General features: G+C 34.1%; 8 protein-coding genes across 12 annotated transcripts in view; 2 read left to right on the top strand and 6 right to left on the bottom strand.

Annotated features, from left to right (window-relative positions):
• Positions 1–23,200: 23,200 nt before the first annotated feature.
• Positions 23,201–27,835, top strand: LOC132065151 (pentatricopeptide repeat-containing protein At2g16880-like). Its single transcript, XM_059458409.1, has 2 exons — positions 23,201–25,743; positions 26,949–27,835. The coding sequence occupies exon 1, from the start codon at positions 23,346–23,348 to the stop codon at positions 25,659–25,661; it is 2,316 nt and encodes a 771-aa protein (XP_059314392.1). The 5' UTR covers positions 23,201–23,345; the 3' UTR covers positions 25,662–25,743; positions 26,949–27,835.
• A 714-nt stretch (positions 27,836–28,549) lies between these two features.
• Positions 28,550–34,074, bottom strand: LOC132065149 (proteasome subunit alpha type-7). 3 transcript variants are annotated; one of them, XM_059458406.1, is made up of 4 exons: positions 33,771–34,074; positions 31,610–32,024; positions 28,776–28,958; positions 28,550–28,728 (listed from the first exon to the last, which is right to left on the bottom strand). In XM_059458406.1, the coding sequence occupies exons 1-3, from the start codon at positions 33,941–33,943 to the stop codon at positions 28,797–28,799; spliced, it is 750 nt and encodes a 249-aa protein (XP_059314389.1). In that variant the 5' UTR covers positions 33,944–34,074; the 3' UTR covers positions 28,550–28,728; positions 28,776–28,796. The 3 variants fall into 3 exon arrangements, with proteins under 3 accessions (XP_059314389.1, XP_059314390.1, XP_059314388.1); XM_059458407.1 differs by having other exon boundaries at positions 28,550–28,730; positions 28,779–28,958; XM_059458405.1 differs by having other exon boundaries at positions 28,550–28,958; positions 33,771–34,073.
• A 4,409-nt stretch (positions 34,075–38,483) lies between these two features.
• On the bottom strand, positions 38,484–43,667 carry LOC132065150 (proteasome subunit alpha type-7). The gene is made up of 3 exons (XM_059458408.1): positions 43,417–43,667; positions 41,459–41,873; positions 38,484–38,850 (listed from the first exon to the last, which is right to left on the bottom strand). The coding sequence occupies exons 1-3, from the start codon at positions 43,587–43,589 to the stop codon at positions 38,689–38,691; spliced, it is 750 nt and encodes a 249-aa protein (XP_059314391.1). The 5' UTR covers positions 43,590–43,667; the 3' UTR covers positions 38,484–38,688.
• Positions 43,668–44,866: 1,199 nt separating this feature from the next.
• LOC132065148 (senescence/dehydration-associated protein At4g35985, chloroplastic-like) lies at positions 44,867–48,269 on the bottom strand. Its single transcript, XM_059458404.1, has 5 exons — positions 47,510–48,269; positions 46,679–47,055; positions 46,051–46,217; positions 45,795–45,879; positions 44,867–45,232 (listed from the first exon to the last, which is right to left on the bottom strand). The coding sequence occupies exons 1-5, from the start codon at positions 48,005–48,007 to the stop codon at positions 45,046–45,048; spliced, it is 1,314 nt and encodes a 437-aa protein (XP_059314387.1). The 5' UTR covers positions 48,008–48,269; the 3' UTR covers positions 44,867–45,045.
• Positions 48,270–48,837: 568 nt separating this feature from the next.
• LOC132062223 (pentatricopeptide repeat-containing protein At4g13650-like) lies at positions 48,838–50,637 on the top strand. The gene has a single exon (XM_059454839.1). It carries the CDS (start codon positions 48,838–48,840, stop codon positions 50,635–50,637), a length of 1,800 nt encoding a protein of 599 aa, XP_059310822.1.
• Positions 50,638–51,716: 1,079 nt separating this feature from the next.
• On the bottom strand, positions 51,717–53,147 carry LOC132065147 (uncharacterized). The gene has a single exon (XM_059458403.1). It carries the CDS (start codon positions 53,106–53,108, stop codon positions 51,912–51,914), a length of 1,197 nt encoding a protein of 398 aa, XP_059314386.1. The 5' UTR covers positions 53,109–53,147; the 3' UTR covers positions 51,717–51,911.
• A 1,302-nt stretch (positions 53,148–54,449) lies between these two features.
• On the bottom strand, positions 54,450–62,997 carry LOC132065146 (uncharacterized). 3 transcript variants are annotated; one of them, XM_059458401.1, is made up of 11 exons: positions 62,929–62,997; positions 62,771–62,848; positions 60,942–61,286; positions 60,022–60,132; positions 59,362–59,452; positions 58,170–58,238; positions 57,803–57,880; positions 56,438–56,524; positions 55,875–55,925; positions 54,895–55,131; positions 54,450–54,812 (listed from the first exon to the last, which is right to left on the bottom strand). In XM_059458401.1, exons 2-11 carry the CDS (start codon positions 62,836–62,838, stop codon positions 54,681–54,683), a joined length of 1,269 nt encoding a protein of 422 aa, XP_059314384.1. In that variant the 5' UTR covers positions 62,839–62,848; positions 62,929–62,997; the 3' UTR covers positions 54,450–54,680. The 3 variants fall into 3 exon arrangements, with proteins under 3 accessions (XP_059314384.1, XP_059314385.1, XP_059314383.1); XM_059458402.1 differs by having other exon boundaries at positions 62,925–62,955; XM_059458400.1 differs by having other exon boundaries at positions 62,771–62,982.
• A 6,924-nt stretch (positions 62,998–69,921) lies between these two features.
• LOC132062222 (alpha-mannosidase I MNS4-like) overlaps positions 69,922–71,223 on the bottom strand; it is a 1,553-nt gene continuing 251 nt past the window's right edge. Inside the window, exons 1-2 of the mRNA XM_059454838.1 lie at positions 71,012–71,223; positions 69,922–70,161 (exon numbers count right to left, since the gene is read on the bottom strand). The exon at positions 71,012–71,223 is cut by the window's right edge and continues 251 nt beyond it. Of these exons, the coding sequence (XP_059310821.1) occupies positions 69,922–70,161; positions 71,012–71,223 (452 nt within the window). The remainder of the gene's footprint in view (positions 70,162–71,011) is intronic.

Raw genomic sequence — 71,223 nt, 5'->3', positions numbered from 1 at the left:
ATATTGACAACATGAGTAATCTGGGAAAAATAAGTTTTTATATACTGATAACATAAAAGAATTTTTACACTACCATATTATGTAAAAGATTAAAAATTATTCATATAAAGTATGGTCGCTAACCTTAAGAATGAGGAAATTATCTGTTATCATAGGTTAAAATTTTTGTTGTCCTGTGTATATATGTCATTTTTTCTTCCTTAAGCTTTTGTCCTTTCTATATATATATATATATTGTCAGAAGTGGGGTTAGTAATTAGCATATGTGAGTGAATATTGTGGGGTATGCAGGAGGAGAAATGGATAAGCAGAGAGATGAGAAGAAAAAAAGAGTGGAAGGTGGGTAACCTATCTCTTCCATTCATAATAATTGCAATAAATCAGAAAGAAAAAAAGTGTCTCAAAAACTTTATAAAAGTTCGGGTGAAGAAACTTGGGCAAACGATTTTATATTCGTAGTACCATTCTTTCCACCAACCTAACAATTATTGTCCTATAGTAGCCGTGACCTAACCAAGGCGTGCCAAGATTTTCATTTCTTGTCACTACTAACCCATATAATGGACGTTTTTTTTCCATCTTCAAGTTAATGAAAGTTTTTGATTTAAACATTGAGAATAGAGAAACTTTTTAGTAAAAAAGAGCCACCATTAGGAATTTTTTTAAAAATAATCCATTATTTAAATCTATTAACGAGGATAATATATTTTTTTAAACTTGGTGGCCGTATAAACGTATTTCCCAATAGGAGAAAGATTAAAAATTTTAGGATGACGCGGGAATGGATATATAGAGAGGAACGTTTTTATAATTCGTGCCCTAGTTACGATACGATACCGTGAAAGAAGGTAAAAATACGTGACTTTATTATGTTCTTCACTTTTGTCAACCGATCCATACATACAAAAATATCTTATATTATTGGCTATAATATGTATGTTAGGTAACTAAATATACACCTAACAATAATATAACTAAATATTCTCCTATATATATTTATCAGAGATAATGATGGTAACTAAATATTTACATATTATCCACATATGAAAAATGGGAAAAAATAAGTTTTTATATACATTTATAACATAAAAGAATTTTTACACTACCATATTATGTAAAAGATTAAAAATTATTCATATAAAGTATGGTCGCTAACCTTAAGAATGAGGAAATTATCTGTTATCATAGGTTAAAATATGTTTGCTAGTATAAATATTATTTACGCTATGGTGTATATAATTGAAATCATTTTTTCTTCCTTAAGCTTTTGTCCTTTCTAGAGGAAAGATATATATATTGTCAGAAAAAATTGGTTCATACTTATTTAAGTAATTAGGATATATATAGTGAATAAATTAAAAGTGGGGTAAAGGGTAGGAGGAGAAATGGATAAGCAGTGAGAGGATGAGAAGAAAAGAAGAGTGGAAGAGGTGGGTAACCTATCTCTTCCATTCATAATAATTGCAATAAATAAGAAAGAAAAAAAAGTGTCTCAAAAACTAATATAAAAGGGGTGAAGAAACTAACAAACGATTATATATATTCGTAGTACCATTCTTTCCACCAACCTAACAATTATTGTCCTATAGTAGCCGTGACCTAACCAAGTAACCAACCATACCCCCACGCCAAGATTTTCATTTCTTGTCACTACTAACCTTTAGGATATAATTGTTGGATCCCTACATTTTTCCATCTTCAAGTTAATGAAAGTTTTTGGATTTAAACATTGAGAATAGAGAAACTTTTAGTAAAAAGAGCCACCTTTATTAACGCAAAGACAAATCTAGTAGTTAAGCTTTATGTGTTTAACTAATTATAAGAATATGGTGTTTGATTACTATTTATTGTAATTTTAGTATTATAAATAAGTTTGTGTATCGTGTTGAGTTCAAATCAATACGGTACCGCAACGCTGCCCCCCTTATGTTTTAATGCATTTTATGCCACGCGAATCCGAATTAATTGGATCAGTAAATTTCGAACACCAATTGGATAAATCAAACAAAAAGAATTTGTTGCTTTACCTCCTTTGTCCCAATTATAACAAGATATGTCTTTGCAACAATATATGGTTGTTAAGAGTAAAATTATTTTAATGGTGCTATTAAGTTTACAAATGTTGAAATAATAGTACTTTAGGATGAGAAAACAAATAACTTAATTATATTAGTTTGAATTATTTGGGAAAATCTATTTTCAACTCCAAATATAAGTTCATTTTTCCGGGACGGACCAAAAGAAAAAGAAACTACTTTAATAATTTGAATGGAAGGAGTACTCTCAAAATTCATGGCGGAGTCAATTGGTAAACAATGTCAAAGATTTCTAGGAAAAGGACTAATTTAGATTATTTTTAAAAAAAAATTAGGACACTTGAAACTATACTATAAAGAGAACTCTTCCACGTTAGAAGGTAGGAAGTTAGAAGATGAAATGCAAGGTAGGCCGGATCCAATTCTCTCCTAAGAATGTCTTGAATTAGGATAATCTACTAAAAAATAATTATCCGATTTATTCTAATCTTATTTATGATTGCAAATTATTGTTGAGCAAGTTGGGAAACCTGCTCATCCTGCATAGCTTTAGGGAGCAAAATCAAGCAGTGGACCAGCTAGCCAAGAAAGAAGCTTCGAAATTGTCAAATTACATTAAGATCTTTTCGTTCATTTTGCAATTTCTCCTTTATTTGCCGTAAATTTTTTAAAACATACAGATTATGAACTTCTTGTATTTGTTAGTATACCATGGACAACTGTAGATTAAACCAGCCAATGAGTCAAGATGTTAGCATGAAGTTTAATATGGGAAATACATTGTTTTCCATTCTTTCAAATTATGAAAATGACAAAACGTAAAATTTATCAGATTAAAAAATTTAAGATCACTACATACGGACATAGTAAATGTTTGAAACTGTTCCGCACTCTCTATTTTTCTTACGTTGAACTTTTTTGCTAATAGTTGAACCAAAATGTTAAATTTAGTTATGCTTTGCAGTGAAAGGCTCTATCGTAATACGATGTACGAGATTTATTAGTTAGGTTGGCTTTTTTGGATTATTTAAACAAAGATCAAATCCACCGGAGTTTGAATCGTTTCTCCACTTTCCACATAAATCTTCCACATATTCTAGGCTTCACCTGAATGAGAGTCGTCCAAGATCACATAAGAAGACTATACGGGTGTGTTTTGGTATGAAAAAAAATATTTTCAGTTTTTTATTTTATTTTTTATGTTTGGCTGTTTAAAATGTTCCGGAAAATCTTTTTTTTTTTTTTTTTTTTTTTAAAATAACTTAACAGATATGAGGACTAAAAGTTCCCGTAGATGATTTCAAGATCATTGCCTTTCCAACCCCCAATGCCTCCCACCCTACCAAGTGGGCAATTTTTCACTGGTTCAAAAATATAAAAGAGTAAGAAACGAAGAAGCCAAGGGGTCCATCTACTATTTATACCCAAAAAATAATTTTAACCTCCCATGCTCCGACCCCACCTCCACCACTCCCCCCACCCTACCCTTCCCCACCCCCCCCCCTTGACCCTCCACCCCGCTCCCACCCCACCCACTCCGATCCCCCTCTCATGATCTTTTTATGTATTACATAAAATGATCTTCGGATAATATTTTCGTACTTACCTACCGAACAACAAAAAATAAATGAAACGATCAATTATTTTCCTAAGATAATATTTTCTAGGTGGAAATTATTTTTATTCATACCAAACATACCCTAAATCACATCTCAACCAATGCGAGACTAACATAATATGATTATCAATCTAGCTAATTAGATGCCGTGATAGATGTCCGCTAATAATTTGTCCACTAATAATTTCTTCGAAATGTTACATAGCAGGAAAATAGGGACAAGATCCTCTCAAAACGCAATCTCAGACGTGTGTGACAAATCTAATCAAGAAAACATATTACCGCAATATATCATATTCATATTACTATATATAATAAGGGTCAATCTAACTTTTTTTTAGTATTTGTTTACGAATTTCGATAACAATTAAATTTGTCCGGATAGAATATGTGGATGAGCAACCTTAATCTATAGGTGATGTAATGTCTATGGATTTGTTTGTAGTTATATATATACATGTTATATATGAGTGAATGTGTACTGTGATTAATATTTATATATGCCAAAATATATATTAAGTAATATATTGATAAACAAAAGAACACAAACAATTAACTTTTTATATTTTTTATGTTATAAACGAAAACAATATACTTGTAAATTTTAAAATCTCAATTGATTTTCATATCTCATAAATCAAAAATTGAAAAGACTAATAAATTAGTACTAAATCTATAACTAGTTGTACCACGCAGATAAAGAATTAAAATCTATGGAACATATGCATTATAAATTAATTGAGAATTTAAATATTTCAAGTTTGATGTAAGAAATTTATCCCTATATTTGTCTTTTATTGTTTCAATGGGTATTTTGGAAATATTAAGGCTATTTCGTAAATTCTAACCCCTTAGACTAACTTTTTGAAGGTGATAATATAACGCTTCTTCATATGACTTATTTTTAGAATTTTTTACTATTTAAGGTGTCTCACCCAGGAAATTTAGAAAATTTTAACCTCTTAAAACGATATGAAATTGTGAATTGTGATGATGTCTCTAATGTCACTATGCATAATTTGAATGAGAGAATACACCACATTTGCAGTTACCTTAATTAAAACATGTATTGCACAAAAAAATCTCTATTAATGACGCTTTAATTGTTATTTAATACATAATATATTTGGATTAGATATTGTTACAATTTTTTGAAAGAAAATGTTATATTGGATATATGTTGTTAAAAATTAAGAGAATTTATGTATTTGTTTGAAGGTAAAAAAAAAAAAAAAAAAAAAAAACAAAGTCGTCAAAAGTAAGGCCAAAAAATGAATTTTTGTTCAATTTTCAAATATTTTTATGCATTTTACATATATGGGAAGCCTTTAGTTATAAGAGTTTGCGAAAAATATCGAACTATTATAATTTAATGTAAAATATAAAAAATAAAAAATAAAAATTACAATTGGAAAATCTTGATTCGGGCCGTTATGAGTTTTGCAGAATAAAACAAACGTTATTATAACGAATGACAATAAAATGTAATTACAAATTTAACTTTTAATTTTAACTAAGTAAGTACCCACTAGTATTCCTATAGAAAAGGAGGAATAACCCATGAAACAAAAGGCCAAAAAGCTGCTATTAAATTTTTTAAATTGTCTCTTCGCACAACGAAAAGAGCTCACTTTTAAACCTATATATACTACCATCCTCTTTCTTTCTTTCTTTTTATTTTTTATGACATGTGTTAGGTAGAGACATTAGAAGCTTCCATAAGATATTTTTTTCCCTCCCAAGTACATGCACACAATATTTTCCTCTTCTCATCTCACTCTTTAATAATAATAAAAAGAATTGGATCCAAGTTCGTACTACTTACCCCTACCAATTTAATTATTGCATATCTCTTTTTCTCAATGTCCTCATATTTTTCCTTTGCCTCACTATTTTAAAAGTCAAAATTCAAACGTCACAATGTCACATGCCTAACTACCCCGTCTCCCTCTTGTAAAAATATATGAGTGGACCCAAAAAGCCCACTCTAAGAACCAATCATTGCCTTCCATTTTGCAAGAACTATCGTTCTCCTTACCACTATTTTCTTTTTAATAATGTCAGACACAAGCCGTCTTCATCGTTAAAGAAAATGTCATAATTTTTTAAGGGTGTTATTGGGAAGGTGATATAAGTATCCTTGCCAAGTTAGATTACGAATTATTGATGGAAAGAAACCCTTCTAATTTGGAAGGAAAAATATAAGAGAAAAGAAAATGTAATAAATTGGTCTAGAAGTTACACGAGGAGTGTAATGTTTGGATTTACGGCAAATTAACGGAAAGAAAAAAAAAGGAACTCCACAAGAAATAATTGGAGTTGGGACTTGGGCGCATGGAGGGATATAGTGTGTAGTTTATGGGGTTTATCGGAATTCAATAATTTTGGCTAGCTTGAATTATGGATATATGCTAAAGAAATCATTAAAATGAATGTATATAATAAAGTTTGAACATGATAAATCAAAAAGGTTATGATAGATTTTGAATTCAAATTCATTATATTCAAATCTTGAATTTGTCTCTGATCAATGAGTTAGGGGAGTAGTTGGTCAGCGTAACGAAGGGTGTCTTAAATTTCCACAATTCAAATGCATGCATGGAATTACTATGTTTAGTAGAGTGATGAATCCAACAAAATATGGGCTAAATTTTCTTTGTTTCTCGCGAATCCTAAAAAGACGGGGACAAAGAAAGGGAAAAGGACACAATTTCAAAGGTCAAATATATTTGTTAGATGTAAAAGTTATGATTGTAACAAAAATTCCTGGTAATTTATTAGAAAACAAAACAAAGCACGTACGATTCAACCGATATAAGCAGCACAAATTGAAAGACGATAAAAAATGGTTGCACCATAAGCATCATACATATATGTCTAAAGTCAAAACCATGAATCCATGATTAGCATAATTATTTACCTAACAACATAAATAGGTTAACGTCGTCGGCTGATGGAGTTCCTATATAGTGTATTTGTTATTATTTATTTATTGTTACTTTCTTTTCTTATTTATACTACATTCTAGTTTAAACTTTTGATATACCCATTAAAAATATTTATTAACATTGATTATAAGAGGTTATTTGAATAAATTGTTATGTATCTCTCCTCAAATCGAATAATACCTGAGGAGAGCCTTTTAGTAAAAATTTATGATTTTTTTATTTTGTTTAAACGATTTATTTTGGATCAAATTTATTTAAATAAAAGAACACATTTAAAATTGGTCGAAAGGAATACTATATATTTCCTCTTATTGGACATCCCAAGATATTAGACATCATTATGTTTCTGTTGACATAATGTACTTGGTTGAAATAAGTTTTCACTATTATTTAATATTTTCTCTTACCACTGTCAAATTAACATTTTAACTTTCGAACACGACCAAACAAAATGGCACAAAGCGAATACTCCCATCATTTTTAATATCGCTTAGAGCATTAATAAGTTTTTATGTCTTATTTAAAAGTATGATACTACAGTTCAAGACTTTATATTGTGAGTTCTTGATGATTGTGTTATTTGGATTGCTTCGTTGTCCTTTAGCTCAAGTGATTTATCTCAGCCTTCAATCATTGGTTAAATCAATAAGAGTTGCAGTGAAATGATCAATATTATTTATATTTTATTAGGTCTGAGTTCTGAATGTACAATTTTTTTGTTAGGAAGCATTTTATTCTTCAATATGAAATTTCATACATGAATCCAAATCCAAACGGAAGCTAATGCAACTACTGAACACCAAGCGAGGGAGAAACTAAAAAAGATACCAATTGGTTAAGGAAGTTTGGGGGGTTACAGGGTGAGTGACCAAAGATAGTGGCATAAGAGTGAATATAAGTAGAAGCTGTGGGCATTAAAAGGATCGCAACCAACTCCTGTCCATTTTAGGGCGGTTTTTGGCGGCTGCGGCGGCGGGGCCCATTAGCTCAGCCGAAAACGTTGGTCCATCTAAGTCCTCTCTTCATGTCAAATGTCAAAGCGTCACATTTCCATGTCAAGTTTATGTTATTTTAAGAGAAGAAAATAATATTTTCAGATCTCTTATGTCTAAAAGATTTCTTATAAAAGAATTATACAATTAAAAAAAATTTATAAAGGGCCAAATATTAGATAAAATAATTGAAAATATTTGGTTTTTTTAATTTTTATTTTATTAATAATCTATTTGCCTTTAAATTCAAATCTTTCCCCCACGAAGAACATTAACACTGACCTTATATTTTAATAATCTAATCGAATCTGCAATTTACTTATTTTCCAAGTTCCAGTTTCCACAGTTAAAACTTATTATTTCTACAAAAGCTTTAGAAATAATTATTTATTGTCCTAATTTCCTGTTGCTTGCGTAGTTCATGAAGAAGAGTTGAATTTCAAGTGAATAGCAGGTCCAAGAAACTACATAGGGTTTTATTTATTTATTTATACCCATCTAAGTTAATTAGGTTTAATTTAATTCTATGCACATCCAATATAAAAAAATGTTTACATTACCGTATCCACCTATTATATACTCCAGTCGACTTAATTTATGTAACATTGACTGAGCACTTGATTTAAATAAAGAAAGGAAAAAAAATAAATTGTAATCTAAAACAAGACTTAGACTTTTGCATGATTATAAATCATTAAGGGTAAAATAATAATTTTAAAATTTAATTATTTTATAAATATATAAAGATGACATTCTTTTATAGACTTGTTAAAAAGAAAAATGTGCTACATAAATTAACACGGATGAAGTATAAGCATCGGAGGTCATTGAAATGTAGAAAAAATTGTTAATCTGAAAAATTGCTCAAAAATTGCTCAAGAAAAATTTTTTGAGTTGTGTTATCTTTTGAGAATGTAGTTGTGAAGAGCAAAAAAGTGAAAAAAAAATTGAAAAACAAGTTTTTCTTGTTTTTTGGTATGTATATATATATATATATATATATATATATATATATATATATATATATATATATATATATATAAAAATAAAAAAACATTTAGCCTTTCTCACTACTAAACAAATAAAAATACATGTCCCCACAATGAAAATATAGTAATTACTATTAGGATTAGTTTACATTCATGGAAGAAAAGACCAAGAGCCAAGTTACAAAAGTTAAAAGGATGGAGAAGAAACAAAGGGTACCAACTATTTATGGGAATGAGACATAAAGTTGTTGCATAATTGGTTAGATTCTCTATTTAACTATTTTCTTTCAGTACTCAGTCAAACAAAACTGATTTTTTGCTTTTATGCATTAACTAGTGGCAACACGGGCTCAATATTTGGATGCTTGTGAATTTATTCGCGCTTCGCGAAATGATAAATTTTTTCAATAAATTTAGAAATAATAATTTTATAAAATTAATTGAGAAAAATGGGCATATTTTAATTTTATTTATATTGATTAGATCACAAAAATATTACTTTCAGTCGAATTTCTAATGTAAATATTTTCTAACCCTATAAGAAAATCCAAATACCCACGCACCGAGTGGACTATGAACATTTTCTCTTCAGTTTCAAGTACTTTTTGTTGAATTAACAATTTAATTCAAGTACGTATTCATAGATATATGTACATAATAATTGTCTGCGAGCTTAATTAAAATAAAGTGTACAATATTTGAATTTCGAGTCTAAAAAATTACCAACCTTCAAGAAAACATCAAAATCCCTCGCACCAATTGAACAATGGACGTTAATTTGAGAGGATCGGAGTTATGACTGCTAATGTGCTAACAGAGAATAGTCTATCTTTTACACTATTAATAACACCTATCAACGAACATTTGATTTAATAATTCAGCAGGTACTTCATCAAAATCAATGCTGCACACATATTTTTTTTGAACCTGGAGTAGATCTCGAATTAATATATGATTAAGATTTTGTCCAATAACTTCTGGAACCCAGGAAAAAAAAAAAAAAGACCATGATTTACTGTATGTTGCATACTCAAGTCTTTCACACAAACATAATGAAGATAAGAACTCTACGGTAAGCAAAATATTACTATAATTTCGAGAGTAAATAACAGCATGTCGTGAGGGACTCATTAACACACATTCCCATCAGTGACAACTGAGATGTTTTAGGAAGCCTTAGCAGAAACATAACTCAGTAATATAACAACTCATGTCTAGATCATGTTTGCCTCAAGGACAAAGAAGGAATTAATAATGGGATATAGTTTCTGCAAGTTACAAATTAGTAACACACTATTTGGTATGAGAAGAAAATGAAAAAAAAAAAAAAAAACTACCTAAAGAGGAAAAAAAAAAAAAAAACTCTTGCTACTTTCTTGTGGAATTTATATTCAAGTGAATCTTCCGCACGAACGAATCTTGATGTGAAGATTTCTTCATTAACTAGACAACTTAATTAGGATGAATATATTTTAGTATAAAGGTGTTTTTAGCTATACGAATTCATTCGAGATGACAAATATTAGTAAAATTTAAAATTACAATAACTATGTATATATTTTTTTCTTTGCGTTAATAATTTGAGAAAACTCAAAACATGAAAAAACACACTATATTATGGAACATATATATCTTAAGTAACTTTTACTTTTTTGTAGTTGAATGCGCACGGAGAATTTGAATAAGCTTCATCGGTCTTTTGACCGCGCGCTCATCATTCAAAGCCAAACTTCATTATATTCTTTCTCATTTCACAATTTTTGTGGTAAAGAACCCTAAAAAGTCTCTCAAGCCCTAAGGACTAAGCTTCTTAGTCTCGATTCAAGAAACTTTAAGGTAATTCCATACAATCCAATCTTCCAACATACGTTCATTTTAAATAAATCATTCTTAATATATTTGAAAACCCATCTCATTCAAGATTTTGGAAATCCTCTTCAGATCACTTTAATTCAATTTTGGATAATTTAAGATATTTAATATCATTGTATATAAGTATGAAACTTTACAAAACTAGGGTTTCTATTCTATCTAAAGATAACCCTAGTCCATGTCTATGACTATATTATGTTTGAATTGCTATTATTCTATCATTGTGTTCTTGATACTCACATGATTATTGAGAATAAATAAGAATCCATGAAAACCCATATTTTGCATTCCAATTCTTGACATGAAATAAAAATGCTTATTTCATGAATATCTACATGTCTACAAGTTTTCATGCAATTGTATTTTATAACTGAGTTCATGGACTCAATACACCCATTTAAATATAAGTTATTTCATGAAACAACAAGTTGTTTCGTGAAATCATGAAGTTGAAAGTAAAGTTAATTCACGAAAATCATCTGAACTGGACTATATTATGTTCATATTTTTGGAGTTGCAAGAACCCACAGTATCATCGCTGATTACCCTTAATTTTACAACGAATGGATCCATCGGTGAATTACCACATCATAAATAGAAAGGCTAAATGCAACAAATGCTTACAAAGACCCATTGGTGATATCAACATGGTCGATTTATAAATTCTCTTCCTTATCATGTTTTACTTATGTTATATATATATATATATATATATACTCATGCTCATTCATGTCCGGTTTTCGATTTCGGTTCTTATCGTATGTTATTTCATGTCCCATGTTATTTCATTCGATTGCTTTACATACCGGTACATTCGTGTGCGACGTCCCCTTCATTTCCCGGGGCTGCATTTCATGTGCGGTACTAATTTACGAGGGACGACGTGTACGCCGGTGAACGACTCGTATCGGCTTATTGGTGAGCCATCTCATTCGGGGTTTAGTCAACTCTTTGTTTTATAATTAGTTATGCATCTAAGGTATCTTTGGGGGCCTTGTCCCGGCAAGCATGTTTACGAGTTACTCATAGAGGTTTCATAACTGACAAGTCGATTATGTTATGTCACTTTCACTATAGCCATTTTTGGCTCATTCATGTTATTTTCGCATGCCAAATATTTTTATTAAGTATTATGACTTATTACGTTTTATAAAGGCTCATGCATTCACGTTATATTAAAAAGCTCATGTTATGCCTTATGATGATTCGCCTCCATGTAGATGTCTAAGGCACCGAGTCGTTTAATGGTTCGGGCGTGACATTATCTTAGGATCCTTTTTCCTTTTGTTTCCCTAGAGAACAAATATTAGTAAAATTTAAAATTACAATAACTATGTATATATTGCATAAAGTAATAAAAAACACACTAAAAGCATATATCTTAAGTAACTTGCTTTTAAGATGAATGTTCATAATTTGAATAAGCTTCATCGGTCTTTTAAACTCATCATTCAAAATAGTACTCCCATTGTCACAATTTTTGTGTCATAGTTTAAAATTTGAGAAGTCAAACTTTTTAAATTTGATCAGGAATTTGGATACAAAATCTTTAAACTTTTTAAATAAAATTTATAAATTTGAAAATTAAATAAAAAAGATCATGATCAAAGATACAATAGTTTGATTGTCAAAATTCGAACATCTATTTCCATAAAGTTAATGCGGAATAAAGTGAATATTATTAATGCGAATTAAATTGAAGTTGAAAAATAAAGAAAAAGTCTGAATTGAAAAAACAAAAAGAACTGACAGTGTCATGTGATTACCCTTGAGAAGTGCGTGAATGATGGCATAAATAGAAAAGGCTAAATGCAACAAATGCTTACAAAGAGATTAGGAAAACCGATACATTCTTGGCCTCTATTTCTAATAAATAATATATGGCTGTTTGGAATATGCAGACCTAAGGCTACACATAGCAGCGACAATAAATTATCCACTTATAGGCTATATAAAGCACCCATAATTAACCACCCACGTAGAGGTTTTTTAAAGCATTCATTTACTGGTTGTTTAAGAGCAATTTTAAAATCTAACTTAAATTAAGCGTTTCAGTATGATAAATATATATGTAACCACTCTTGTGATGCAATAATTGAGAAATAGAAAAATAAAGAAAAAATTGAGAAAAGATAAATCTGAGAAAAAAGATAAACGCTAAGGCCATATTATAAGCACCCATAATTAACCACCCACGTACATCACTGGTTGTTTATTTTAAAATCTAACTTAAATTAGACTTTATATTATATATAGATTACTTATATATTTCACTTTTTCACTATAAATCGAGTATAAATATATAAAAATTACTAGTATTAATTATATATAAGGTTTGGCTGTTTTTCTTTATTTTTCCTATAATTAATATATAAGTCATGTGGAAATTTATGTATTATTTTTATTCTATTATTGCATTATTAATTCATGCATCACATGAATTCCTATAATTTATATTATAATTCCCACCAATACATACAATGTTAATCCCTATATAACTTATCTTTTAACCAAACGACCCTGATAGAACCGAATGAATCCACCGAACGAGTTTAAGGACCCGGTCCCCGAACCGTTTTCACGAATAAATACACAAAGTAACTAAGGCAAAATATTTACGTGGAAAACTCCTTACTCAAAGGATTAAAAACCACGACCTACCTCACTAGGATTTCCAACTTCACTAAACTGAACAAAGTTTCAGATTACAAACTTTTGCAACTTAGGAATTTGACCACTAATTCCTCCACTTATAATAATTCTATTGCAAGTACCTTCTTGACTAACTTTAATCAAGCTCCAAACTGATTCAACTAACTCTAGCTGAACCTTAACACCACTATGACTAACTCTAGCCAAGTGTTTACAACAAAAGTCTGATAAAAACAGAATACCTACAAAATCCTTCTTGAAGAAGTGTAGGTTTACAATGTAGAGATCATAAGGATAAAGACTAGACAACTCTAGGACTCAAAACATCTTCCATTGTTGAGATCTGGTCCTTGAACTTGTCTTAGCTTTATTCTTGAAAGCACCAAGAGAACTATGGCGGCTGCACTTGTAAAGATCTGAATATTAAGGTTTTTCAAGTGATAGGTTAAACAATGCCAACATGTTGTTTAAATAAGAACTCAAATGAGAGCATGTGAGGATCATGTGAGATGCATGTGACATCAGAAGAGACGTTACACTGGTCTTTAGCATTTAGCATGCATATACCGTGTCTTCTTTGTGGTACGCCCCGACGAACAAGGCAGCACAACTTTACAACCGTGTCGTGATGTACTGATCTTCGGGGACACCCAATCAAGGACCTGGTCCTTGGCATGTTTGTCAAATCATCAAAACTATAAAAAGTCATAACTCATCAGACCCCTTAACTAATAGCTTAGTTTAAGATCTTGGTGAAATGTACATCATAATAAGAGTCTTTGTAAACTCTATGAGTAAATTAGAATAATCTAAAATATTACAATATGCGAATATTTAATTTCTCTGTTGTTTTTACATAGAGTACTTGTGAAGTGTATTTGTTTTTCGCTAGGGTAGATTTATATTCTATCATCAAGACTTTTGCCTCTAATTAGTCCAAACATAAATGTATTCTTTTAAATTCAAACTTATATATCATGTAATTATAAAAATTAAATTTATTATTTTAATCAATTGAAGAATTGGTAGAAGTAGATTTATTTTCCTTTCTATTTAGAATAGATTAAGCTAATGGTAAATATGAGAGGATTTAGTTTTACATTTTAATCTGGTTACATAAGCTTTACTTTTTCAGTTGCTATTGGAAATTTGGAATATTCTTTTTCATTTGCACAAGGTAGACCTAAATAGCAACATTGATATGGAAAGATTAAACTAAAATTAACTACCCATATTACAACTGCTGTGTGAAAATAGGAGTTCAAATGGGCCCCACATTTAAATGACACAAACATAACATGTACAGAGTGGAAGGGCAAAATAGTCAAATAAAAAAAACTTTAGAAAGCAGTCGCAGGAAAATTATTTTCTAACCAATCAAATTGCTCCATTGTGACCTAATTGACTTAAAAGGCCCTAAATGAATAAACCAAAACGAAAATCAGTGGGCTTTCCCGTCCATGTGAATTGACTATTAATAGTAGTTATATATTAAAGAATTTTTACCCTATTAAATTAAATAAAATCATCTACAGGTAATAAACTAATAATCCATAATTAGTTTATCTGAAAAATGACTTAAGCTCTTTACTATAACGTGTTAGATTATATTGACAATGTTAATTTTTTAATAGTGTACATAAATTTATTCCAATTTAAATAGGAATATATGTCAATTTTTGAAAATATTAGAAAAAATAATAAACCACCTACTTTTTATCTACCTTCTTCCTTCTAGAAACAAATAATTGACGTTGATTTGGTTTGGTGAGTAAAGTACTACTTTACAAGAAAAAAAAACCAAAGAGTCCACTTCCTTCTGTTATTTTCTTTGTTTTAAATTTCTTGGTCCATAATATTTGGCCACTTAGCTATTTGTCTTTGCATTTTTATTTGAACCTCACCCTCCACAACACTATGTTAGTTCTTGGGTTATTTTATTCTAGACTTCTAGTTCTAGATTATATGTCACTATTGCTATTTAAGGAATTACAAAATCATAAATTGATTTTCTTTTTGACTTGAAGGTAGTATTTCATGGTGATGGAGAGCCACTACCTTCTACCATAATATACTATTTATTGGACTTCTATCACTACTTTTTATCTTAATTGATAATTATAGACCAATCAATGAGTTTGTGATTCTTCTTCCATGTCCATCATATAAACACAAAAAACGAATGAAAGTTTGACCCCCAATTCATTATTAATTGAAGTCAATCTACATTTAAAAAAACATTTTTAAATATAATGACCTTCATCTACCAGTATTAAATACATCTTGAACTAATTAATTTCGTTGTGCGCTAGTGCAGGTATCCTATCATAGACGATTTTTTTTAATTTATAATATTTTTGGATTGGAGGTTGGGATAATGAAAGTAAGATAGAAATATAATATGAGAGAATTTATGGTGAAATTAGTCATCAAGATACTTTTAAGTTTATAATTTATAATTTTAAGAGTATTTTAGTTATTTTAACAAAAGAAGAACTTATCAACATTTTTTTATAAAAATATTTTTCACCACTTAAAGCGTATCAGCTAGTTACAATCAACTAAGTGAAATAAGTTCTAAGTAGTTTAGCGTGGAGCTGCAACCATCACGATAATCCAAAATTGACCTTGATTCTATCTAAACATTTGAATATAAAATTATTATCATTTGTAAAATTGGACAGTAGAAACACATGCATGCGGGGTGACAAAGATTTAGCCGAAATTCTTGAAAAAGATTCACTTAGTGGAAGGTTGGGATTTTTAAGTAATAAGTTAGTTGGTCAAACATTAATCAGAAGATTTGGTGGATGAAAATTAAAGTTCATTAGAAATGCTAATTAAGCAGACATTACGCTCTTAAGCAGAATCACAATGTTGCTTAAAAAAAATAAAAATAAAAAATAAAAAAATAAAGAGGGAAACCAAAGAGCTATAGGTATTGATTTTCCAACAAATCATGATTACTAATGTTACTCCCTCCGTTCAGTTTTACTTGCCATGTTTGGCTTCTCGAGATTCATCCTACATTGGATGTTGACCGACATTTTAAAATGACTTTTTTCATCATATTAATATGAGAAGAATTATAATTTATAGTATTTCTCGTATAGTTTTTGAATGTCTAATTTTTAATTTTAATTATGAAGATTAGTCAAATTGACTCTCGAAAAGCGAAACATAATAAGTAAAAGCGAACGGAGAGAGTAATAATTATGATTAGTTTTGCCTGATGATGTAGCCCTGACTTTAAGTGATTTCCTTAAAAAGATGCCCCCACCCCCTCCTTCAACTTGGACACATTGGTCTAGCAATTTTCAAGAAGTATGTGGTTTAAACAAAAGGATAGATATTGACCATGAAACATAAAGTTGGTCTTAATACTTGGTCTAATCCTTGAATTTACAAAGACCAAACAGGTAGTTAATAGTCACAATTCTTTAATTAGAGTGAGCATCTCATAAGTTGGATCATTATCTTTTCTACTTGGGTCCTCAATGCAATTTGGGTTAGGCCATGAGCGGTTGCACCTTTTATACGTAATTTCTATTCAATGAATTTTCTCCATTGTTACCCCCAAAAATAGAAAGATTACACCTATTATACGTAATTTCTATTCAATGAACTTTCCCCATTGTTACCCCCAAAATAGAAAGAGTAAGTCTTTGTGTATGATCATGATTGGAGCGAAGATATAATTCAACTGCTTTTGCGTAGATCTTATATTACTAGTAAATTTAGTAACTAAAAAAGTTATGAGTTCGATGGTAAATTCAGAACTTATAAATTTCAAATCCCAAATTTATCTTTTGAATACCGCTATATAGGCTTTTTGCACTATCATCTAAAATTGAGCTATACCGTCAATTTCTTATGTCAAAGTTTGATGTTGCTAGCAAATAGTATCTAACAACAACACACTATACACAGTTATGTCGTGTTGATAGTGTATATAATTTAAATTCAAATAGAAAGAACTATTTGTTATGTACTATTATAACTAAGACGGATCTCTTAGTTTTAAAATGTGAGAAATTTCCACCAAATAAAATATTCTATGAATTTATTTAATTTTACAAGGAGTTCTTAATTACCATCTACCACTATTGTCCTCCTTATTTTCCAATTACCTATAAGAAGAACAATGAATAAGATTGTATACCACGGACACACCACGGACACATTGCGTGTCAACGCTGATAAGGAAGTATTATTCAAAATTAATCAAAATTAAAATAGGGTAACTTACTCTAGTGCTGGTGGGCATGTTACCAAATCCATTAAATTCTGATAAAGTTTTTGGCTAATAAATGATGAAGTTAGATATTTTGGGGACAATTGGTGTCACAGTTTAGTTAAACAAGGGGTCAAATCAATGGACAACTTCTTCTACTTCACATCAAATTGCACCTTCTGACTACTAACTAATTTATTATTGGGCCACTGGCTTTAATTATCATTAGACATTTCCGTATGAACTGAACTAAGAATTTGTTTTCTGTTTGAGTTTCAGTTCTTCTATGTACATATTTTTCCCAAATTAACGCACTTGTTAATATTTCACATTTTCTTTGCTTTTCTTTTTGTTTTTTGCCAGATGTAGAATACCATAAAAGCGAGTTAATACACGAAGCTATCTTGTTCAGCAGGTTGGATAATATTCCCCTCCTATCCTCTATCATTTTATGACTATTTACTTGCAGAGATTACAAGTGAATATGTAACCTACATAAAGTTTCAAGAGACATAATCTAACATATCTTCACATTACAGGCTTGATAGATTCATAACAGGACCTACAGTACTACTTGAAAACTCACATTAATATATGAAGTGATTCGTGGCCAACGTGTATCCTATATTCCATGTCATGTTTATCAGCTATGTTTGTTTAGACCGTTTTAAATAAGCAAATATATTAAGTCCATGTAGAAGATAACGGCTATAATTGAAACGCAGTATCCGTGTGTCATAAATATGGCTGGTGAAGGAAGTTAAAGAAGAGTTTGGAAAGGTATAGAATAAGAAAAAAGGCCCACCTGATATAGATCTCATACCAATTAAAGCAAGATTGGCCCATTTGTGGAAACTGTTGAGCCGTATGGGCAACTACATTAAAGTATGTTAGTACTATCACTCTTATCCCTAATGGTTGGTACCAACCTTCTCCTTTCTTGCTTTATAGATAGGCCCACCATCTAATTCAATTATTATTAGGATCTTAATATTTTTAGTTAGGCGGCGACAAAAAAAATGGAAACTTACCTAAATGCACCTTTCAGCGATCTAGGTTATCAAACATGACCAAAGTATATATTGTCTATACATTTCCGCTATATAGATACCATATAGGTATGTATACTATATGTATGAGTATTATATGTACAGGTACAGAGGCGGATGGAGCACTATAACTTGGGGTTCAATTGAACTCCAAACTTTCGATGCGGGGTATAAATTTATGTGTAAAAATTTACTAAAATTACAATAAATAGTAGAGATGAACCCATAACTTTAGAAATATAATGGTTCAATGCTAAAAAATTTAAAAGGTTGAACCCCTAGAGATTAAATCCTAGATCCGCCTCTGTACATGTATGTATACTATATGTATATGTATGAGTATTATATGTATAGGTATGTATATTATATGCATATTTAGTATAGTTTATACCCTGCCTATATAATGTGTACATATTTTACAAATTAGATGGCCGAACGGTATTTGACTGTAATTTTCAAAAAAAAAAATAAATATCCACCTGCCTAAGTATAACTATTTGTGTAATTGGTGTATACTCAATATCTAGTAAATGTATATAAACATCAATGTATAATGTATTCAAACATATTAACCTGCCTAACCATAACTATTTGTAGTTATCGCTGGCGCATATAGCAAGTGTATAATAAATGTCAGTGTATAATGTATTTGAACAAATTATACAATGATTATACTATAAAACAATATTAGTAGTTTTCCGTATTTCTTCGCTCCTAATTTATTTTTGGACCCCTCGATGAAAAATAAAGTAAATTAATAAATCAAATAACCCCATTTCTCTAATCAATTATTGATTCTACTTGCACTGTGTTTAAATAGTTTGCATTATCTCGTTGAAAACTAAACGAGATAATAATAATATTTATGTAATGTCTGATTTCATTGTTGAAATCCATGCAGACATGCGTGTGGAAAATTGAAGGACGACTAATGAGATGCTAGTGATGGTTGCAAGTTGCAACATCCAAGGGTGCCCCTCTTAGTGTAGCTTTTTCAAAGTCTTTTTTTTTTTTTTTTTAATAAAAAATTAGTGATACTACATATTGACTTCTTTGTTTATATTTTTTCTTCTTCCACAAATTTCTCTTTCTCCCACTTGAGTGATAAGAATTAATGTGGAATTGAAGTTATCCTAACTTCTGTAAGTACCTCCTTAAGTCTACTCTACCTAGTTAGTTTTGTCTTGATGTAATTCAGTACATGGGAAAACCTCACTATGTAAACTCTAAAGAAAGAAAATTTCAGAAATTGGATAATTATATAGCAAATTCCTAGGATTAGGCGTTTTCTTTTGTTGACCACAATTAAGAAGATAAAATTTACAGAAGTTGAAACGTTCACGATTAATTTATTCTTGATAAACACCTTTCACATGGGTGCTAGGAGAGCATTAGATATTGCACGTCAAGCATAGATGGATAGAAGATAAACTAGAAAACGATCAGATTTCAACACAACAAGAGGTACTCTAATATTGTCACACCCTCGTTAAAATGACACTAAGTAGTGTACAAATCATTAAAAAGATACCAAGAACTAAAAGATTATGCGAATTATCGGAAATATTTCTCTCAATCAAAATGGGAAAAACAAATTCCATAAGGCTGAAATCAATTTTCTTAACTTTTAACTTTATATCTCTCCCTCCCAATTTATGTGATATAATTTAATTAGGTACGTAATTAAAAAAAGAAAGAATGACTTTTGAAACTTGTAGCCCAAAGCAAGCCATAAATTATTTGTGTGGCTGTAAACTATTTCATTAAGGGTAAAGGAAGAAGTTTCCTTACAACAAAGGAGGAAGTTTCCTTACAACTCTCTTTACTTTAACTTCTTATTACTTGTTTCAACTAATGGTTACAGGGATTAAGGGATTTATCTCAGTATAAAAGTTAGGATCAATTTTGCCCAATTATTAGTTGGGGTTATTAGCTAAAACCAAGATAAAAATTATACCAGAATCTTGAAATTATGTTATCCTGTACAAAAAGGTGGGGATTGTAATTGTGATAACCTAAATTTGAACAAAACAACCCCGTAGAGCATGAAAATATATTTTCCTTGGTTAAACAAAACACACTGATGTAAACGCGGAACAAACATGATTGGATTAAGAAGGAAACAGGCGATGAAATAGAACTAAATACCCAAGTGCAGATCGGAGACACTGCAAAAGGCGACTAGCCCAAACAGACCCATTAGATGAGGGTCATTTGCACTTTTGTCCTACTTTGTTCTGGTCTTTAATTTTTATCCCTCAAATGAAACTTATTTAAGGATCCGGCACGAGTTGTATCGGATTCCTTAAACAACTTATGCTTCGGAAGGCATAAGTTCCATTTGAAGGACAAAAATTGAAGACCAGCCTATTTGACGGACAAACCGTGCAATATTTGGTTAGATGAAAGCCCAAATTGTGTGACTTTCTAAAGGAAAAATAAAGCCCAAACAGAGAGAAGCTCGAAGTGGCTTGGGATGAACACATCTTTTAGGGAAAAATTACAGCGAAATACCATTCGGCCATCTCATTTACAAAATATGTACATATTCTATAGGTAGTGTATAGTTTATACTAGATAGTCTATAGGTAGTGTATAGTGTATACTAGATATACATATACCATACATACATATACATATAATATACATACCTATACACTACCTATAAAGCTGAAGTATATAGGTAGTGTATAATTCGGCCATGTTTGGTAAACTAGATGGCCGAAGGGTACATTTTCATAAGTTTTCCTATCTTGTAAGTACTAGATGTGGATCAAAGTAAAAATTTCCGAGACTCCTGTCTCACACGGCTAATTTTTCTCCTAGATGTAATTTTCTATTAATTAGAATTATAGTTAAAGTTGCACTTCATCAAATTTAACATTTTTTTTCATTACTACCCTTCACGGTTTTACTATTTCTTTTTGAGCACTGCACAACAACAACAACAATATAACCAGTGTAATCCCCCCGAACAGTGGCGGAGCCAGGATTTTCAGTAAGGGGGTTCAAAAATATGAAGAAGTAAACATACGAAGAAGCCAAGGGGGTTCAACATCTACCATATATACATAAAAAATAATTTTAACCTTCAATATACACTGTAATTTTCTGCCGAGGGGGTTCGGATCCCCTTGGCTACACTTGGCTACGCCCCTGCCCCCGAAAACAATATCAACACGAGCCTTGAAGAGTAAATCCTCTATAGATGATTTCATGTCATAAGATTCATACTCTCTTTGATGAGCAGTGTTAGAATTGTACCATGGTGCATGCAAAAGAACAACTAAACATGGAGTTTTTGTCAAATCAACTTTCTTCAAATCAGTTATGAGCCAGTTGTATTGGGCCGAACCAGGCCCAAAATCAGTGTATGAACACAACATAGACCCCAACAACTTCAAAGGAATAATACAAGTTTGAAGTTGAACCACTATGCTCAAAATGGCAGGAGCCATCTTGCATTTTATGAGGTAAAGGATTGGCTATGAAGCACTGGTATTTTCTCAATCTCATGGTTGCCTGGAGTCACCATCCACGGCCACCGGCTCCACCAGCCTGCAAGAGACTGTTTCCGAAAGACCCTCGGATCAAGTGACGTATATCAAAACAGATTTTTACCTTCGTAAAATAATAAAAAAAATTATCTTTTAAAACACAGAGAGAAAGGTGCATATAGTTGAAAAGGGTAATATAGGATGTAAATCACGAAAAAAATATACTTTAAGCGTGCAAAAAGCAAATAACCCTCAAGTATAGTCCCTCCAATCCACTTGTCGTCCTATTTATAAATAGATGGTTCAAAATAGTTTTCATTTTAGAAAATCAAGATATAATTAACTACTACTCCCTCCGGAAAAAAAAGAAGAGCCCACTTAGCATTTTTTTCTTGGATAAAAAAAAGAGTCCACTTAGCAAATCAAAAAAGAATTGACCTTATTTTTTCATATTTACTCTGTTAAGTGTTATATGATCAAATCTCAATGCCTATTTAATTAGGGGTAGTTTAGTCACATTACCTATTTTTATCTAGGAGTTAGTATTTTCTTAGGAATTGTGCAAATGGTTAAGTGAACTCTTTTTTTTATCTGGAGTGAGTATTAGTTTTTACCTTTATCCTTACTCAATAAATATGGAGAGAGATTAGTGTGGTGAAAAAGAGAGTAGTAATGTATTAAATTGAGATAAACTATCCTTTAGTTAATATTTTCTTAAAGGGAATGAAAAAAAAACATGATAAGTAAATTGGATCAGAGGAATATTGCATAAAAGAAATTAAATAAAAATTGATCATAGAGTCCTACTATTTTAATTCAAAGACTTGGAGGGTCTTTTTTACTCGAATATTCCCAACTCATTCAAAAAATCATAATTTTTCTGCAAACGCAAGAGGAGAGCCTAAAACACAACGTTGAAACACCAGCAATGCATATTTATTTTGTATGGTTACTTACATTGTGTACATCTGATTTGCGCTTGCATAGGTATAAAGCATAAACATGCTCTGCCAACATTGAACTTCCATATAGAAGAAGAAACATACAAGAGATTTTATGCAGCTAAGGTGTTTGACAATATTCCCAACTCATTCAAATTCCATCATTTCGTCGTAGTATTATTTAGGTATCGCATAGTTGCTTATTTTTCGGTGTGTATTACTATCTGTTAGCTTTATTTGTTTTGCATCTTGATATTTTGCTGTCTTATTTTCCTTGTAACCCTGCATCGATTACGTTTCTTTTGAGCCGAGAATCTATCGAAAATAACTTCTTTATCCCATAAAGGTAGAGTAAAGGTCTGCGTACTCAGACTCTACTTATCGGATTACACTGGGTATGTTGTATTCAAATTGATCAAAACATGTTCTGCAAAAGCAATAGAAGAACAACACTGAAACCTCTGTTAAGCCCTTCTTTCCCACAATACACTTTTTGTCTCTGTGAAACCTCAAAATCATGAGTTCATATCCTCCATTAAAGCCTTGTCAACTAATCCAAACAATTACTACTCTTCTCTGTTCCTCCAAATCTCTTCCTAAATCCTCTCTTCAATCCTACATTCCTCACCTCACTCCTTCCATCATCCACTCCATTCTTTCCTCACCAACCCTCTCGTCACACCCCACCGCCCTCTTTTACTTCTTCCAATGGTCCCATTCCCACATACCCTCTTTCTCTACCCACCCCCACCCCCCACTCCCCCTCCCTTCTCTTCTCCCTCTCTTATCCTCCCTTTTATCGCGTCAAAAATTCCATCTTGCAAAGTCCCTTCTTCTCACTTTTATCCCATCTGATCACCCCCAAAACCATCTCCACCGTCATCTCCTTCACCCCATTTCCTCTTTCCCTCAATCCTCAAAGGCATTGTTGGATACTTCTATAGGTGCTTATTGTCAATGTGGAAAACCCCATCTTGCCCTTCAGATTTTCAAGAAGATGAAAAATCGTCGCCTTTGCCCCAACTTGCTGACTTTTAATACTTTGATTAATGCCTTGGTAAAGCACCCCTCTACTCACTCTGTTGGTTTATGTAATGAGTTGTTTAATGATGCACTTGAGCTTGGTTTGGTGCCTGACACTTTTACTCTGAATATAATGATTAAAGGGTATTGTTTAGTTTACAAGTATAAGGATGCTAATCAATTGTTGAATAGAATGAGTGAGTTTGGATGTGTGCCGAATAATGTGAGTTATAATACTATATTAGATGGGTTGTGCAAGAAAGGTTGGTTGGGTGATGTTAGGGATTTGTTGTTGGATATGAAGGGTAAAGGTCTGTTGCCGGACAGGAATACGTATAATATTTTGGTACATGGTTATTGTAAAATGGGGCGGTTGAACGATGCGGCTCAGGTTATCGAGCTGATGACGCAGAACAACACTTTGCCTGATGTTTGGACTTATAGTATGTTGATTGATGGTCTTTGTAAGCAAGGAAGGATTGATGATGCGTTTAAGATTTGGGACCAGATGGTAGTATTGAAATTGTTGCCTGATGTGAAAACTTATAACACCCTCATCAATGGGTGTCTTGATAATAAGAGAAGTTCAAAGGCCTTTGATTTGCTTGAAGAGATGAATAAGGTGGGGATCAAATGTGATGAGTTTACGTATAGTACATTGATTAAATGGTATTGCAAGCAAGGGAAGATGGACAAAGCTAGAGAGGTACTTCAAAGGATGGAAGAAGGGGGTTTATCTTCAGATTGTGTTTCCTATAATACTTTGATAACTGCATATTGTAAAGCAGGTAATCTACCAGAAGTATTGAGGATAATGAAACGAATAGGTGAAAAAGGTTTGAAAATGGATAACTACTCTCTCACCATAATGCTTCATACTCTTTGTCAAGAAAGGAAGCTTGATGAGGCCTGCGAGTTACTCTCTGTTGCTCATACCAGGGGCTATCTTGTTGATTCAGTAAGTTATGGCACTCTTATTGCTGGCTACTTTAGGTGTGGAGATATGGAAAAAGCTCTTAAGCTTTGGGAAGAGATGAAAGAGAGAGAGGTAATTCCAACCATTGTCGACTACAACATCATAATTGGAGGCCTATGTAAATCAGGTAAAACTCAGCAGGCAATTGCTAAACTGAATGAACTTTTGGAGAAGGGTATAGTGCCTGGTGAAATAACATATAATACTATTATTCATGGATACTGCTGGGAGGGGAACATTGAGAAAGCATTGCAATTTCACAACAAAATGTTTGAGAATTCTTTTAAGCCTAGTGTATACACGTGCAACATTCTTCTTCGGGGACTTAGTAGGGAAGGCATGCTTGAAAAAGCCATTAAGCTCTTTAATAGGTGGATTAATAAAGGGAAGACCATTGATGTAGTAACTTATAACACCTTGATAACAGCTCTTTGTAAAGATCAAAGACTTGAGGATGCTCTGGGACTTGTTCCTGAAATGGAAGAGAAAAATGTCCAGCCTGATAAGTACACGCATAATGCTATTGTTGGTGCACTTACTGATGCTGGAAGGCTTAAGGAAGCAGAAGAATTTATGACAGACAGAGAAAGACTATCTGAACAGCGGTTGCAAATGGATAACAGGGAACATGAACTCAGAGTTGATGAGCTAGATCCAAGTTCAATTGCTTATTCACAGCAGATTAATAAGCTTTGTGCGGAGGGAAGATATAAAGATGCGATGCTTATCTATACACAAGTCACTCAGAGAGGTATTGCTCTACGAAAGTCTACTTATATCACTCTGATAAAAGGACTCATCAAGAGGAGAAAAAGTATATTGAAGACAGGTTGATGGTGACCCCTAAAGTTTGGCTCTGGCTGAGTATGATGAATTCAGTTTCTACGCCCAGTATGCAACACTGCAAGGATCCAAGGTAAAAGTTTTCTTCTTGAGCGCAGAGCACATGAACTTTTCTCTTACTCTTTCATTGTTTACAAGTTTTTGAATAATTTAGCTGATTGAAATATTTTCTTGCTCTTGCAATGGCATCCTTTTTCCTATTCGTAAAAGTTCAGTTGCATGATATTAGTCTCTCTTTTTTCGTTCAGTTTCGCAAAATGTGATTTGGGAAGAGGTAGAATTATAAACCCATTCAATTAGATTTCATGCACAAAATGTTTTATTAGGAGACGTGTTAGATCAAGTTGGGGATGTGTAACCCGGTAGGGTTATAATAGGTTCTGGATGTGTAATTGACCTAACCTGCATTCCAGTGCACAGATATATTTGCAAGAAAGTGAATACCTGCACTGATACGTCAAATTTTGTTCTGGGCAAAAGATAAGGTGTTGTTACTAGGAATGGCAATGGTGCAGGGTGGGGCAGGTTTGACTTTATGCGGGGTGGGACGCACTCAAAACCCTGAAACTCGGTGTAGCTGGGCTAGGTGCTCATGTTGCTCATTAAGTGCAGGTATCAGGCTGGCCTCAACACTCTGTCTTAAGGGGGGGCAGCCCGATGCACAAAACATCCCGCGTTAGCAGGGTCCGGGGAAGGGCCGCACCCCAAGGGTTGTGATGTAGACACCCTACCGTAATGCAAGCATTAGTGGTTGCTTCCACGGCTCGAACCCATGACCTAAAAAAGGGGGGGGGGGGGGGGGGAATGATAGTACAAAATAACTATAAATGAGAAAGTGAATCGCTATTGTTAAGGAGACTTTATGCATGATTATGTTATTGAATAGGAATAGGAAATTATAAATTTAGTGGAAAACATAAGTTAGTAGAATAAATAGAAACTTGCATCTGGATCATAGATGTATAACGATTTTTGCACTTGATTGACAAGATTTTTGCTTCATATATTTCTGTTAACTGAAGTTTTGCAATTCTTTCGTACACAATTCTTATTTGTATTTCTAGTTATTGGGTATTGGATTTTTTTTTTGGTTCGTCACCGTCTTCCTTTGCCCTTTAATCGTGCATTGCACTTGCAGCTGTCACTTAGCGTTTTTTTTTTTTTTTTTTTTTTGGCTCTGATGTGCTCTCTGGATAGCATTCATCTACATCTTTTCAGCCATAAAAAAGCTACTCAGAATCAAATCTAAATTGTTTATCCTTTTTCTGCTACTTGTAGGCCGGTGAACCATTCGCTTTTCCGCCATCAGATTGGTATTTGAGGGTGTGATCCTACTGTACACAGTTCTCTCTTTTAACTTTGATCACCAATATTGTCGACCGTCGTTCATGTTTGGAAGCTTTTAATGGATTAAGGTGTAGCAAAGGAGGATATTGTTGCATCGCTAATAGATGAAGTCTTACTGTCTTGTTCATGCAATTCTGACAAGCTTTTTTAGGGGAAAAAAATAGAAAAGCAGGAAAAAGGAAACCACCTTCCTGCCATAACCTTGAGCCTTGAGGATACAAATGCTGATTATCTCAATTGCACTGGATGCTTAAGTCCGTTGATTGTGACAGAACTTGTGATTGACGACTTGATAGAAATCTTGGAAAAAAGTTTAAAATTGGATGTGACTAATCTATTACCTAAGAATTCAGCTCAGCCAGGAATTCTTTATTAAATTTAGGGCTATATTGCTCGGACTCTCCACAAATGTTGCTGCAGCCATGTTAGATCCCTAAAAAAATGCACCACTTTTGGAGTATCCGACACGTACATGTCGGCATCTTTGAAGAGTCCAAGCAACATAGATTTAGGGTGCTCAACCATACTGATCGTTCTTGTCAAGCTGACATCATTATTTCAGCCACATGAAATCTTGTAAATTTTTTCCCTGGTTTTATCCCAGTTGGTGAGAGATAAATATTGGAGTCTACTGATAAACTTGTAATTTTGTTTACGTAACAGAACATTTTTTAAGGGGAAGTATGCTTTTGTTTATCCGGCATTTTCACAAAGCTATTGTTGCTCTTGCTCTTGCTCCTTTATGCTTTAGCAATTCCACTTCAGGAGCTTACTCCTAAAACATATCTTTTTACCCGAATTCGAGATGTTTTCTTCTCCTTGGCATTGTAAGTTCTTTAATTATGTCTAGTCTTCACTTGAAACACAAAATAGCCTTTGCATTCGAATTGTCCTTTTCTGTTCACCTTCGATTGGCTCTACAAACTACAACCGTATTGTATTTTCAGCGATTAAAACTTTCTTGAAGTAGGCCTTTCTTGCTATTAAGAATATTTCTAAAGGAACTCAAAGTTTGGAGGGTGAGTCATCATATTATGTTTATAAAATATATCTATAATGGCTATGGGATCACTCTTATTATATTATTCTTTGTTATGCTTATAAAATAATTCCAACTTTATCTTTAACGATTGATTGTAGAAACTCATTATATCTAGTTGTGAAGGGCTCAGCTTTGGTTTTCCATCATTGTGTGTGTTGGAGCAGAGCAAAGGGGAAGGGATGGCATTACTTGGCATGGATGAGAGCTTGTTATTTGTTATAGATGACTTATCTAGGTGAATTGACAGGCTGGCTTAATTAGTTGTTCCAAAGTAGGCAAGACTTGCAAAATTTCACACTACGTGTATGGCTTATATGGTGATCCTGGAATCGAGTATCCGTGCACTTAGGCCGTGGATCAAAACCAATGGGAAACCACTGAAAAACAAGCTTTTTTTGCTCGTGTTCCACCTTTTTATCCACAAGAAACCTTAAGAATTGAGGAAAGAGCACAAACAAATGCTGATATTTTCACAACAAAATTTCCGAACTACAAGAACTACCAAATAACATTAAGATATCAAGCAACGCCCCAAAAGGGCAGAGACAGTGTACCTTGATTTCTTTTGCCCCATAAAACAATTATAACAAAGGTCTTGCCTGACAACAAGATCAGTCTTGTAAGCGCCAAATATTAGTCAGACCAAAATGTTAAATTCAAGGAACACTTCACTTTACTGGATCCAAAAAAAAAAAAAAAAAAAAATTCAGGATAGTTCAGAATGAATTTCAGCAGAACTAGGTTTCTTTCAGCGGGGCCTTTTTGGCTGCTTCTGCAGCTGCCTTCTCTGCTTCGATCTCAGCAACAATGGCATCGATTTCAGCTTCCTCAAGTTGCCTAAGCCCATGCTCTTTTGTCATCACAGCAACTTCTATGTTTTTTCCACCACTTTCAACTACCTGATTCGTAGGAAAACACATGTTTAAGATTCACCACAGCCCAAACAAATGCTAACATCCACCATTTTTGCTGAAGGTCTAGTTGGATGCATGCATTTGTTTGCTAAATACCAATGCAGAAATCTCAAAAGGAAACTGTCATGTATATCAATCCACTTAAACAACAATATAATTTAGTCAACAACTTGAATCATAAAGAGCCACATTCAAATGACAGTTGATAACTTAGCATATGTGAGTGCATATGTACAACAGAAATAAATGATCTAAAATACAGGTCAAGTTACCTCTTACATTGAAGAGGTAATTACTTCCGGTGAATGAGCAAGCCATAATTCATAAATTCTTGAGGCAGTTTAAGAAAGCCCAAATATTGCCATGGAAAGAGGGATTTTGACACGTGTGGAACTCATAGGAATACATTCTTGGTGTCTGCCTGTCTGGGGTATTCAATTGGCCACTCCAGTTACCAAATTCAAGAGCTGCTTCAGTCACACCCATAACATACGTGTTTTTTGTTTAAATAACTGTGGCATCTACGCCAATTTGGACACAACTCAACTAATCCATTGTCAACGCGGTATAGCGCACAAGCACAAGTGCCTGATAATCCTGACCACTAAGGCTGAAAGTGAATGAGCTCACACACACCAAGTGTTATAGCTGGACTTTCAACCTAGGATTTTCCGGTTGGTACTCCAATCTCACAAACTCATTCCCTTGTGTACCACGCCGACAACATACATACAAGGATGGTAACAGAATTATGTGTTTGAATTTCTGGACATAGTAGAAATCTGAAGTATGGAGCTGTCACCAGCTTCTAAGAGGGTAAAAATGATAATTTCCTTACAACCTTCCAGAGGTAAGAACTACCTTTTTTTTTTTTTACATAAGGGGGTGGGCCAGGCCAGCTTGTGCAAACCTCTCCTATTGCATCGGGTACCTGCTTACCTCCCACCGGCACATGTACCGGGTAATTCTACCGCCCTAAGGCTTAGGCAAATGCCAGGTAATGAACTAGTGTTTTTTGTCTTTACTGGCATTTGAACCATGATAGCCAAGGTTTACACCAACTTCATTGGCCACTAGACCACAAACTTGGGTGTGAACTAAGTACGTTACAACATATAAATGAAAGGTAATGCTGTTTTGATTATCATTTGAGGCCTAATTCCATATCGTATCTCCTCTTAAACGATTTTCACATCATCAGACACCAAAGAGAGTTCCTTTATAGGTATGAAAACTGCTGAACAAATTCATGCTTATTTTTGCTGTGCATTGTGTTGATGAGAGACACGAGTTGGCAGTCCCCTAAAAATCTAAGTCGCTAGGCATCACACTGCAAGCAACAGTGACTTATATAGTTTCTAGAGAATACCTCGAACAGGAACAAAGGAGTAACCAAGAGCGCATGTCATTTTTAAACAGAAAGATCTCATCTCAAATAAATAATGATTTTAGCAGGGTCAATATATAACAGCCATATGATTTCAAACCGACCTTCTCAGCACACAAGTCATTAGGATTTACATTGGCAGGGTTAGCCTAGGCATAGGGACAAAGCTACAAAAAAGAGAGCCTACCGCTTGCAAACAGTAAAAGCTTTACATAATTTCGGAAAATGAATTACATGCGGAACACACTCCACTGTAAGTTGGTTAATCAACTTGTCATGTTAAAAGTCTGAACCATACCTATAATTGTTTTCAGCCATCAAAATCTTTTTATTTTTCTTTTGATAAGAACTCAACCGCCCGAAGAGTATCATTGCTGATTTAACTTTTTTTGAGAAAAACGAAACTCCTGTCTCAAACAACTAAACATTTTTCCCGAAGAAGTGATTTTCCAATACTAAAAATTATAGTTAAAGTTCCTTATCCAAAAAAAAAAAAACAAAAGAAGAAAGAAGAAATTATAGTTAAGGTTGCATTTAACCATCGAATCTAACATTTTTGCTCATTATCACCCTTCAAAATTTTACATATTTCTTTGGTGCCCTGCGCATTAGTTCAAAAAATCTTCTAAAGTGCCCAAAACTAGTCATCAATATGGTGATCTGAAGAATCTATAATTGAATCAACATGACATTCATACTCTGTCTAGGTGAAGAAGAATCTTAAGTCAACCTCCTTGCATCTTAGTAGATACTAGTTTTGAAGGATTTGGATTTCTGGTAATAAAAGAAGCTCATTCTCTAAGCAGGTGTTTTCGCAGCAAATGCAGCTACTACTTTTCATCCTCACTTCGCAATATGTTTAACATCTTTCGTAGGGCAAAATAAAATTCACTTCCTCCCTTGTAACTTCACAAATATTACCTAGTAAATGGGCCTGCATAGACTAGGATGGATAAAAGAGTTCATATTACCAACTATCTTGGAATTGAGCATAGTTGATTGATTGAACTAGGAAGGGAGGAAGAGTTTAATAACTGAATGATCCCTTATGTTCGGCAGATCTAAAATTAGGACCGATGAAAAGCAATGCAAGTTAACACCATTATTTAAGAGAAGCAAGACAATATAAGGCCCAGAGCTTAACATGCAACAGAAACTCACATTAAGGTCTATGATATTGTGAAAGGAAATGTATTAACAAAAAGCTTGAGAACAAATGTAACTAATAACCTAAACAGAGGTCACTTACTTCAAGCAAAGCACGTATTGCTAGTTTCACAGTTTCCTGGCCAGATGTTTCTTTGTAATTCTTCTCCAAGAACTCCCGAGTAGAGTTGGAGTTTCTACCAGTCGCATTGGCTTTCCAAGCTGAGAATGTACCCGATGGATCTGTTTGATAAAGTGAGGGGACGCCTGTGTGTGGGTCAAAACCAATGATCAAGGTGGATAGACCAAATGGCCTTACCCCACCACTTTGAGTGTACTTTTGCTGAAGACCAGCAATGTAACGAGTTATATACTCAACGGTAACAGGATCTTCAACCGTTAGCTTATGACTCTGACACTCGATGCGTGCCTTATTCACAAGGACTCGTGCATCTGCTTTCAGCCCAGCACAGGCCAAAGCGATGTGATCATCTAGATTTACTATCTTTCTTACGGACCTGCAAACACAAAAAAGATTAGTTCCGAAGCAGGTGGACCACTAAATTAAATGCAAAAGCAATATCTAATCACCGAGAACACTAGACCAGGGTGATCAAAGTGAACTTGGGTGTTATGTATTTCACAGCACACATCACCTAACAAATAGAGTAAATAGATAACCAGGTTATACATACAAAAAAGGATTACAAGTGCTCAAACTCCTATCTTCAACCACCAGATAAGAGACACCCTTTTGTGCTAGTCTGTATTACCTCATGGAAGTTGTCATTTTGAGACAGTTCAGTCTCGAGGACGGGATAGTTGGGGCACAGCACAGAATATGTCAGAGTAGTCTTACATCCACTTGGTTCACGCTCCTCAATAATATCTTTCCTGAAAAGCTTTTTTAAGCTGCTCCGTGGGGCCTTAATAATATATCCATTGTATGGATTGTTTTGTCACTCTCCCTAGCTCCGACCAACCCTCGAAGGGAAAACCCATAATCCAAATAGAAGCTCTAGACATTGTTATCAAATATTTCTATTTAACAGGTAAATATTTAATTCTATTAAAATAAGAAAGCTAGCTCTTAGATGGTGCCAGGGAATTACAATGCTTGAAAACTTCCTGAGCAAAAACCAAAAGAGAAGGTTCCACCTATACAAGCACTTACTCCAGTAGTGAGTCTATAAAGTCAAGCATGCTACTTTCACTATTTACGTACTGAGGATTACACCAAAAGGCCATAATCCATTAACATTAATTTTTCAATTTCTGAACATCAGCTCATTTTTCTCTCAAAGCACACCTTGCGTTTCTCTCTTCCCATATTACCCAACACATGCAGGCTGGAACTGTAAAGATCTTCGTCACTGATTTTCACTTCCTTCCAACACTCCAGCACATCAGATATAAGTACATTACACTACATACCATTAGGTGAGTAGATAGTATTAGCATTATTCTCGTAGTTTCTTGTCCTTAGATTTCTGTTACTACGTGTTGTTTCTCGTATTTCGGTTATCACATTATTTTGTTCTGAATGCTATGTTACTCTTTCTCTATTATTTGTTATGCCTTGTTATGTGTTACTTGAACCAAGGATCCTTCGGAAACAACCACTCTATGTCCACAAGGTAGGAGTAAGGTCTGCGTACACTCTAAACTCCCTAGATCCCACCTGTGGAAATACACTGGGTGTTGTACGGTACACACTATTAGGTCCAGATGATAATAAAAGTTCAGCTCAACCACTTGCCCAGGCAAAAGCCAAGGGGAAAAAAAAAAAAAAAACTCCAAATATTGAGCATTCTATTAATAAACTGAATTTTTTTAAAGCTTTCTCTCCTTCCAAATGCACTTCCCAGATGGATACTCTCTTGTAGTTTCTTGTTCTTCGATTTCTGTTACTATCTGTTGTTTCTTGTAGGTGTTCATGTTTCCCATCATACTTTGTCATGCTTTCTCTACTATTTGCCATGGCCTCTTCACTGGCGTATTTCTTTTCCTAAACTCCTTTAAAATGCTTTTCCTTGGCCAGAAGGTTTATCAGAAACAACCTCTCTACCTCGACCTTAGATCTGCGTACACTCTACCCTCCTCATACCCCCACTTGTAGTAGGATTAAACTGGGTATGTTATTGTTGTTGTATGGATACTCTCTTAATGACAAAAGACATTACAGAATAGAAAATAAAATTTAAAAACCCTAAATCTCTCGGTATCAAAGAGTAAACCTAATAAAACGAAGAAAGAGGTACTACCTAGAGTCCTGAAGCTTGGGCGTAGACTTCTTCTCGACGCCAAGGACAACAGTATCAGTGCCACGTACACCAACTGCTGCGTTACCTTTGCGTACTGCTTCCATTGCGTATTCCACTTGGAATAGATGCCCGTCAGGTGAGAAAACAGTGATCGCTCTATCGTATCTAGCCATGTTTGATAGTTATTACAACAATTTGGGAACTGTGTGATTTCACCTTTTTTTTTTCGATTTCTGACTCTTTGAGTGTTGCTAAAGAAAGCTCTTTACTTCAAACTTTTGGTATTGCCTCACCTCTTGCGCAACAAGCCAATTGAATCAGACGTCAAGGGGCAGAAACGATGTCGTTGCAAGCACCACCCTTTTAAGTTTTTTTTTTTTTTTTTTGGTAACAAATGTAAATATTACCATTAACATCAAAAACATTACACCTAAAGAGCACCTAATCCTATTAACCACCTTCCAGGAAGGGTGTTAATAGTACTAAGGTGTTTCTAATTACAAGAAAAACTTTTGAATCGATGTCCTACGATTTCTTGAATACCTCATTTCTAATCTAGTTACAAAAATCTTGTTATTTTTGATTTTATAAATATAAAAACTAACCTCGCCATATATTATATAACGTTGCACCCAAGTTGTGAAATTTCTTTTCCACGATCCGGTGCTATTACCCGTGTTGCATCTCCAATCGGCATTTGCACTCCGTATTGTTTCATGGCATCAAGTACTTGTTTCGTCCAACTACATCAAACATATGCATTTGTGTCTCTCGAATAAAATTAACTAAATTGTTTAAATTTGCGAGCGGCCTCACTTTTGTTAATAATCTCCCTTTAACGATAAATCTATGCTTTGGTTGTAATTACGCTCCAAATCGGCGATCCAAATATGCGATCTCCCAACATTTGTGTATAGCTTGCGATATAGAGTAGTTCTTTCAATATATCCAATATTTAGTTTTCTCCAATACCCACCATTTTGGATCCCATATATTATCATTATTCCGCACCCTCATTCTTTTTTACTTGCGGATGGACACATATCATCATTTTATGTTAAGTCCTCCAACTTTAACTTTTGGCGCACAATTAATTAAAATCTTCCTTTTTTCCTCTCCGTAGCCCCCACAAATACTCTCGCCATTTTGTCCCTTCTTATTACACTTTGGGGTAGAATAAATACGGATCCCAAAAAACTATCAAAAAACAACAACTTCATCAATGGCTGCCATAATAATTGTTTTGAATATATATTCTATGTGTGATTTTCTCTCGTAAAATTTTGCTCCACTTTTTTGATGAGACCTTATAGGAAGAGTCAGAGTAAATCATATCTCATCGTATCTTGGATTTTTCCATGTTTGCCATGGCTTCTTGAAATGGGTCAAAATTCGAGATTGTGACGGTGATTTTCGTGTGTTAATTGGACATGTTTATGGGGGTATTTGAAGTCGGTAGCCACCAGTGGCCATCAGGGAGAAAATGAGAGGAAGATACGGGGTCACCTTGTCTTAATCCTCTTTCGCAAAAAATCCATGACCCTCTCCATTTACTCTTCACGTAAACATTGGAGAAATACATTTCATCACTCAAAATCTCCTTGGAAATCCATACCCAGTGATACATATCATAAGCCTTCCTAGCTATTTTCATCAAGAAGAAAATTATAATGCCTCAAAATCATGACATATCGGAACATTATGCAACATAGATCTACCTTGAACTTTATCGAGCCACAAGGTGGTCTACAACTTTCAACCTCATACAAATCATCTTTGTGATACATTTATACAACACGTTGATAATTGGTCTAAAGCCGGCCGGCAATGGGGAAATAACTGGTCAAGGTCATAACATATTATCTCCCAAGCTTGACTTTGAAAAACATATATACCCATCCGGCCTGACTCTTGTTAATATCTTATGGAAGATAGCTTGTTTAACCTCTTTGTGTAAGAAGAATGTAATTTGTTGGCATGTAAGAGTGATTAAAGAAATATTTATGTCTCTTGAGCCAAGTACTCCACAAAGATTTGTGCAACGGCCTCGGAATTGGAATTATCATCCTGTTGGTGATTGCAGTTTATTATTTCTAATCATCCCCACTTTAACCATTGACTTTGTTGTTGTAAAACATCTCTGAAGCCTATATTTTGTGTATTGCTCTGCTTCCCCGTTGAAGCAACATATTTAGAGGGTCGGCTGTAGTTTCTCTGAGCTTTGACCGGGATATTTTATCTTCTGTGATGTTATATTTCTAAAATCTTGTGTATTCGGCTCATTTAGGCTCTTTTTCAACAATTTCAATTTCCTTAAAATAGGGTGTTCCAATACAATAACCATGATTCTTGTCTCTCGTTAAATATTCTAGAGACGTATATCCGCTGTCACAAGATGGCATAGTGTTGAGCCACTCGGCATTAATAAACATCCAGGAAAATATTCTCCTATTTGCTCCTATCATTCCATGTATAAAGTAATTCCAGCAATCCACTTGCATCGATACAATAAGGAGCCGTTTGGTGTTTGGACATGCAATTTAAATTTCTTTAAGTTGTTATTTTCTTTTTATAAATATAAAAACATCATAAGTTGTGAAAAATTTCTCAATTTTTATGTAATCTTATCAAATGAGTAAATCATACTTCATAATAAAATTAACGAAAAGGGGCCAAATATACCCTTGTACTATCAAAAAAGGGCCAAATATACCCCTCATTATAATTTCGATCCAAATATACCCCTACCATTATACTTTCAATCCAATATACCCCTCCCACCATTTTGGCACGAATATGCCCCTCATTTTACCGGATGGACACATATCATCATTGGACACATATCATCATTTTATTGGCCTATTTTAACTTTTGGCGTAATTAATTAAAATCTAAAACCCCTAACCCATACTTATACCCGGAAAAGCAAGCTTCAAAGCTTCTTCATCAATGGCTGCCATAATTAGAAATATCTCGTCAAAAGCTGATAACCTTATAATCAAAGAAAACATATCTCGTCAATGGCTTCAAAATTCGAGATTGTAACGGTGATTTTCGGAGGGGGTGATGGGGGTTCAGTGGCGACGGAGAGGAGAGGGGAAGAAGGGCGGGAGATTATCGTCTTCGACAGCGGAGATGGAATCACGAAGGTAAAGTGATACAGGCTAGCGAAGAAGAAAAATTTGAAGTGACAAGGAAAGTGCCTCGAACTTTTCGAGCCATAGCTCTAAGAACGATAACAATGGGGAAATTGAAAGGTCATACATATTGAACACATATGAGGAATTTTTTCAATAGGAAGAAGAAGAAGAAGGGCATAATGATTGAAACTCTTGAGCCAAAAGGAATTGGAATTGGAATTATTGTTGGTGTACAGTTTATTATTTCTAATCGGCAGCCATTGATGAAGAAGCTTCGAAGCTTCCTTTCCCGGTATAAATATGGTTCACGGGTTTTAGATGTTAATTTATTAGGCCAAAAGTTAAAATAGGCCAATACAATAATAATACTTGTCCTCCGTTAAAAAATGAGGGGTATATCCGTGTTTCAGAGGGTATATTTGATGAAAGTATAACGATAAGGTATCTTTTTCCGAAAGATATATTAATATTTGGCCTACTAAAATTAATACGAAGCTTTTCTAAAAATACAACATAAATGACAAGTAATATAACTATCTTTAATATAATCATGTTTTATATCTTTTATTTGGTAAACATAATTGATAAATATATCTACTAATTTATGAGTCTTTTTTACAAAATTTAAACGTATGAGTCAAATTTTACATTTATATTTTTTGAAATCATAATTTCAAATCCCATCATTTGATTTGGGATTTCATCTCATGAGATGAAATCAAAAATGAAATCGCATGTAAAACGGCCGATTTCATAAGATGAAATCGCATGCCAAATGCCTACTAAAGAGCTATCAACAAAATGACAAAAATCGATCTATCATGTTTTTTTTTTCTTCACCCGGTGTCCGATACCGGCATTGAAACCCAATTATATTTGGATTCGCGCCATGTAAGGCCCCATTCGTAGGGAAGCGCTCCCTACCAAGAATTTCTTCATACCTATGACTCGAACCCGAGACCTCTGATTAAGAAAGGAGTGATCCCATCCTCTGCACCACATCTTTTGACGGTGGTCCATCAGGTTTAAGGATAAGTTAGAAATAGCCTGTTAAATATATATTCTTGAACAGTTTTGATCCTTTAAATTTTATAAAAATTGAGCGTTTTTATCTTCGTTAAATATTTAATGAACTATAACTATTAAATTTAAAAATATAAGAAAAACATTAACAAGAAACAACATAAAACCCTTGTCAATCGTATTAATCGCACAGCTAAAACTATAAGTGGTATCATAAATAGACCAGGAATAACATAAATTACACATATTATATTTTAAAATGTGAATTTATATTACTCTCTCGTTTTTTCTTTTTTGCAATTTTTATTAAATTAATAACCAAGTTTTTGTTAAATACTTGACGGCGCCAAAAGTGGGTTACTTTTGCTGAAACTTAAAAGACCGAACTGTTTGTAATTACGTTTAACAAAATATTTTAACCCTACTCCAAACCATTCTTATTATTTCTTTAGTTTATTACATGAAAATAGTGTTTTCAATCAGGAAATGACCAAAATAATAGTGCTATATGAAGTATCTTAATAAGTTTAAATATCAAGCAACGCCCGAATAGGGCAGAGATCGCAGGAGCGTGACTTCTTTTTGTCCCATAAAACAATTCTGACAAAGGTCATGCCAGACAACAAGATCAGTCTTAGAAGCACCAAGTATTAGTCAGACCAAAATGTTAAAAGTTCAAGGAACACTGCACTTTACTGGATCCAAAAAACAAAAAAGAGAGATTCAGGGATAGTTGAGAATGAATTTCAGCAGAACTAGGTTTCTTTCAGCGGGGCCTTTTTGGCTGCTTCTGCTGCTGCTTTCTCTGCTTCAATCTCGGCAACAATGGCATCAATTTCAGCTTCCTCAAGTTGTCTAAGCCCATGCTCTTTTGTCATCACAGCAACTTCTATGTTTTTTCCACCACTTTCGACAACCTGATTCATAGGGAAATACATGTTTAAGATTTACCACAGCCCAAGCAAATGCTCACAGCCAACTACGCTCTTTCCATTTTTGCTGAAGTTCTAGTTGGATGTGTGCATTTGTTTGCTAAATACCAATGCAGAAATCTCAAAAGGAAACTATCATATATTTCAATCTGCTTAAACAACAATATAATTTAGTCAACAACTTGAATCATAAAGAGCCACGTTCAAATCACAGTTGATAACTTAGCATGTGTCAGCACATATGTATATCAGAAATAAATGATCTAAAATGCAGGTCAAGTTACCTCTTACATTGAAGAGGTAATTACTTCCAGTGAATGAGCAAGTCATAATTCATAAATTCTTGAAGCAGTTTAAGAAAGCCCAAACTTTGCCATGGAAAGAGGGATTTTGACATATGTGGAATTCATAGGAAGACATTCTTCAAATGTCTGCCTGTCTCTGGTATTCAATTGGCCACTCCTAAGTTAAAAATTCAAGAGCTGCTTCAGTCACACCCACAACATACGTGTTTTTTGCTTAAATAACTGTGGTACCTATGCCAATTTGCACGCTCGACTAATCCATTGTCAACGCGGTATAGCGCACAAGCACAAGTACCTGATAATCCTGACCACTAAGGCTGAAAGTGAATGAGCTCACTCACACCAAGTGTTATAGCTGGACTTTCAACCTGGGATTTTCTGGGTGTTTCTCCAATCTCACATGCTCATCCCCTTGTGGACCACACAGAAAACATACATACAAGGATGGTAACAACAGAAAGTGTTTGAATTCTGGACACTGTATAAATCTGAAGTATGGAGTTGTCACCAGCTTCTACGAGGGTGAAAATCGTAATTTCCTTACAACCTTCCAGAGGTAAGTACTACTTTTTTTAAAATTAAGAGTGGTGTCAGGGCCAGGTTGCGCAGACCTATCCTATTCCACCGGTGTTACTTGCTACCTCCTACCGGCCCACGTACCTGGATGCGAAGTAATCAACTAGTGTTTTTTGTCTTTATTGGAATTTGAGTGATCGCCAAGGTTGACACCAACTTCGATGACCACAACCTTGGGTGCGAACTAAGTACTTTACAACATATAAATGAAAGGTAAACGCTGTTTAGATAAACATTTGAGGCCTAATTACATACCGTGTCTCATCTTAAATGATTTTCACACCATCAGACACCAAAAAGAGAGTTTTTTATAGGTATAAAAACTGCTGAACAAGTCCATGCTTATTTTTGCTGTGCATTGACTTGAGGAGAGACACGAGTTGGCAGTCCCCTAAAAAATCTAAGTCACCAGGCATCATATTGCAAGCAATAGTGACGTATATAGTTTCTAGCAGATTCCTTGAACAGGAACAAAGGAGCAAGCACGAGCGCATATCACTTTTAAACAGAAAGATCTCATCTCAAATAAATAATAATTTTAGCAGGGTCAATATATAACAGCCATATGATTTCAAACCGACCTTCTCAGCACACAAGTGTTTAGGATTTACATTTGCAGGGTTAGCCTCTAGGCATACGAACAAAGATACAAAAAAGAGACTCTACCACTTGCAAACAGGAAAGGTTTTACCTGATTTCAGAAAATGAATAATATGCGAAACCCGCTCCATTGTAAGTTAGTTAATCAACTTGTCATAATAAAAGTCTGAACCATACCTACAATAGTTTTCAGCCACCAAAATCTTTTTATTTTTCTTTTTATAAGAACTCAACTACCCGAAGATTATCATTGCTGATTTACCTTTTTTTGAGAGAAACATTATCAACCATGGGTTATGGCATTACGCAGTACAGGTGCTTAAGGTTGTCTGTCGGTAAATGCCAGGAATCAACTGATCTTGTATTTCTATCAGGTAAAAGCTGCCAACGCACTAAATGTTCTAAGCCAATGGCCCAGTTCCAAAGATTCCGAAACTTCTGTCTCACACAACTAAACATTTTTCCATAGATGTGATTTTCCAATATTTAGAAGTTATAGTTGAAGTTGCATATAATCATCGAATCTAACATTTTTGCTCATTACTACCCTTCACAATTTAACCTATTTCTTTTGTGCCCGCGCATTAGTGCAAAAAATCTTCATATTCTGTCTAGGTGAAGAAGGCTATATAATCTTAAGTCAATCTCCTTACATCTTAATAGATAAACATTTAGAGCAATAATTTTGAAGGATTTCGATTTCCAATAATAAAAGAAGCTCATTCCCTAAGCAGGCGATTTCGCAGCAAATGCGGCTACTACTTTTCATCCTCACCTCGCGACATGTTTAACATCTTTCCTAGGGCAAAATAAACTTCAGTGTTCACTTCCTCCCTTGTAACTTATGAGCACAGTTGATTGATTGAACTAGGAAGGAAGGAAGGAAGAGTTTAATAACTGAATGATCCCTTATGTTCTGCAGCTCTAGAATTAGGACCGATGAAAAGCAACGCAAGTTAACACCATTATTTTAAGAGAAGCAAGACAATATAAGGCCCAGAGCTTAACATGCAACAGAAACTCACATTAAGGTTTATGATGTTGTGAAAGGAAATGTATTAACAAAAGCTTGAGAACAACTGTAACTAATAACTTAAACAGAGGTCACTTACTTCAAGCAAAGCACGTATTGCTAGTTTCACAGTTTCCTGGCCAGATGTTTCTTTGTAATTCTTCTCCAAGAACTCCCGAGTAGAGTTGGAGTTTCTACCAGTCGCATTGGCTTTCCAAGCTGAGAATGTACCCGATGGATCTGTTTGATAAAGTGAGGGGACACCTGTGTGTGGGTCAAAACCAATGATCAAGGTGGACAGACCAAATGGCCTTACCCCGCCACTTTGAGTGTACTTTTGCTGAAGACCAGCAATGTAACGAGTTATGTACTCAACGGTAACAGGATCTTCAACCGTTAACTTATGACTCTGACACTCGATGCGTGCCTTATTCACAAGGACTCGTGCATCTGCTTTCAGCCCAGCACAGGCCAAAGCGATGTGATCATCTAGATTTACTATCTTTCTTACGGACCTGCAAACACAAAAAAAGTTAATTGGCTTACAGTTTCAAAGCACGTGGACAACTGAATTAAATGCAAGAACAATATCTAATCACCGAGAACACTAGACCAGGGTGATCAAAATGAACTTAGGTATTATGTATTTGACCCACAACACCTAATAAATAGAGTAAACAGATAGCCAAGTTATACATACAAGAAAAGGATTACAAGTGCTCAAACTCCTATCTTCAACCACCAGAGAAGAGACACCCTTTTGTGCTAGTCTGTATTACCTCATGGAAGTTGTCATTTCGAGACAGTTCAATCTCGAGGAGGGGATAGTTGGGGCATAGCACAGAATATGTCAGAGTAGTCTTACATCCACTTGGTTCACGCTCCTTACATGACCAAAATAATATCTTTCCTGGAAAGCTTTTTAAAATGCTCCGTGGGGCCTTAATTCTATATCCATTGTATAGCCTGTTTTGTCACTCTCCCTAGCCTGACCCACCCTCGAGGGGAAAAAGCAATAATCCACATAGAAACCTCTTGACATTGATATCAATAATAATGCAAATGTTCCTTTTTAACTGGTAAATATGTAATTCTATTAAAAATAGAAAGCTGGCACTAAGATGGTCCCAGGAAATTACAATGTTTGAAACCTTCCTGAGCAAAAAATAAAAAGAGAAAGTTACACCTATACAAGCACCTAATCCTGTAGTGTGTCTATACGGTCAAGCAAGCTACTTTCATTATTTACATCCTGAAGATTACAGCAAGAAACCAAAATCCATTAACATGACTATTTCAATTTCTGAACAGCACCTATTTTTCTTTGAAAGCACATTGTGTTTCTCACTTTCCATATTACCAAACACACGCAGGGTGAAACTGTAAATATCGTCCTCATTGATTTGCACTTCCTCCCAACACTCCAGCACACCAAATAAGATGTACATTACATTACACACCTTTAAGTCCAGATAATAATAGAACTTCCGCTAAACCACTTGCCCGAGCAAAAGGCAAGGAAAAGGAACCTCCAAATATTGAGCCTTCTATTGATAAAAATTGAATTGTACTACCTAAAAACCAAAATTCAACAATATATAGACCCTCTCTCAACGAGAATACGTGCATACCAACACTCAAGCACATCAGATCAGAGGTGAATTTAGTATGCTGTTAATGGGGAGGTATTTAACTGCCTACCCCACCCCCTACCCCCACCTGACTACCCCTTATCCTCCCTGCTCACCCCACCTCCCACCCCGCCTACCCCCACCACCAGAAGTTGCATTCCGAATTCAAAAACCTCATATTGTTTTACTTTAAATTTATGCAAATGCTCTTAAAATGACATTTTCCAACTTGCGTACCATACACAAGAAAATGAGTAGGAAAATCACTTATTTTCCGTCATTACCAAACACGCCCTCAATGAACTAATGACAAAAGACATTACAGCACAGAAAATAAAATAAAGAAAACCCTAGTAATCAAAGAGTGGTCTAAAATATTGCATTTTTAGATCTTAATAAAATCAAATAAATTGAAACGAAGACGTACCTAGAATCCTGAAGCTTGGGAGTAGACTTCTTCTCGACACCAAGGACAACAGTATCAGTGCCACGTACACCAACTGCTGCGTTACCTTTGCGTACAGCTTCCATTGCGTATTCCACTTGGAATAAATGGCCATCCGGCGAGAAAACAGTGATCGCTCTATCATATCTAGCCATTATCTGATACTACTAAAACCTATTCAACAATTTGTGTGATTTCAGTCCAGTTACTTCCGATCTCTTAAGTGTTTGTTACTGAAGCCTCTGATATTCAGAGCACAATATAAATACACTTCTTGGACGACAAGCCAAAATTCAATCAGACGTCAAGGATCACATAACGACGTCGTCACAAGCACCCTTTTAAGTAAACTGACAAAAAAGGTCCCTCATGTTTGAGGATGAGTCCAAAATGATCTAATAAATATGTTCTTCAACAATTTTGATCCTTTAAATTTTGAAAATATAACCATTCTTTATCTTCCGTCAAATTTTCAACAAACTCTAACTATTAGATCTAAAAATATAAAACAAAACATTAACGAGAACCACTATAAGAACTTTGTATAAATTGGAACCCAAAACTATATGTGGTGTCGTAAGTAGAAAATAACATAAATTACAAAACTTATACCTCATAACGTGACTTTATATTAAACTCTTTGTTTTCTTTTGCCGTTTCTGTCTAATTTAATAACTAATTTTTATTAAATATTTGACGGCGCGGGTCGCTTTTATACAAACTTAAAGGACCAATTCTACTTCGGCATAACAAAACTTGCACTGTGTTTTCACATTTAGGCGCACAACGTGCCATTGGTAATGATTCTACAACGGTGCCACAATTTGCAAGCTGATCCTTCCTTTATTATTTTTATTATATCTTCAGTTTATTGGATGGCAAAGTTTTTTAATCGGAGGTGACCAAAATAATACTACATGAAAAATATTAAGTTTATCAGTTATTATATTTCGAGGTTATTCGTGTTTTCCATTAAATTATATATATCGTATTTACGCTTAATTGTAAATCATAATTAAAGTAGATATAAGTTTGAGCTTTTTCAATATATTTCCATGTGAAAGTACAGTGAATCCATGTTGAAGCTTCTTTAGTGGCAAAGAGGAGGTAGTTTGCTAATGATAAGAGTTGAAAAATCTAAAATCTTAGCGGAGAATAAAATTAAGCTACCCCGTTATAATGAAGGATAACTTTGCGCTTTTTCCTTCCAAATTGCTGTTCTCTGCCTAAATCTTTTTAGTTTCTCTGGTTTAAACATGTATTCTTCACGGAAATGCACGTCCGAATGCAACTTCAACTTCCAAATAACATTTTTTAAACTCTTTTTTTTTTTTTTTTGAACTTCAACCAAAATATGCGCAAATGCCTACTAAAATTTCCAAGTCTCATCAACAAATTAAGTTACCAACTAGCAAATGCAACAGAGCTACTATAGTAATAAAGCCAATACATACTATCATTCCAGCAAGTTCAAAGTTCAGATACATTACATCATTCTCTCAAAGTATTTTACAAGCAAAGACAAACTCTATAAGCAATAGACAAAACAAGTGCAAATTGAGTAAAGTTAGAACATGTTAAGATATGGTTGATGGAACATCCAGATCATTATCACTTCTTCTTGGTCTTCAACTTAGCAAGGTTAGCTTGAGCAGCAGCTTTTGCAACTGAAGTGGGCTTGACAGCACTCTTTGGATTAAGTGCTTTTCTTATCTTAAACACAGCCCAAGCAGTCCCCATAGCATGCCCTGCAGCATCGAATCCTTCACGTGTCATCTGTGCAGCCTGATCACCATGCCTGCACAAGATAAGTGCAACCATTATTATACTGATCCAAGAATTTGTTACAAAGATCGACAGAGAAAGCAGGAAAATGAAAAGATATTAAAACAAACAAAACCTGAGGCTTATAGGACATTTTCTCACAAGATCGATTGCCGGAATGTGGCGACACCATACCACGATATTCGGGGATGCAATACAATAAGCCTATTACTACGATTGTCTAAAAGTGACTGTTGTGGTTTTTCCTGATATTTGTTCTCATATTTGGAAGTACCACTGATGTCCATGTTTATGGAATATAATTTCAAAATAAGTTGGAAGATTTCCAGTACAGACATGTCTTTTTTTAATAGCTACTTCCTTATACAAAATGTCCCAACAGAAAAGAACCACATTTTGAGTATATAAGTCAGTTCAGAGAAGAACTTCTAGTACTATGCTAATACAAGTTTGCATTTAACCTCCAAAAGTCCAAATTTAGCAACAAAACAAAGGTTAATACCATTGGCGCAATTTTTGGTTAATAAGGGAAGTGCAACATAGGAAATGGTGATGACAACAAAAGCAAAATTTACCTCTGTTGAACAAGACCAGTTGTCACTACTGAGGTTGTTGACATCACATTCCTTCCGGCCACTTCAACAGCATCACAAACCTTATCTGTTAGAATATAACAAAACCATAATGTCAGGAGTCCAGAAGGAAAATTATCTAAGTTATGTTTTTCTTGTGACATACGAGCCAAATTTTATTCCCTTCAACTCAGATACCAAGCAGATTAATGAAAATGCTGAACTAATTAAAAAGAGAGAATCGGGTAAAGACACTTACTGAATCCATCCAAGGAGGCAAGCACAATTTCTCCTGGAAGAAGGCTAAAGAATTTCTGACCAGCTTTTGAGTTTACAATAGGACTTGTAAAGAATCCAGAGACCTTCACTACTCCTGACAGTATGCCAGTTGCCACTTTCTCTGACATTTTTGTCATCTTCTTCACCCTAAAAAAGGAAAAAACAAAAATATCCATAAAAATGAGCAAATGAAAGCTCTATCAATCTGCCAATAGAACAAACTCATCCAATAACCAACTACTAGCCTCAATAATCATATTGCTCCATTGGAACTCTGTTTCAAATCAATGTTAAGGAGCCGTTTGGCCATGAGATTATTATTTTTCACTTCGTTTCAAAATCAGTGTTTGGTTATAAAATTTTCAAATCCAAGTTGGAGTTAGAATTCCAAATTTGGGAAAGTGCTCCAAACCTGTTTTCCAACTCCATCTTCATACATAAATAAAGTGTTCTCTTCTTCCCTTTGCAAAAAGTATAACGAAACAAATTCCATCTTCAACTCCTAACTTTATAAATTCCAAATAGAGTGAAAAATACTCGAAATCTATGGCCAAACGCCAACTAAATCAAGAGTAAAATCCAACAAAGAATAAACAAAAACATTGTACCTTTTCATCCTTCTCATAGCCTCAGGGCTAATCTCAGAACTACTTCCTTTTCCCATCCTCTTAATCAACACATCATTTCCCCATTTCAACCTATCCACAGTAACATCCCCACACCACAATATCCCCTTCACCAATTGACCCGACCCGGCTGCAATAAATCTAGCAACACTACTACTATAATCCTCAACATTCGGAGCCAAAGTTGTCCAATACGCGGCAGAACTCCTCTCCATATCATCCTTTTTCTTCTCCATTTCTTCTGGTGAAACATCCTTTGGAGCCATCCACCATTTTTCTACAACCCCTTTATCCTTCTTCACTTTCTCCACTTCAAATGCACTGTACTTCTCTAATACTGAATCTAACTCTTTTAATACCTGTTGGAAAAAATAATTCAAAGTTGTAGGAACCAAAATTAGTTAAAAATTGGTCTTTCAGTGAAAATTACCTCTATGTCTACTGGGAGAAGATATTTATGCCACGTCACAAATATTTTGAGTTTGTTACCCGGTTTAGCCCATATTTGTGTATAAAACACCGTTTATACACTATTATACATGACTTCTATACCAAGTATTATACTTTCCCAGGTATAATGTTGTATAATAAACTGAAAATATGGCTACGTGGCGTAATATTTTATGTTGGGCTGTATATTTTTGAAAATTCCCCATTTTAATTCTCGTCTAGTTAGGATTTGTACTAGAATAGGTTTTTTTGTTTTGAATTAAAGCAGGTTCCGTACTACCAAATAGAGGTGTTGCTAGCTATTTTCATACGGAGATGGTACAAAACTTTCAATATTTAGAACAAGATATTTTCCTTTAGTACCTTTTGTTGTCCTTTTGATGCAATTGTTAACCCATAGTTGAGTAAGTTCTCTTCATCTTTATCATTTGCTTCAGAAGGTACCCTAAGAGTGAAGAAATAGTGAGATTCATCAAGCTTTACAGCAGCTTCATCTCTTGCTAATGGCCATTGGATTTGATCACCAACACGTGCAAGAACAGCAACAACGTTGTCACCTTGTTTTAGTTGAACAATTTCGAATTCACCACTAGCAAGTTCGATGCTACGTTCTTTGTCAATTAAATGGACTATTGCACCTGGGATTTTGACAATTACTTGTTCTAAAGACACAAAGTTGGTATCTTGATTTGGTTGATTGGTTTCAGTTTCTGGGAAAAGATTTTCTGCTAGATCTTTCATGTCAATAGTTGGATACATAGAAGAAGTTGAGGGGCTCTTTTGTGTATTTGTAGAAAATGGAGGGTTTGAATCAATAACTTCTGGGTATAATTTGGGACGAGTTGGATTTTGAGAAGACATAGTAGTAGTTTTTTTGGACCCTTGATTCCCCAGTTTGGAATACAAAAAGAAAGAACTTAGTAAAATTATCAAGATCTAATAATTTGGGATGAGTTGGTTTGAAGATTTATGCAAGTTTTAGCTTAAGGTGTAAGAAATTATTGGAAAGAGAAAAAAAAAAAAAAAAAAGGCGGATTTAAGGTTGAAGACGAGTCGACATGGCTTGACACATGGCTTCATGTGTTAAGCCCCGTGTGGAAGTCGACGAGATTCGATTCTTTGCCGTGTTTTGTAATAGGAATTTAGGAATGATAATTTTTGCCGTGTTCCGTACTGTAAATTAACTGTCCCACTGAAGGACGTTAAGTTTACTAAAGTTTGACATATACCCCTCGTTACACCTTCCATCCATGTATACTTCTTTCGTTTCTTATTCCTTTGCTTTGAAATTGGGTCGAGTGGCGGATAAAAAAATTGGGACGGATCTTTTTATTTCTGAATTGATATATGCCATTCTGTTAATAATAAAGATATATTAGTGCCAAAGTATAAGAGGAGAGCATATTTACACCAAAATTATAACGGAAGGATATATTTGGAATATATTTAAAACATTTCCAACAGTACAGGGGTATATTTGACCCTTTATCGGGAAAAAGGGTCAAATATATTTGAACTTTTGTTTTTTGTTTGGCTGTAGGATATTGCTGATGTTTCTTGATTCAGTTAAAAAATATTCCAGGGTAATTAAAAGGATTATTCCATTATTTGTTGATACAAGTAAGTGTTTTTGTTCTGCTACGAAGTATGATTTATATGAATCATCAAGAATTCTAAGTGAGTTTATGAAGATGGGAAGAGTTAAAGATGCAGATAAGCTGTTTGAGAAAATACCTGAAAGAAATGTTGTTATTTGGTCGATTATGGTCCATGGATATTCTAAAAATGGGTTACATGAGAAATCAGTTGAATGTTTCAACTCAATGAGAAATATTGGTTTAGTGCCTAATTCATTCACTATTGTGGGTGTTCTTGTTGGGGTCTCAGGATTAAGGGACTTAATACTTGGTCAATCAGTTCATGGACTGATAGTGAAGTTGGGGTTGGAAGATAATTCTTTTGTGGGCACTTCACTTATAGAGGTTTATGCAACATGGGGAAAAATTAATGACTCTTGCAAGATATTTGAGAACTTAAAAAGTCAAGGTTTGGTTCCATGGAATGCAATGATCAGTGCATTTGTACATAATGGACTATATAAACAGGCTTTCTTGATATTTAATTGGTCTAGAAAGTCTGATTTGCTTCCTAATTCAATGACAGTTATGGCCTTAACACAGAGCTGTGTGGCTATGGAATCCAAATGCCTTTGTGAATCAGTTCATGCCATGGTAGTTAAACTTGGTCTTATGTCTGATGTACAGGTTAATAATTCAGTTCTTTTTCTGTATTCAAGTTTGATGGAGTTACCTGCTGCTTGGGAAGTTTTCGATGCGATGGAAGAGAAGGATGTTATCAGTTGGTCAACGATGATGAGTTTAATGGTTCACCTAGAATATGCTTCAGATGCTATAAAGCTTTTCTTCCATATGAGAGATTATGATCACCTCATACTAATGAATCTCATTTCAGCTTGTGGGATTTTAGGAAACTTGAAGATGGGAAAATCTGTTCATGCTCAAGTATTAACTCATGGTTTTGGATCAGAGCTTCCTTTACTTAATGCCACGATTACTATGTATGCAAGATGTGAGGACTTGAATTCTTCAAGAACTGCTTTTGATCAATCAACCATGAAAAGTATGGTATCATGGACATCTATTATTTCAGGACTTCTGCATAACGGAAGACCCAAACAGGCACTAGATATGTTCATTCGCCTTAGAATTGAGGAAAACTTCTTCGTTGACTCAGTCGTGCTGGTAAGTACACTAGCTGCTGCTAGTGAAATGGTTGCTTTGGAACTCTGCATGCAGCTTCATTGCCATACTGTAAAAGCTGGATTTACAAATTATAGAAGTATTCAGAATTGTCTCATTTCAACCTACTCAAAGTGTGGTAATGTTGAACTTGCAAACAATATTTTTGTGCAAATGGCATCTCTTCGTGATATTGTATCATGGAATGCTATTATAAACGGGTATGGTATCAATGGCCACGGAGAAACTGCTCTTTCCTTGTTCTATGAGTTCAGAAAGAGTGGAGTACCTGACAGTGCTACTTACTTGAGCATTTTGAGTGCTTGTAGTCATTCAGGATTGGTTAGTGAAGGGTTGTTGCTTTTCAGTCATATATTAGAAGAAAATAGAATCAGAATTAGTGCAGAACATTATGGCTGTGTAGCTGATTTGCTTGCTCGGGCAGGTTACTTATCCGATGCAAGTAAGTTCTTGGATGGAGAAGGTAAGACTAAGACTTTTTGGAAGGCTATATTAAACGGATGTGTGCGTAATGGGGATTTAAATTTAGCAGAATTTGCAGTGAGAAAGTTTCATGAGCAGATTCAGAAAGATTCTGGTCATCTTGTGCTACTATCAAATCTTTATGCATCAGTTGGAAGATTTAAAGATGCAGAAGCGTTGAGGTTGAGCATGGAGGCTGAGAAATTGATTAAAGTTCCAGGATTCAGCATTCTCACTGGAAATCTATAGCATGTTGGTGAAATTATGTAACTTCAGATCATGAGGAGCTGTTGTAACATCTGCCATATATAAAAGTTGCAAGCTTTGGAAGGTAAAAGGACTAAATTTTGATAAACAAATCTGTTTAAAGAGTGATGCTCTCCAAAGAGAATAATCGCGTGACAAACTAATGTTGTGAATGATATGTTTTCTGATTAAATCTTCTGGAGTAAAAGTCATGTCTAAAGATAGGCAAGAGCAGGATGGGTTAATGTTGCAACAGGTAAAGAATCAGAACTATGCATCAGTTAAATATGTACTCAGCTTGAACAACTTCAGATATCTTGTCTCCAAAAATTTGCACTCACCATGACTGAAAATCAATCATGTGATAGATCATTGAACCATCCAGTTTGAATGGAGAGTTCTCTCTGGCAGATGACTTCTTCAATTGAACTTAGAATCTCTTTCTTTAACATAGAAAGAGAGCTTATTATCATTGTATGCATGAAGAGGGGCACGCTAAAGGCTATAAAGCAAGTAACAAACTAGCTACAAAAGACAATTATAATGCAATATGGCTCTCATATTTGGCAGGAGAGGAACTGGAGAATATTTCAAAAGAGATCAAGGAGTGCAGCTGAACTTATTTGATCATTCAAGAAGTGCATTGTAGAAGAGGCAAGAAAGGGGAAACAGCTAGAGCCTTAGACAATTTAAATTTCTATCCCTCCTAGCTGTGTAGGATGCATTGAGTTGTAGTGGTTGATGCTGATAGCAGCTGCTGGTTTGTTAGAGCTGCTGTCTTTTTTGTACATATTTGCTACTTGGTAAATAAAATATCTTTACTTACCAAACAAAAAAACAAAAAAAGCAAAATGGCTCTCTTGGGACCCCTATTCATCCATGAATATGAAGTTGAAAGCCATCACAGAAGGGGGAAAAAAAGATCTAATATGGACATGATACTTGCATACAAAGCCAATTAGAACATTGGTAAGCATGTCACCAAATGTTTAAACATTAGTAATGATAAGCAGTGAAAAAGATAAAATTTTGAATAATATAGCATATCCTTGATTAACATAGCAGAGCAAGCTGGTCAGCAATTCAAATCTTAAGCTATGGATTCCTTCAATTCAAAATTGATACGATGGGGAAAACGAAAAAGCAACAAAAATATCCAAATAAAAACAGATGATGCAAAATCTCCTTCAAAACAAAATCTCAGGCACAGCCTGCTGAAGACTTCAAAATATAAAGGGATCTATTATCAGTAAAGCTCTTAATAACACTAATTATTCTTATGCTCTTATCTTGCTTCTCTTACTCTTTGCCTTCACTGATCCATCCTTCAGCTTTTTCTCAACCTCAGAACTCTTCTTCTTCTTTCCATCTTTCACTGACAACTTACTTTTCTTATCTTGCTCAGTTTTTTTCAACTTTTTCGCCTTCTTGTCACCCTTCTCTGCTTTCCCCATTTTCACTTTCTCAACTTCATGATCCACACTCTCAATGTCTTCATCACTTCTTTCCTCTTCTTCATTTTTGCCAACATTCTCAACATCATCATCACTTCCCATTTCATCAACACCACTGTCGAAGTCCATATACCTAACTTCATGAATCCTCCCTTTATTCTTCCCCTTCTTCTTAACTGACCCCTCCTCAGCTTTCTTGCCACTCTCCTTAACCTCAACTATCTCACCACTCACTTCTTCAGCTTCTTTTTCCTTAAACCCCTGAATCTTGAGTTTGATATCAGGCAACGCCTGATACAAAGGCAACGCCAAAGAATCAGAAAGTCTCAAATGCAAGCTTCTCACACCACCCCATTTCTTCGGAACAACCTGAACAACACCCTTTATTGCTTCAACCACATTGTCAACAATCTGCGTCGCGTCCATTGAACCTTTACCAATCCTCATCATACAACAAGTACCAGTCCTCAAGTAAAACAAACCAGACCCACAAGCCCTTTCAACTTGCTCTTTCCAATTCTTATGTGTCAAATCTAACGGTAAAGGCAGCTTCTTTTTCTTGAAAAATTGCTTACCTAAAAGCTTAGGAAGCAAATGAACAATCCTTCTATCAACCAAGAAAAGATCATATGAATCACAAAGCTTTCTTTTTGCTTCAAAGGGTTTGTAGTTAGTCTTAAGTTTAGAAAGCTTGATGACTTTGGTAACCGGTATATTTTGTGCTTTAATAATCTTTTTAGCAGCATCTGAAGTGAGTTTGCTGTTGGGTCTGTCGTCAATGATAAGACAAAGTTCAGAGGAATGGTCGTGTAGTGGATGAGGAAAAGGGATTCTAAAAGCATTAGTACGAGGTTTTGGTGGGATTTTCTTGAGAGTTATGTTAAGGTAGATGAAATCATCTTGTGGGAGTAATTGGGGTTTTTGGATTTTCGATTTTGAACATTTCAGAAGTGCCTTCACTCCACTCTCTACGGTGGTGCGGCTAACCTTGCTCGTGGCGGCGCGTGGAGGAGATTCCATTAGGGTTTTGCCTACAATTCAAAGTAAAAATATAAGAAAAATATGTGCCAACGAAAGTTTAATAATTATATGAAAGAGAGAGAGAGAGAGAGAGAGAAAAGTAAGTACCTTGTAATTGTAGAAGAAGATGGAGAAACTTAAAACCCTAGTACTATGTGGACGAGGAGTAGAAAAAGATGAGGAAATTCAAAGTAAATACATCAGGAAGATTAAATTATATGCACCTCCCCTATACTTTTTAAAAATGACGATTACCTCCCTCAAGTGGCCGAAGGACCCTTTTTTTTTTTTTTTTTGGCCCCTTTTTCTTAAAGCAATTATTTAACAATGTAACAATTCGGACCACAACACAAATACACAATAGGATTAAGGATTGTAGATTAACCTCTATTGGTGTTTTGGCCAACAAAAAGAAAAGATGCTTTTGAGCAACAATCAAAATAGTTTTTTTTATTGTTAATAAGAAGCTATAAATTGACCTTTTCTTTTTCTTTTCTTTTCTTTCATGAGGTGAAAAATTACTTCTCCAAATAAGCAGTTTTTAACAGTTCGGCCGAACAGACTCCTAACCTCTGCAACAAGGATGAAGACCTCCGTCAAATTTAATATACACCTTGTGATATTAAATGGTTTTCTTCATCATTGCACGTTGAATTAATTGATAGATAGAGTCGTCTTTATTAAAAAATTAATTCACCACACTTTGATATGATATCCAATTTGTAATCAGACATTTCTCATTTGAAAGGAGATCTTTCTCTGGCATGGCATGCAACTACAAGCTAATCGTGTAATCTTCAAACAGGTGAAGAGTCAGCATTTTGCATCGGTAATATGATTAGCTCATAGATCATCAGTAATTGTTGAAAAGAATCAAGTGAAAGATAGGTAATATAATTAGCTCGGACATCATAATGTTTACAAATGAATCATGTATATCGGTAATTAAGCCATCCTCGGTAAAGGAGATCAATAAACGACTCTTGGGCATATTATTGATATAGGCTCTTTAGCTGGTAAGGAATTTTGCAAATTACCAGTAGTTACTGCTGCACTTATTGGCATAATTTTGTCACTCGCTGAGTATTGAACTACATCATGGTCGGTGCAAACTCAAACCATGCATTTTTTTTGCCAATAGAAGCACTGATTCGTTGAGTTATATCATAATTGTGTTCTATAGACGCACCTCTATCACAATAGTTAGCTAGTCTATACACGTTGCTAAAGCCTATACATTCTGAAAGAAAGTGCAGGGGTTATGCATCTGTGTGCAATGCAACCAGACATGGCACCAGGCATCAAAATTTTAATCTTCACATCAAATAACCGAAGAGTAAATTGAGAAAAAGTAACTGTTTATTAAGGTAAAGTTGAGCACAATGAATTCTTCATTCTGGTTCTTCTTTTCAGAAGTATTTTGCTTCTCGCTGGAGAACAGTGTGTTTTGGAGAAGACAAGTACAATAACATCAAGTTGAACCTCATATGAAGCAATAGCACAATTTTAAATTAATGAAGTTGAGACGATAACAATGCTACAATTTCCTCATCTTCTCTTATTATAGAAGGGCTATGTATTTTCACATAGCTCAGGCAGAGAATTCCAAAGTAAGATCTTTTCTGGGCATACATTAGTTAGGAGTGACTTCAGTCTGCTCGTTTCCACCTGGTGAATATCAATCGCCAGAGCCCCCGATAATTGCTGATCACAAACATTAAAATCAACTGCTTGAAAAGTTCAGCAATTACTGCAAACTTGAACCAAATATGAAGAAGCACGATACCTTTTTGAGCCACACCATATAAGTAGCAGCAAAAGTTGCTTGAGCTTGATAGTCCTCAAAGTCACTGTCAGGTACAATTGAGCAAGAATGAAATAGTTCTAATTCATTATCTATGAGCATGTCAATGTCAACTGTCCTAATGTTTCTCTGGTTGGACCGCAAGGATCTATCATGATCACCACGTGCAAAATATCTTATCCAACAAGTCAAGAGGAAGCGGCGATGAAGCCACAATGCCTGACAGGAAAAAATAACATGAGACAGGGTTTCACCCCAAGCTTTCAAGCTTGTAATAATTTAGATTATCTTCATGAAGAAATTAAAAGACAAACTCAAATACAGAAAAAAGAGACTGACACAATCAATTTTGCATGGCATTTCTTATTTGTTTGGACATTTGGATTTAATAAATAGAAAATCGTCCAATGGGACTAAAATTTCTTTTTAAAAAAATAAAAAAATTGCACATGGAACTGATCATATCTCGTAGGTTGAAGCATTAGATATGACAATTTATAGCAGAGCACAATCAAAACATCAAAATGATCATTCTCTTGATCTCATTAAGGGTATTATAAGCTGAAATAGATAGGCGATTCAATATGAGCATAGTCTCCATAAATTTTTAAGAGACTGTTGTATATCAACTCCAACACCTAACTGTTAATCTTAAATGTTTCACATATTCTGTAAAACCTACATAACTTAGTCTGGATGAACTTGCAGAAAATAGGCAGGACACTTGACTGGCGCCTTCTGGAATTGCCTTATTAGACGCACATATTGACACAAGAATTAGATAAGTCAATTTCATTTTATGAGCACATAAAGGGCAACATTAGATGACTGATGCAAACGTTACAACTCTACTGTCTACATGCACCAAAGGGCTGTCGGGGTTTTCAGGCAATTCTCAGACCTCGCTAAGTCAGTTAACCAAAAAAAATTGTTATTTGTGAATACCACTGTGATATACATACCTCTCTCCCCACATAACGTTTTATCAACTGCTCCGCCCAGTTGAATTCATCCTATCAGCAGCCAACAGAAAATAAGGCTTAGCATATAATTGAAAGATGCCACAACTTTGCATGGATGCAAACAAAAGATGATTTACTGTTATCAGAACACAAAAAATGAAACAGAATACTTTTTCAATTCCAGATTTTAGCATTTGGCATTAAAGGTTCAGAACTAGTTGCGCATTTTACTAGAAACTTTCCCACCTCTACATCAGGAACTTTAATTTTCAATCATTGGTTCACATAGATCATTCCTGCAACACCTCATGTGTGCGTGTGTGACAACCAGTCAATTTAGTGCAAACTCATAGTTGGCTAATTAACGTTGATCCTCTGTGGTTCTGAGGAGATCTTTATGAAATTTTCAGCGGAAAGCATGTAATTTCAAGAAATTCTAGAAGTTCACAAAATGATGCTAAGCCCATCACCATTTGAAATCTTCTGAGTTCATTCTGGAATATAGAATCTGTACACAAATGCCATTCAATGTTGGGGAAATGACCACATGAGCAAAATCATACCTTCAATAATTCATGAAGTTCTGGATTAAAGCTAGCTTCTTGATCCTTGCTATGCTGTGATTCTTCAAACAGACGAAGTATCAAACGCTGCATAGATCAATTTCCCAAATAAAAAACATTATGCTTTCATGCCTTCCTTTATTTGTAATTTGAATGGAACAAGTGTTTTCACAAAACATGGTAGTATATTTTATAGGCGGAAAAGGATCAGATTTTCTCTTGTACTCTTGCAAATAAGCTATATTTGCCCTTCGTTATACTTTTTTGATATATTTGCCCTTGCCATCCAACTTTAGGGCCATATTTGCCCCTGTACTCTATTTTTGGGTCACAAATGCCCTCCGTTAGTTAAATCCCCTTGTCCCCACTTTTATTTTCCTACGAGGTGCCTACATGGAATTTTTTCTCTCATTTTTCTTATTATCTTCGATAAGGAAAGGTTTGTATGCCACTATGGAAAGTAGTGGTTTGTCCAGATCTTCATCACCAATTTCAAAATGGCTGCTTCCTGAATCTATGCTAATATGCACTGCTATCTTGAAATCTTTTCAAAGACATAACGAGTTGTAACAAATTGGAATCGAGATCTCATAAAAAACAAATAAGGAGCAGTGGAGCACAAAATGAGACCTTTAGAAAATTGCAATATTTGAACGAGGCTCAAAACATAGACCCTTCGTCCCCAGAAATGAAAATGAAAATAAAAATAAAAATCTCAAAATTCCACACAGCTAAAATGGCAGAACATATACAAAAAATAAAGAATCTGACTCAAACCAAAGCAGATCTGCTAAAAAAAGGGGGAGAACCGAATTTTTCACCATGGATGAACAATGAAGCTTTTATGAATTGAATCTGAATTAAAATAAGTTGGTTGGATGAAATTTGAGTGGTAAAATTGTATCCACCGTGGATGAACAATGAAGTTTTTGGGTTTTAAATTTTAGCAGGTCGGGTGAGTCGGTTAAAATGATTTAAATAGTGATCAGATTAAATTGGGGGCGAATAAAAGCCACGTAGGTAATTAGGGCATGAGGATTTAATGGAGTAGGGGTCAATATGACCATTTTTTAGAGTACAAAGGCAAATATATCAAAAAAGTATAACAATGGGCAAATATGACTTATTTGTGAGAGTACAGGGGCAAATATGACCCTTTCCCGTTTTATAGGCAACTTGGTTTGTAAGCTCTTTCAGGGATTACCAAGCAAATGAGACGAGCAAATCAAGATTCTGATGGAAAAATTCTAACGTATATTACAAATGGGCATCAATAAAGCGTTTCACCCTCCATAAGGGCAATCACATGATTAGCTCACAACTCGCTGGTGAAAGAAAACTTGTGGCTCCATGATGGAAACTCACCGCACGGTAATGAAAGCAAGAGTTATCAGCAACATGGAGGCCAGCCCATTCCCGTGACTTGTTAAATTCCTGCAGCACCTGGATGCATGAATTTAGATCCATTTGTTAAGAATTGAATGTACCCTAATGTAGATAACAGTTCAAACAGGACAGCGCAACATGAAATGAGTGTCTCAGAGATGATTGGTTAGAGTTGAAGAAAACTGAGCCCATATTCAATGGAAGATCAGGAATAAGCAAAACATTATATCACAATCCATAAGACACTATGACCATAGGCCAAAACTTTGCCTGCTCACCATTGTCAGTGAAATTAAACTGGCAGGAAATCACAAAACAAATATCATACCACGACCCTTTCTCTCACCTGTTCTGCTGACATGTAGGAAACTAACCAGCAACGGTGATTCCATGCACGATAGTTCATTTTTGATCTCTGTAACAGCAACAAGAGCCAATTTAAATCTACTCAAGAAAAAAATAAGTCAATTCATGTATAACAGTAAATATCGGGTAGCATAGAGAAATATGAGTAAATAGCCCCTCTCAACTATTTAAAAGGAACCTTAGGAACTAGAAATACCTAAAAAACTGAATTATGACATCAGTAGGAACAACTGAGACAGCAATACATCCAAGTCATTCAACTAATCAAGCTAACTTAGCGGAACCAGTGACCTACTTCCAATTAAGTTTCAGATGAAAAATCACGAATCTTTTAATTAAATGAAATATGTTAGATCAAATCAGCAATAGCTTTCTTTCCCCTCAATGCATCAAAATACACGGCAAAAGTGAGGTATTTCCTTCTTGGGCCAGTAAACTTACTATATACAACAAGAACAATAACATACCCAGCGTAATCCCACAAGTGGGGTCTGAGAAGGATGGTGTGTACGCAGCCTTACCCCTACCTTATGAGGTAGAGAGGTTGTTTCCGATAGACCCTCGGCTCAAGTAAAGAGAGTTTTGTAGTTATGCTAACAGAAAAGTTAGTTCTATTTGCATGCCAGATTGTCATTGACAAATATAGACAACAGATAAAGTACCAAATCAGAACTATGATTTAAAAAAAAAGATGAATTCATTTCTTAACAAAAATAGTTTTCCTTGTCCCAAGGAGGATCTCCTAGTGGTTGAGCCGTTGAGGCATGGGAGTAAGTGAGTAACAATCTGGAGATTCCAGGTATGTGTCCAGCAACAACACTTGGTATAAGCGCACCTTATCCGGCTTAGGTGGGCAGGATTACCTCGGCAAAGTATGTTTGTGAACTGAACAAGCTATCAAGGTGCATACAAGCTGGTCCGGACACCACAATTATTCCAAGTTTCCAACAACAAAGATAGTTCTCCGGAAATGATATGAGCTTCTTTTGTTTAATAGAGACTCATCGGACAGAAAATTATCATACATTTTCTGTGACAGAACCAAAGTACTTCAAGAACAGTGGAAAAATTCCTGGTACCAATGAAAGCAACCTTGCAATATAACTCTCAAATAGTGATCAACCAATAGGCTATAAATATTCATTAGTTCACAGAATAATCCAAAATAAGACCTCAGCCAGTTTTTTCACTAACTCAGATTCTCTTTCCATAATCTCTTGCAGATTTGAACAATTTCCAGCAATCATCTTGATCACCCACCTCCTATCAGTAATTAACAGTGATAAGAATCGCAAATGACTAACCATTGAAAGGGTAAAACAGCAAACTAACTCGCAGAAAAGACAGACACCAATCTCCAAGAAGAGATCAAAAAAAGGTTGTATTAATCTCAATTTGAGAATTATGTGTGTCATTATTTCTTCTTTTATTTCCTGTGATAGATAATATATGCCGCACTAGCTTATATGATCCAGAAGTTGAACCTTAATTTCACTCTCCTTCTCATTAAATTCATATTTTGAAACTAGATTTACATACAATTGGAACATGTAATTCTAAACAGGCCCGCTAAAATCATAAGCCCAAGAAAAGGGATTCAAAGAGCAGAAATGCCAATTTGTCAATGGACCATTGCCATGCTAAGGCCACTGCCATGCTTCAACTTTAGCATCCATAAAGCATGAGCTTATTGTACGCAGAGTTTCAAACCATATGAAAAGGTCAAATCTTGGGCAACCGGGGAGAGAATTGAAGGTTTTCATCCATGTAACAGAATGGACACCAGATACAATAATTAAAAAGAATAACATAAGAAAAGAGAGGTATCTAACCTTTGGCTCCATGTTTGTTCACTTTTAGGCGAATGCGAGAGAATCAGAGATGAAAAAATAAGCTCATTCATGAACATGGAAAAAGATTGCTTCTTTGACAGAACTAGCTTCCTGAAAAAAGAAAACTTTTATATGGTCAAGACTAAAAGTTTCTACTGATCTTTCACCAACCGAGACAAGACCAAAAGTTTCTACTAAAGATCAAATCATGCTGCCTAACTGGTTTTAAAATTGTCGACATGAATAAGGAAAAAATTTCTAACATATAGCAGAAAAAAGAGGGGCGACCAATACTTAAATTTATAAGCAGATTACACCTCTGAAGTCTAACTACAGGAACCAAACAGTTGTTTCTACTGGGACAGATGGAAAATAGGCACACACGCCTGTAATATTCTGATTAAAAGAGGTATCGAGAATTATGTTTTCTATATGCTGCTGTCATTCTTTTTTCTCGTCTTTCTTCAGTTCCAGTTATGCTACACTTACAATGCTGGTAAGAACACTGGTGCTGGAGTAAACTGGTGTTCTCTTTATTTGTCTACATCGAACTTTTCCAACTCTTATAAACTTAAATTGATAACAGAAAAAACCAGCAGTAAATCATCAAGAGTGTTCACGGTAAGGTTTTCGTAAAGAGGTAAGTATGCTTCGACTTCAGACTTTTACGGGAGGTGCTTAGTCCATCAAAACAAATAGATTAGCTATCATGTTTTTCAACTCACGAAGGAAAGACACCCAGACACCTTAGCTCTATGCATTATCTTTTCTTTTTTGATAAGTGAAAGTCTTGTATTGTCCTTTAGACAAGAAAGTGTTACATTCGGCTCTGGAGCTAAACTGTCAACATCAGATATTCATAGAGATGTCACCATTTATAAGAACCGAAAAAACAAATTTTTTAAGTTATCAAAACAAACCTGGAATTCCACACTGTTCCAAAATCAGAACTGAGAAGCAATAGTGCCCTGCTGTGCTTCATCAATTCACTATCAAGACTGAGTGGAGAAGACGAGGAACAGGTTGAAGCATTTTTATCATCTCTATGGTGCACTTTATAATTTTTATAAGCTTCCACAAATGCATTTTTAGCTGCAACATAAAGTGGAAAAAGAACCTTGGTTGAGATGCCCAGCTTATGATCCTTACCCCAGAAAAGTGTCCCAAAAGTTGATTTTTGCACAGAACCAACAGATGTTGAAGGAGTGCCAATATCTTCATTCAATGCAGCAAACTGGGCTGGGTGAATGAACCCTATTTCATCACTGATCGCACAAAAGTCATGTCAGATTGCTAATGACAGCATCACTCTTGAACTCAACATCTCAATAAAGTAAAAATAAAAAACAAGAAGTAATGCAGATGTAAAATATGGATAGGCAAGAAATGTTAGGGAGAAGAGTATGAGAATAGAAGTTTATCATCTTAGTTGAAAGGAATATTACAGTGACTTTTAGAGAACCTTTGTAATAGAGATACTCCCTCCATTCCAAAACAAGTGACTTTTTAGGCTTATGCACGCCCCTTAAGAAAGTGCTTACTCCTAGAAAATTAGGAGTGTTTTTACTAACTTATCCCTAATCATATGCCTAGAAAAAGAAAAGCTTAATAATTCTTGATTATGTAAATAAGGGTCATTTTGGAAGAAGAAGATCAATTTCTTCTTGAAATCCTAAAGCATCACTTATTTTGAAACAAACTGAAAAACCTAAAAAGTCACTTATTATGGAATGGAGGGAGTACTTTTTTAATATAAAATAAAAATGGCAGTTCCTTTTTATGATGTGTGTTAATAGAGCTTTCTTTGAGAAGACGGGGAAATTCCTTATCCTAATACTACGTTTAAACAATGACATCCAACCCAACTATACAAGTTGAGATGCTTTAAGTTTAAGCGCTTCAAATATAAACAAAATGTTGCATATTTCAAAAAGAAATGATAGTACAATAGAAGTACTCGAATGACTAGAAATCATTGTACAACCTAGAGAATCACAACTCCAAACAACAAATGCGCCATTTATCAGGCCCCGATCAGTCATGGGCTTCCAACAAGAGAGAGTAGTTAGTAAATTATAAGTTCCACTAATACCTGAAGATACAACACAGATTTTGTTTTCAATGAACAACATCACAGAGTTGTTTTTTACTGCAAACTGATTTCTCATCATATGTATGTGTGACAGAGGAGATACATAACGACACAAAAGTTTTCCTGATCAAAACCTCATTATCTATTGAAAAACTTAGCTAGTCATTATTAAGTACTCCCTCCGTCCCAAAAAGATTGTCTTGGTTACTATTTGGACAGCAAAGGATATTTTCTTTGACCATATTTTTTTCAAATACTTCCTAAATATTTTGAATTGTTAACTATTGTGACTTATAGTACTACTTTTTATGTAGTTTCTAAATATATAATTTTATTTCAATAAAATTAAAGATTCTATGTCCGAATTCACACTGAACCTTAGTTAGTTTGACCCTCGTAATCTGAATCATGACGATCTTTTTGGGACGGAGGGAGTAATATAAAATAACAAAACCAAAATGTACAATGTGAATCACAATAATACAAAAAATTATGCCATTCCACTAGGTATATTATTCAGAAATAGAAGTTAAGAGACAATTGTCATTGGTTAAAAAAAAAAATAGCTAGGCTGGATTGTTAATTTTAACCAACGAACAGACAAAAGAAGAATATTATCACTTAATTGCATCCATATACAGAGAGATTGAGACTTACATGAGAGGATCGGATTCCAATATGTCCTCAAATTGATTCAGTAGCTCCAATGGATCAGGTTCATCCATCTAGAATTGCCTGCTAACAATAAGAGCTGTTTATTCATCCAGTAACAATAAACAAGGAAAAAGAAGAGTATGATGAAGACACTTACAAACCTAAAACAATGTTACTATCTTAACCCTGAGAATCAGGAAGAGAAGGAAAAACAATCTGGAAAAGGATAATTAAATCTTACAAAAGCAAAACTGTCTAAAAGGGGAAATCAACGTCGGAAATGATATGAACATCCCCTATACTTTTTTTAAATGATGAAAACCTCCCCCAAGTACCTTTTTTTTTGCTGTTTTTGTCACAATGCAATTCTTGCGAGTTGAGGAGCGCTGAAATGAAATCATAAACAGAAAAGGCAACTTAATATCTATAAAGAATAAGATTTAACTAAATATAGTGCTAACCTTGTCTCTAACAAATTATCTTAAAAGTTTAAAAAAGGAGTAAAAAGATCTTCTCTAACCCATTTTCTTTCTCCCCCTATTTGTTCAGAGAAAGAAGGAAAAATTTTCTTCCCACAAAAGAACCTCTATACCATTACTTAGCTCTAAAGATAACATCTTGAAATACCCATTAGCAAAGATATATTTGGACTCAAAATATAATAAGGGTTATATTTGATTCTTTTTCAACAGTACAGGGGTATATTTGGCCCTTTTCCTAATCATAAAACCATCCAAACTACTACACTTAGGGGTGTACATGGATAGGTTTGGTTCGGGGTTATTCAAATACTAGTTTAAATTACTTGTGTCGGGTTTTTAAATCGATAAACCAAATTAAATTAATAAAAGTCGGATTTTTTGACCTCGGGTTTTTTTTTTCAAAAATTTTCAAACAAAATATAACTATTACTCCAAACATTTATTTAGTTCTGGTGAGATACAAATATATAATTAAGATGTTTCTTAAGAAAAGAATAAAAATGTGAAATGAGTGATGATATTGTAATAAAATATTCAATTAAAAAGATAATGAAATAACATAAAATAAATTTAGCTAATCACTAAGGCATAATGAAAATGATCATAATCTAAAAATACTAAATTATGCTAAAATAAGTACGGCTAATGAGTAGTATTAATTACAGGATTAAGAAAAAAGAAAGAAAATTAAGTTATGTATTCATTGTTTAAATTAGCAATGCAAAACTAAGTAGGCGTTTGGACATGCGATTTCATCTCATGAGATGAAATCAGTGTTTGCACATGCGATTGATGAAATCCCAAATCATCCAAAAAAAGCATGATTTGGGATTCCAAATCATGATTTCAAATTTTTAAATGTAAAAGTTGATCCATAAGTTTATATTTTAGAAAAATAGATTCATAACTTGGTAGATATATTTACCAATCATGTTTAATTACCAACTATTTATATCAAATATAAAAGATCTACAAGTTGGTAGTATATTTATAACAAATTTACTCTTACCAATCATGTGAGAGGATTATATTAAAGAGTAGTTACACTACAACTCATGTTCAACTTTTCATTTTATTGAACTAAAATTTGATCAATTGATGTTATATTTTTCAGAAAGTCTTCTAGTAGCGCATTAGTTTTGCTATGAACTATGACTTGCTCATTTGGTAAGATTGTATCAGAATTGAAATAAAATTGATGATTTTCACAGCTTCTGGGGTTTTATGTCTATAAGAAAAAATACAAATTAAGAAATCCAAATTGTATGTTCAAATAAAACTTTAACTTCAAATCATCATGATTTCAAATCATGTCCAAACGGCTCCTAAATAAGAGATATCCAACATTATTATCATTCCTATTGTTAGGCTTGAATTACTTTTGTTACCATTAATATTGATTTGGTTTTGACTTTGTTTGAGTTACTAACATCTATAAGCTATAAATCTTATTGGGACATTCAAAATTTTAAGTCAAAACTTGAAATAATATGTAAAAAGACAAAAATTATGAAAAAACTTAAGAAATATTAATAAATTACATTATAAGTAAATCTTTTATGTATAAAATATTTTAAAAATTTATATACGTATAATGTTGGATTGATTTGGTTCGGTTTGATTTTTTTTAGTTAAAACCAACCCATTTATTATAGGGTTTTTTTTTTCCCAACACCAAACAAGTCAAACCAAACCATTAGTTGAATTTTTTTCTTGGTTTAATTTGAATTATCGGCTTGGTGCGGTTTGTCAGGAGTAATAAATCAAGCCAAATCAACTTAGAGCCTGTTTGAATGGGCTTATAACTTATGATTTATAAACCATAAGGCATAAGTTAGGGATTTTTATATGGCTTTTGCCTTATTTTATTTATTTTGGCTTAAAATAAATTTTTTAAAACTATTTTGGCTTAAAAACACCTAAAATAAGTCAATTCAAATAGGCTCTTAATAAATTGGTTTAAATTTCATTTAGTTTAGTTTAGTCAAGTTTCTAATTTGGTAAGAAACTTTTGAAAAATTAAGTATTTGTTTTTGATTGATTTGATATTGAACAAAAAAAGTCAAACCAAAACGATTTAAATCGCCAAATACACACATAATTAGTAATGGTTGTAAAGTTTACTTAACAAAGTGTCATGGTTAAATGAAATTTGAATGAAGTATTAAAGTTAATGTGCGAAACATATACTTAGCTACCGTTGATTAATTTAAGAGGTTATGAAAATATTAAAATGGGTGATAAAAAGGAGCAAAAAGACTGAAAACACTAAAACAAAGAATAATGTAATCACTGAATTTGATTGATTGATTTTGTATTAGCGAGGAGGAAGAAGCAGTAGACCTGTACCTCCTTTTAAATTGTGGCTAAATGTTAAACAACTTACAGTTGTTGATTAAAACTTAAATAGTGTTCCTAAAAGTGGCTCCTGTTGCCAATTAGTTTCCACGGGGAAATCCGCTATCAGCGGGCCCAACCCATTATCTAATCTTGCCATCACTAAAAACATGACACTAGTCTATCAAAGTAGTGCGGTGTATGGCATATTCGACTAATCTTGTTGTAAATAGTCACGAAAATATTTTTCTTCACAAAACATAATCTTCCACGTCACTTTATTTATAGTTGAAAAATTTACTTGTCATAGCTATCTCTAAGACTTATTTATAAATAATAACTATCTTTTATTTTATTTATTTTTCATAGCTAAAATACTTTCTTAAATTACACATCATAACTAGTGTCCTGTATTTCACAAATTTCTCTTTCAAATTGATTTTCTCTCACCTCCCGAATCTATCTTCTCCCTCACCCCTCTCTTTCTCTCTATATGTTCCCTCTCCTACCCCCCAGATTTGTAAGATCTACTTCCCTTGCCTGAACCCTCCGAACGCCGCCCTCGTTTCCCCTTACCCCTTCGTCCTCCTGGAACCAGTAGAGCGTTTGAAAACAGAGAAAGCAAATGGCTCGACATCGACTTCAATATCCTCCTCCTCATCATCATCATCAAACTCTTTAAAATCCTTAAAATCAGCCTCGAAATCATCATCAAGGTCGACTACTTCAGATCGCAAGTGCTTGGAGTGATAATTTTCAGGATTTTTTTGCTTCTTAATGCTTCTTAATCAAATAGGCTCGACCCCATAGCAACTCAATTGTGAGCCGCGAGAAGTCCGGTTCGGGGCTATGTAATCGGAGATTATAACACCACCACACGTGATATATGTTCTCTCAGTATAAAGAAAAGTTTTTTGCAAAGATCAGTTATCTTAATTTTGATGAATTTTGTGATGGGAATGTATTCATTTTTTTTTTTTGGTGTAAACACAGTGGTATTTTGTATTTTGCTTGTATTTTTTTATATAGAGTGTATTTTTTTTTGTATTAGCTTGTATTTTTGTATTTTGAAGGAGTAAATGTGTATTTGATTATTCAAATACACCCGAATACAATGCATTTTTTAAAAGAATTTGAATGTATTCATTTTTTTTTTTTGTAAATACAGTGGTATTTTGTATTTCGTCGGAAATCCGATCGGTTTTGATTGTATTCTAAGTGTATTTGAAATTTTGTTGAAATACATTCAAACATGGTGAATGATGAAAGAGAATCGTGTTACGTTATGGAAGATATAATCGCAAGACATGATTTGTGAGATATGTTATTATTTTTTCCATTTTAAAAAGATTCCATCTAGATATGGCATTAGAATTTCGCCCAAAAAATTAGGAATTTCGTCCAAAAAAATTGGAAAAAAAAATACACGTATTTAACAAGAAGGAAATACATCCACAATAACCCTAAAGGTAGCTACGAATAATAAATATGAAAAAATAACTATAATTGGTAAGAATCTTCCAAAATATGGTGATTTTTGTAAGTTTCCCTTTATAGTAATATATTTCTTCTGGACCCCCAAAAATAATGTCCAAAAGCAACAATTTCCAAAAGGTTCTTTTCAATTCTTATTGGTGTTAAAAGTTGTCAATGGTTGTTGTCCTTCCTAGATCACATATACTGTTCACTGCATTTAATTACAAGTTGTCGTGAAGCTTAGGCAATAAAAATTGAAATTTTATTTTATTAAAATAGGAGAAATCTCTGAAGGTTGTAAACTTGTGACTCGTTCTTTCGCAACTATGTTTAAAGGAGCAGAACCACGTATGATAATATAAAGAAGTAGGCTTCTTATATTAATTCATCGATCAACAAAAGTAAAAAATGTGCCCCAAATTTCAAGCAAGTTTCGTCTGCATATGAATCTTCATTATACATTTCACTCTATTTGGACTCATTTCATCACTATACTTGATATTAGAGTTTTCCAAAGCTAAAAGTTTTCTATATTTTCAATAATTTTTAAATCGACTTATTAAAAGACTCCTCGAAATATTGGGCATAATATACTATCATGATTAACCAATTTGTCCAACTAGCCAGTGTAGCTTATATAAATCTTTTGCTTTAGTTGAATCCTATTTGTCGTTTCATTTGTATGAATTTCGACATGATCTTAGAAGATACATTCCTTTCATGTGATTTTTTGCTTACTTTTAATTTTTTAGTGGCCTTCTTGATCTTATTTTATTCTCTTTGTGCGCTATTTATAGTTCTACCAGATCATTTTTTATCAAATGTATCACTGTAGATTTATCTTCACGTCTCTATCCTTGCACTACTTATCTTGTGTAGAGCTTCAATATTCACTCCCATATAAAATTTCATCCTAAATATTCACAAAGAAAAAAGGTTATTTCCACCTTATTAAGGAAAAAATGTATTAGTATCAGTATGATTTGATAGTGATCCTGTTATTGCCCTAAAATGTTTGCAATCTGGCTAACCTTGAGCATCCCTAGAAGCAACCATTTATTTGTCAACCTCGATAGTAAAAATCTACACGCTTCCACTACGATCTTACTTGTTACCAAGGCTTTTTCTCACCTCTATAAATTGCACCAATTTCTTTAATACTAGATATAATTGTTTGTGCCAAAGTGTCTAGCTAGTTCAATAGAGCCATGAGAAGTATAGGAGTTTCTGATATTTTAGTATCCAATTGGAAGTTTTTATGGGCAATGAACATCATCATTTTCAAGTCCTTACAATTGCTAGGCTACTTCAATACAAGGTTAAGTGGCAGTTTATTCCCTTCGCTCCACGTACTCCTCTTCTCAGCAAATTTTACTTTGTTGCTGATATTTCTTGCAGTTGTTTTTGATATAGTTGCAAAAATTCGTCGACGCACTACGAACTCAAATGTTATTGCTCACTTGAAGATCTGCAAAGGACGCGGCATATGTTGGCATGCTTATCCACATTACTATATTGTTTATGATTATTAAACGAAAAATATAACTCAATATTACAAATTAATTAATTATATTTTTTATTTTTATGGTTTGTGAACGTACTACTATATCATTTTGATTTTATTATGTTATTGGGAGCATGCATATATGATATATAGTGTCTCCATTTGTTGCTGTGCGAGTTTTTCTCCCTCTTAATTATCTTGTTTCCAAATTGCAATTTTCTTCATTTAATTGTTGATGAATTAGCAACCAACGAGCTTACAATAAAATTAAACGAGGAGCATAGCGGGAGGATATCACAATTTTATAGACTTTCTTGCTAAGCTATAAGCAACTAGATTTATTTGCCTCTTAATTAATAACCCAAGCAGAGAAATTTTAGAATTTTTCTTTAACGAAATTCGTCATGAGGAGTTACAAAAAGCACAAATTTGGGGGTATCACATTCAATTATACCTAAGGCATCAAAATGTTAAACCAGCCAAACATTGCGTTATAATTTTTTATTTATCCTTTGTATAGTAGGCTTTTACTTTTTCCTCTTTTTTGTTGGGGGAGTAGAGGCTTATTCAGTATTTGAATATTACGGAAGCGAATATAAAATTCTACCACGACTCATGTGATTTATTGTAGTATGTAAAGGACTTATGATGGTGTTGATGGTGGCAATGGTAGTGGAGGGGAAGAGGTGTTGGTGGTGGAAGAAGATGTGACGTGGATGGTATTGCCATTCGTATTAGGATTGTACACGGATCGAGTTGAATGATTTGAGAATTACCGGTTTTATATTTTATTTTTTGAATTTTGCAAAATGTAACCCGAATCCGATCTAAATAAGCTCGGACTGGGTCCGATTCTTTAAGTTCGATTTCAGATGAATCAGTTTTGATAATTCAAATTTTCGCTTTGGAGTATATAAGTTGAGTAGCTTCTTCTTTTTACAAAATGAGCATTCAAATAAAATATTCATATCAAATTGCCGCGATAGTTCTTCATTGCTATTACAATCATCTAAGTAAAGTATTCATGCAAGCAAAGACACCATCACCAAGGAAATGCAACAGAAGCATTAATAAGGTCCTATGAATTAATAGGTCCAACATAGTAAAAATCATGTCATGTATAAAATATCCTCACAATGACAACAACCCAAGAGCTAAAAAGTAGTCATCATGAAAATTAACAAATCCAAACATATTAAACTTAGTAATACTTAGTATTGAGTATATAGTTGATGTCTAATGAGTAGGATACACTAAACTTATTAGTCTTGTTTGATTTTGCCAATTAAAAGTAGGAGAAATTGATAAGCATTAAACTTCAAAAAAATAGTTTAAGTGATGGAAAACGATTGGAGTCAATTTTGTTTAGAAGAGGGACTTTCTTCTTGGGGCGCATGAGCTGGGTCATTTTCATGATCATTATGAGAACCTGATAGGGAAACCTCGGGATTGGGGTTTGAAATCAGCACAACTGAATGACTCTGAACTTCAGTTGTCTCCCTTTGGCTTGAATGTTCATCCTCACTACTTGGATCCACCGGAGACATGAATGATATGCCAAACCTTTGTCCATAGGTTAGCCCTGGACAGAGTCCCTATCATAAAAACAAATCTTCCTCAGCATGGTGAGTGAAAATGACTCTTCTAATAACATTAAGATCTCACTAGTTCTTTTATTTTTGGGGGCAAAAGCAGTGAGAATGTCACTAGCCATGGTATCTATATGAAATAGAACATAGTAAATCAAGGTTCATAAAATGAAGTTTCTCCTCAGTTTGGACATCCAAAGAATTTAACACATATTACACCAATAAAATCACTTCCCTTCTTTTACGGATTTTAAAATTCCATCAAGAAAGGAACCACGAGAACTTGAGCTTAAGATTTTAAGGACAAACATGGTAACTTGGGTAGGTGTGAGAAACATATCCAAGCTCCACGATAGTAAAGAATATTGGGAATTTAGTCCAAACTGGGTTTGTCACAAGCAAGGTCCCCAGCTTGTTTCAGTTAGTGCATTATATAGGAGTATGCCAATGTATTAACACTGCATTTCTGAAGATAGTGCTAATTATAAAAAGGAAAAAACCTGAGCTCCCTAATACTAGAGAAATTGGCAGTTTAGCCGATATAGGAATTTGAGAAGAGCTAGTTTGTCTTCTCCCTGGAGAGTAATATCCAAGAATATTGCTGTGTACCTATCTCAAAAGTTATTCTAATTTTTGTTTAATAGATAAGTATCTATTTATGATATCAAGTGCTAATGCCTTGCAACTTGGTTCCACAAAAAGAACCGACTTATGTCCAACTTTTCATCATACCGTCATGCATAATTTGCTAAACTAAATTAAACAAGGGGCATTTCATTTTATCAAATTCTCAATGATTGGATCAAACAGTCAATGGAAACTAGTCTATAAAAACCTTTACCATTAAATTTCTGACCTTCAAACCAGAGAAAGGTGAAGTACTTTGATAACTGGAGCGTGATAAGAAACTGCAGTCTACAGGTCCTGTTTGAGAGCCACTGGAATTAGTTTCCGCACTCTCAGGTGAATGAGTTTTCAGTCTCAAATTGCTGTTCCTACAATATGCTCCGAAGTATGAACAATGCTCACGTACTAAGGATATTTGAGGAGTTGCAGGCAATAAATGGC

Source organism: Lycium ferocissimum, chromosome 7 (assembly GCF_029784015.1).
Source record: "Lycium ferocissimum isolate CSIRO_LF1 chromosome 7, AGI_CSIRO_Lferr_CH_V1, whole genome shotgun sequence".
NCBI classification, from domain to species: Eukaryota; Viridiplantae; Streptophyta; class Magnoliopsida; order Solanales; family Solanaceae; genus Lycium; species Lycium ferocissimum.
This window is presented reverse-complemented; position numbering and strand designations above follow the sequence as displayed.

Bases quoted from the DNA above. Each gene is read 5' to 3' on its own strand.
- LOC132065151 (XM_059458409.1), top strand. From the start codon at position 23,346: ATGAGTTCATATCCTCCATTAAAGCCTTGTCAACTAATCCAAACAATT.
- LOC132065149 (XM_059458406.1), bottom strand. From the start codon at position 33,943: ATGGCTAGATACGATAGAGCGATCACTGTTTTCTCACCTGACGGGCAT. The intron at 32,025-33,770 runs GTAGTACCTCTT...TTGTGTTTGCAG, and splicing joins CCCAAGCTTCAGGACTCTAG to GTCCGTAAGAAAGATAGTAA. The intron at 28,959-31,609 runs GTAAGTGACCTC...CCTACGAATCAG, and splicing joins CAATACGTGCTTTGCTTGAA to GTAGTTGAAAGTGGTGGAAA.
- LOC132065150 (XM_059458408.1), bottom strand. From the start codon at position 43,589: ATGGCTAGATATGATAGAGCGATCACTGTTTTCTCGCCGGATGGCCAT. The intron at 41,874-43,416 runs GTACGTCTTCGT...TTGTGTTTGCAG, and splicing joins CCCAAGCTTCAGGATTCTAG to GTCCGTAAGAAAGATAGTAA. The intron at 38,851-41,458 runs GTAAGTGACCTC...CCTATGAATCAG, and splicing joins CAATACGTGCTTTGCTTGAA to GTTGTCGAAAGTGGTGGAAA.
- LOC132065148 (XM_059458404.1), bottom strand. From the start codon at position 48,007: ATGTCTTCTCAAAATCCAACTCGTCCCAAATTATACCCAGAAGTTATT. The intron at 47,056-47,509 runs GTACTAAAGGAA...TTTTTCCAACAG, and splicing joins CATCAAAAGGACAACAAAAG to GTATTAAAAGAGTTAGATTC. The intron at 45,880-46,050 runs GTAAGTGTCTTT...ATATTCTAACAG, and splicing joins TGCCTCCTTGGATGGATTCA to ATAAGGTTTGTGATGCTGTT.
- LOC132062223 (XM_059454839.1), top strand. From the start codon at position 48,838: ATGGGAAGAGTTAAAGATGCAGATAAGCTGTTTGAGAAAATACCTGAA.
- LOC132065147 (XM_059458403.1), bottom strand. From the start codon at position 53,108: ATGGAATCTCCTCCACGCGCCGCCACGAGCAAGGTTAGCCGCACCACC.
- LOC132065146 (XM_059458401.1), bottom strand. From the start codon at position 62,838: ATGGATGAACCTGATCCATTGGAGCTACTGAATCAATTTGAGGACATA. The intron at 61,287-62,770 runs GTAAGTCTCAAT...TTGTGCGATCAG, and splicing joins TTGGAATCCGATCCTCTCAT to TGATGAAATAGGGTTCATTC. The intron at 56,525-57,802 runs GTGAGTTTCCAT...TGATCTATGCAG, and splicing joins CTTGCTTTCATTACCGTGCG to CGTTTGATACTTCGTCTGTT.